Source organism: Nelumbo lutea, chromosome 1, assembly GCF_056320005.1.
Source record: "Nelumbo lutea isolate HS-2025 chromosome 1, American lotus-T2T, whole genome shotgun sequence".
NCBI lineage: Eukaryota > Viridiplantae > Streptophyta > Magnoliopsida > Proteales > Nelumbonaceae > Nelumbo > Nelumbo lutea.
The window spans coordinates 116,191,705-116,252,652 of record NC_142684.1 but is presented as its reverse complement, the minus strand read 5'-3'; the positions used below and the strand labels follow the sequence as shown (position 1 = coordinate 116,252,652).

At 37.4% G+C, this 60,948-nt stretch overlaps 1 protein-coding gene and 1 pseudogene across 2 annotated transcripts; one reads left to right on the top strand and one right to left on the bottom strand.

Moving 5' to 3' along the window:
* Window positions 1-10,574: 10,574 nt before the first annotated feature.
* On the bottom strand, window positions 10,575-19,517 carry LOC148876974 (ubiquitin-conjugating enzyme E2 4-like; annotated as a pseudogene). Its single transcript, XR_016104975.1, has 7 exons — window positions 19,413-19,517; window positions 19,001-19,123; window positions 18,828-18,907; window positions 11,624-11,738; window positions 11,460-11,513; window positions 11,232-11,360; window positions 10,575-10,866 (listed from the first exon to the last, which is right to left on the bottom strand). The product of XR_016104975.1 is annotated as a ubiquitin-conjugating enzyme E2 4-like (transcript).
* A 2,923-nt stretch (window positions 19,518-22,440) lies between these two features.
* LOC148876973 (uncharacterized) lies at window positions 22,441-40,106 on the top strand. Its single transcript, XM_088968348.1, has 5 exons — window positions 22,441-22,512; window positions 32,691-33,318; window positions 34,323-34,765; window positions 35,195-35,208; window positions 39,716-40,106. Exons 1-5 carry the CDS (start codon window positions 22,441-22,443, stop codon window positions 40,104-40,106), a joined length of 1,548 nt encoding a protein of 515 aa, XP_088824474.1.
* The last annotated feature ends 20,842 nt before the right edge of the window (window positions 40,107-60,948 follow it).

Below are 60,948 nucleotides of genomic sequence, written 5' to 3'. Positions count from 1 at the left end.
ATCCGATTTCGAATTCGATATTTGACATAATCGAATCGAATTCGGATAATTCAAATATCTAATCGGTCAAATTCGAATATCCTATTCTTACCGAATAGTTAATCAGATTCGAATTCGGGTATGACCTGATTCGATTCGATAAATATCTGAATTCGATCAATTATTTAATTCTTATATATAATATATAAAATATTTTATATAATATATATAATAATTTATATATTTATATACTTTATATCAATAAAATATTTATTTTATATATTTATTAATTATCTAAAATAATTAATTAATCGAATTCGAATTGAATCGAATATTTGAATATTTAATTAGATTCAAATTTAGATATTAATTTTTAATATCCATCAGATATCAAATCGAATTCAGATATCGGATTTTCTAATCGGATTCAAATTCGAATATTTCCTGATCCGATTCGAATTCAATCCGTTTCGAATTCGATCCATTTACACCCCTACTCCCTATCAATAATTTTCTGAAGATGCCATAATTTTGCTTCCTAGAGTAGCGGCTGGAAGCTCAAGTAGGTATTAAAATTTGGGTTATCTTATTTGGTCATCTGTTTTGGTAATGGGACTCTTGAAGTTCATTACATTTCTTTCCTGATTCTATGTGTGTTTGTGTCAATGTGTATGCCTGTTTGGGAAACCATTCCAGTAAATATCAATGTGATTGTATACTAAGGACATATATTAAACCAGGGTACATGACATTTCTATTTAATTAAAATTTGTGTGTAGTGTTGTGATTCATAAAAAAATGTTTTGGACGTAAAGTCAATTTGATTCCCACCTTGAGCTTGAAATTTTCTCTAGGTTCAATTACAGGTGCAAATGGAATTATTTATCCTGTGTAAGCACTTTATCTAATTTTCATTTCTGCTTTCTTTGTTCAAAGTTCTAGCTTTTGTAGCTGATAAGTTGGCGTTCCTTGGGGAATTTCTGTGTGTCATACTGAAGAGTAGTATCACCTAGTTGACTGACTGAGGCAACTCAACTTGAAGGGTTACAGAGTGCTGAGTGATTGATCCAGAAATTTGGGGAGGAATAGGAAAAAGAAAAGTAATAAATTACTAGTCACAAGGATAGTTGGAAAGTGAAGGGAACCTATGTGAGCTGATAGTTTTCTTTAAATCCAACCTCGACAACCAGAACTGTGCTAGGGGGTATGGTCTTGACATCAATTGCCAATTTTATTATTATGGAGCAACATTGTGATCACAGCTTTAAAAATCATGAATGTAGTTCTCAAAAATTTAATTTGTATTTGACCTAAGTGGCAGGATTGTACACTGGATAAACTGGAAATTTGTATATATAGGTAACCTGGTGACCTGTGTTTTGTTCTCTATTTGATGTTTGACTTATCCATCGACCTCCTTCTGAAATCATTTCCCTCTCTTTTTTTTATTTTCTTCATTTTTCGTTAGTTGCACCTGCAAAATCCTTTCGTTAGGGATGGATTCGAGTTCAGCTCAAAACTATTCTACAAGGCTCGAATTTGAGTTCGAGTTCGGTTTGAGCCAGAACCTTGAATTCGAGCTCGGCTCGAGTCAAGAGTTCATAAGCTTGAATTTGGCTCGGCTCGGCTCATTTTATATTTTATAAAAATATTTAGAAAAAATATTTTATAAAAATAAAAATTATATATATTCGAACCGACTCGCGAGCCTCACGAGCCAAACTTTAATAGGCTCGAGCTCGACTCATTTAATAATCGAGCCAGATTCAAGCTCGAATTTAAACTTGGCTGAAACCAAACCAAGCCTAACTCAAACAGCTTGTAAAAGACTCGACTCATTGCCACCCCTACCTCTAATGCTGGGTTTTTTAAGTGGACCCAACTGATCTCTCTATTACACATGACACAGACAACTTAATACACACATGTCTAAATTCCTGCTTGGGTCCCAATTAAACTTTGGCTCCTACCATGGTTGGAATACATGGTGGCATTTGGTCAATCCAAAATCTAATCTCTAAAAAGCGAAAACTTTTGAGAATAGAAATTCATGATATTTTAGGAAGGGGCCATTATTTGGTATAATAGTAAAATCTCGGGCCGGTAAGCGTAAGAATGATCGGCCACTTTGTGAAAAAAGTCTAGATTGTGTCCAGTCTACCCTCTCATGACCCTAGATAGTTGGGACCAAGATTGGGTAATGACCCTTTTTTTTACAATTTTTTTTTAACTCACGATCTGTTAGAAACAGCTTTTGTGCTTTTCCAGAGCTCTGAACGTAGTGGAACTATTTGATATTCTATAAATGCTAGAGCATCTGAAAAAATATTTGTTTTACAGTTTTGCCCCACTAAATGAACATTCTTGGTTAGTATGAGTGTTATTGCCACTGAAAATTATATAGTTTTTCTATTTTCACACATTAAACGTTATTTATGATATTTTTATTGAAGACAGTAAAAATTATAGAAAAATCCATAAAATGTAAATATATTTTAATCAAAATATAAATATTTATTTGAAAAATGTATAAAATAGGCCATTTCCCAATGTTGGTCCTGGCTACATGTTTATATTTTATAATAATTATTAAATATAATATATAAAATATATAATTATATAAGTCCATATTATGAAAATAAATGAGTACATAATTTTCTATTTTCATACATACCCGAAGGTCTAGGATTTCTACTTTCAACTACCTTTAAATGGATATAAGGAGACTAACAGAGTTTGTCAAAGCTTGATCTGGTCATTGTCATAAGCTGGCAAGGTGTGACAGGACTAGGAGAAGAGAATGGCAAGTGAGAGCAAGTGTTTTGCAAGTCATTTGGGGCTTCTGGACTCAAACCATTGTTTGGGGCAAAATGATTTGGAGATCATCAAATGTGCAGGGGTATAATGGTCCAAAAAAATCCTAAAAAGCTCTGAACGTTTTAAGAGATGAACTTGCATCAGAATGGTTAAGACAATTATTCAGTGTTAAGTGGTTTACTAAACAACTATTGAATGTTGAAAAGCAAGCATTTCATGATGAAGAGGGATATCAATGCTACTGAAAACAATCTTATATCCAAACACAATCCTTTATGCAGAGGTGTTCTTTACATTCTTGAGGACTCGAAGTTCTATAACTAAAAGATGCTTTTAACTTCCAGACTATCTTGTGGTGTAAAGGAAAAAAAGGCAACTATCTCCTTTTGATCTTAAAAGTATGGTATATATATTACTGGATTTATCTTGATGTTGGACAAAAAGCCCTCGATAGTTTGAAATGATTGTCCTGTGCAATGCTGGAAATTCATGAATATACCTTGTTATGACAAACATGAGAAATCTGGTAATTAGGAGTTTGTGATTGAGCTTAGAAAATGGGTTTTCCATGAAAAAGGGTCATCTCAAGGTAAGCCAGTTTGATCAGCTGTCTTATTCATTCTCTTCTGTGATGGCCAATGGATCTTATGAAATTCTTTGGACGCTGACAAGAAAAAACTGTGGAAAGTAAAGACTATAGGTCTGACATTTTATGGTTGTTGGGCCAAAATTGTTTTAAAATTTCAAGTGCTTATAATTATTTGGATTTCTAATTAAGTCAGTTTTACAAAACATTAGATAATTCTTTTTGTTTACAGGCTATCAATGTTAGTCACCAAAAAGTTGGGGAAACAGATGAACCAGCAATATACAAGATCAATGATAACTTGGTAACTGCCTCCCACCTGATCCTTTAGTTCAGATTCAAGAAAAGAAAGAGAAGAATAGTTAACCTGTCGCTAGCTAAACAAATAAATTTTGGATGAAGATCAGCAAGCATCAACATGCAGTACAGCAATGGACTAAAGACTAAAACATATCAGCTAACATATTCAAAGAAAAAGGGGATGAATAAACTTCAAGAGCAACTAATTCAATCTACTATCCATTTTACGACTGAACTAAATTAAACTCTAATTATCGCATAGGAGCAAGAAGCAAATTTCGGATCAGATTGGGTTGAAGACGGATGGTCTACGGGGATGAGTTCGATGGAATCCACTCCATCGACTTCATCCTCAACCTCAAATCCTCCTTGTAAAGAAAAATAAAACAGATAAAATGTTAAGAGTCCAACAAAAATAAAATAGGAACAGAACAATAGGATAAAATATAGGTAGATAAAAAATAAAAAAACAATAAAATTAAAAGTTAAAAAAAGAGAAAAGAATCATAAAAGAAAAAAATTCAAAAAGTGTAGGAAGGTTAGGCACAAATATACCTACAAGAAAATAAAAATGAAAAATTAACAAATAAAAAAATAAAAAAAGAGAAAAAGAGAAAAGAAAAGGAAAAAAGAAAGAAAAAAATAAAAATTAAATTATTTAAAACAATAAAAATAAAAAAAAGTATAAAATTACAAATAAAAAACAAAAGAGAAAAAAATAACAAAAAATAAGCATAAAGGTCAAGTTTAAAGAAAAAGAAAACAAAGAAAGGATAAAAAAGGATAAAACAAAACAAGTAAAAAAAATGATTGAAATAAAAAAGGGGTAGTAAGGTTTAGTTAAGCAGAAATACACATAAAAGAAAATAAAAAAAAACCAAAAAAAATAAAAAAAAATCTAAAATCCTCAAAAAACTGATAGAGTAAAAATTGAAAGAGAGTAAAGAAAGAAAAAATAGAAAAAGCAATGGGCAAGATTTTTTTTAGGGAAGAAAGAAAAAATAGAAAAAGAGATAATATAAAAAAAGTAAAAAATGAGTAAAATAACAAACTTCTTGAAATCCAAAATAAACTGTTAAAAAATTAAATAATTAAAAAGGAAAAAAAAATTGAACATACAAATATATGAAAAATCAAGACAACAATGAAATAAAGAATTCAAAAATTCAGAAAAAATAGAAATACAATCAAAATAAAAAAACGGGTAAAAGAAAAAAGTAAAGAGGAATAAATAAATAAATAAATCTTCTTAAAAGAATTCAATTAAAAATTAAATATAAAAAGATAATCCAAAAAAATAGAATAATTAAAGGTGAAATCTTAAAAAATGAAAAAAAAAGAGAAAATGTAAAGAAAGAAAAAAACATAGAAAAATAAATTTCTAAAAAATACAAAAATAAAGTGATGTGTAAGGAAAAAAAAGATATAAAATATTAAAGATATATGGAAAAACAAAAAAATCAAACAAGGAATTAAAAAACTCAGAAAAAATAGAAATACAAAAAAGAATAAGGAACGGAAATGAAAAAGAAAAGAAAAAAAGAAAAATGTAAAAATGTAAAAATGAAGGAAGAAAAAGAAATAAGAAAGAAAACAAAAAATAAACAAGATAATTTAAATAAGAGAAATCCTGAATATTTCTTTAGGGCAATTAAGAAAGTTAGTTATAGCACAAGTATATAAAAAATATTTAAAAATAAAAACATGAAAAAAACTATGAATTAAAGATCTGAAGAGAAGAAAAAATAGAGGAAAAGAAAAAAAAAATAAAAAACAGAAACAAAAAAACAAAAAAGTTTAAAAAGTCAAAACCAGAAATAAAAAAAAAAACAAACAACAAATAAAATCACCTTAAATCACTCAAGGAGTCACAAGTCAAAAAAATGATAATAGATAAGTAAATGGTAAAATGTAGATCTATGTAGAGTAATAACATGAAATTAAAAAAAAAAAGAAGAAGAAAAAATTATAAAATAATCAAAATTCAAAAAAAATAAGTAAAATAAAAATAAGATAAAAGTTCAAAATAAACAAAAATGAAAGGTATTAAAAGTAAAAAAAAAAAAGATCCAAAAACACAAAAGAGAAAAACAAAAAATCCAAAATCCAAAGAAAATGAAAAAAGAAGAAAAATAAAAAAATATATATAAAAAATACAAAATACCAAAGAAGACAAAAAAATCCAAAATCCAAAATCCAAATAAGATGCAAAAAAATAAGAAAAATAAAAAATAAATAAAAGTAATAACATTAAAAAACAATGATGAAATGAAAAATCCAAAATTCAAAAAAATAAAAAGAAGTGAAAGAAAAATCCAAAAGATAAAAAAAAGAGAAAGAAAAAAAAGTAAAATACTAGAAAATGAGAGAAATCCAAAATCCAAGATAAAAAAAAAGAAAATAAGAGGAAAAAAAATCCAAAATACAAAAAAAAAAGAGGAGTAGGAGGAAATTCTATATTCAATGAAAGTACAAAAAAATCCAAAAAAAAAGAGAGGGGAAGAAAAGGGTAATATCAAGGAATAAAAATTCAAATTCAAATTCAAAAAACAATTCAAAAATTTCAAGAAAAAAATAAAAAAATTGAAAGAGCGAGAGAGAGAGAGAGAGAGCAAAAATTGAGAAAGGAGTTGCTAACTAAGTTATGTTGACAAGGCGACACCATTGGGAATCTTAAATCTTCGACCCTTTGTGTAGTAACCCGATCGGTTTCCCGAGCTATGGCAAAAGACTCAGTCAAGAATGATCCTACAATTGCCTCCTCATTTATAGGTTTGTCTATTTCGGCGGGCCCAAAACATACTTGCCTCGGTTCCATACACTGAATACCTCAAACTTCAAGAGTAATTAAAAGATGCAATAGTCCAGTTCGCGACATTTCACAAGGAGCATGCTCAGTTGGGACCATCTCCTTCTTCCCCAACAGATCAAAGCACTTGTCCATCAAAAGTGAGAACCTTTTCGGCTTTCACACCTCCGAGCACATCAACAACTTTCCCACCTTTCACATCATCTTCGTTTTACACCTCCCCCTTTTGTGTTCACTTCTTCGTCACACCAGCCTCCACCTCAACCAGCTTTCAGCTTCATAGAGCACCCCTACTATTAGCCTTCCTCCTAACCAACTCATAGCTTTACTAAACAATCCTACTATCAACCCCCATGTCAACCAACCTTCAGCTTCCTGGGACAATCCTGTGCTCAACCCTCTCAAACCCTTTTTGGCAAGGACGATCCCAAGTTCACTACACCACCTTCCTTATTCCAAACCCACCTCAAGGATGATGTAGAAAAGTTGAAGGAAGAGATGAGGCAAGTAAAGGGGGTCCATAATTTGGGAATATTTAAGCAGTAATGCTTGTACCCGGATGCCAAATTGCTCAAGAAGTTCAAGATGCTCGATTTTGATAAATATGATGGAAAAGGTTGTCCGCAAACTCACTTAAAAATCATTTGTGGGGATATGTTTCAGTATGGTTTTGATGAGAAGCTTCTGATCAAGATGATCCGGAAAAGCTTGACTGGGAGTGCTAGAATGTGGTTTGCCAATCTTGAGGAAGAGAAAAAGAAGTCATGGAAACGAGCATCTAAGGCATTCTTAGACCACTTTTCTTATAACATGGAATTAGTACCAGATAAAGCAAATCTTGAGTCCATGACTCAGAATCTTGGAGAGTCTTTCATAGATTATGCCTATTGGTGGTGTGAAATGGCATCCAAATTGTGACACCTCATGCCCAAAGAAGAAATGGTTAGGCTTTTTGTCAAGACTTTGAAAGATCCCTACCATACTTTGTTGGTTGCACAGTCGCTTAAGGAATTCAATGAAGTGGTGAAAGGACCTGTCAGAATCAAAGAATCTCTTAGGCATGGACGGATTAATCCATTCTAGTTGGAATAGGGGCAACCACCTCTAAGCCAAAGAAGTTTGGAACCAAGCATCAAGGAGGGAGTGAAGTACAATTCATACCTGGCCACCCAACTAGCTTTGCAGCCACAACTCCATCTAATCCTTCTTTCAGGGTGCCTACTCTAGTGTGTCCACGTTCAGGTCAACAACAACGCACCCCAAGGATGCAACAAACTCTCCAAACAGAAAAGGAGTTGTCCCCACTTCCTTGTTCATACTCTCAATTGTTACATGCCTTGCTGAATGATGGATATCTGGAGTTGCTTGAAGAGAGACCTCCCTTGGTGCATAAACCAAAGCATTACGATGAGAATACCTATTGTGACTATCATAGAAGCCCGGGGCATGACACTAACAATTGTCATCAGCTCAAGATTGCAATTCAAAAGCTAATTGATCAAGGTCTCATTGCATTTTCTAAGTGTCAAAAGTCATCTTTGAACTAAGTCCTCTCTTTCATCAACATATTTTGAATGTCCTCTTTGGTTAGTTTTGAGTATCATTTGTAATGTCAAACCAACTACATGAATTCGAATGTAATCTCTAAGATAGGGGGTCAATGCTCTTTACCCTATCTCCAACCATTGAGAGTTTCTTTTTGTTATTGCATCTAGTTTGCTATTATCTCTTCTTTGCCATTCCAAGGCATTTTGAACTATGCCCAGCCTGATCCCTTTCAAAGGGGTACGCAGAGTAGCTCGTCATGGGTTCGACCACTTTCATAAATAAAGTATTATTTCTACTATTTTCTCTCTCCCTTACTTGAAATTCTTATAAGAGAAGTGACTAGTCCATTTAGGGTCGGTACCCACAGAAGAAGGTAGAGTTTGTTTCCTTTCAGAGTCTCAAAAGCATGCCCGAAGAAAGTTAGTTATTGATTAAGAGCTCTATGGTTGAACTTCTTTTGACCTCCCAACCCATAATAAAGCCATCATTTTTGTCCAAACTGGGGCAGAATTACAGCCGCCAAAGAATGCTACATCCCTTTTGAATATTTCCTGAGCTGGCATAGAATTAAGGCACCATCCTAACCTAGTGCTCTATCGATTAATTAAAGAAAGGACTGGAGGTCATCCTCGGTTGTTCCTCTTTCCTCATTGACCCCTTAAGTTCACAAAAGTCACTAGTTAACCAGTTGAGCTTATACATTAGACATTTTTTCGACAAACTAGCCAAACCCACAGAATGCATCTCAGGGATCATCAAAGGGCTAAAAAAAAAGAGAAATAGAAAAAAAAATAGAGAAAACAAAAAAAAAAGAAAAAAAAAGAGAGAGAAAAGAAAAAATAAAACAAAAGAAAGAGAGAAAGATGAAGGAAAATCCCCTAGGGGCTATGCTCGACATATACTACGCTTAACATATGCTTCTTCAATATACAACATATAGTCAATAATGAAATGAAGGGAGGCCATCATTGGCTGCTTGTTTGACCTTGTGCATTCAATCCTGATAATATGTAGTGAAATCCCCTATTTGGCCCTTTGAGCCTTCCTATCAGTCTTTTCTTCACAATAAACACCTTCCAACAAGTGGGGGTCAAAATAAGTAGAATGCGATTAGAGCAATCGCACAAAAGAAAAAAAAAGAAAAAAGAACTTTTTTGTAGCTTTATTGAGAATGAAATACTCAAGTAAAGTGGGGCAGTTATAAAGGAAGATCAGTGCAAATGTTGATTTGACAAACGAAAAATCAAGAAGCAATCAGAAGAAGCTAGGGCAGTTAATATGATTTTATCATTACGGGAGCTTTTATGATGACACCCACATGTAGTTTTGATTTTCCCTACCCATTTATATTTCATCCCAAAATAAAGCCCTCCCTGATCAATAAGAAGGCACAATTCATGTTGATGAAGAATATGAAGTGCAATCTCCATCCATATGGATAGGAAGAAAAGCCTTGATAAAAAATAAAAAAATGGGAAAAAATGATGATGAAAATATGATGATGAGAGCAAACCCTGAGTCGAATTTCCCAAGAGGTGATCCATGCATTTGATGCCTCCCATTAATTGTTATTTGGGCCTTCTAACTCATCATTTATAACCTCCATACCAGACCGCATTTCGTCCTAATAAGAGAGACCTCATTGATCTTTGAAAAATTGGCAAATCAGTACTTGATAGACTTATTTGGCTGACGATGAAGGATCATAATCATCACTCGCTCCATTGAAGTATCAGCTTCATAGCCTACAATTTTTGTTAACAAAAAAAAGAGAAGAAATAAAAAAAGAGAAAAAAAGACTGAGGTAGACCCCTTGTGATAAAGCCTTTCTTACAATAAATCCCTTATTCAACAATTCACAATTCTATCTCACATACTTTTGAACCCAATGAGTTTTAAGGGGTGATCCTTGAAGAGATGATACACACTCTCATCTAATGCGAACTAGACAGACCATTTGGACATGATTACTCTCGTATGAGTTAAGTTTGAAGGCACTTCTACCATTGAATTTTGAAGCTTTTCCTTCTTACCATTCCATTATTTCATAATCCTTGTGCATTACTTGATATTTGAATACTTTTTATACCATAGTTTAAGATATCTTAACATTTTTAGTACATACCCAACTTCTATATTGGCTCTACCATCACGTCATATCCTTTTGATTAGATGTTGGTTATTTCGAACTCTTTCGTGCAAACCATTGCCCTATCTTTCAAAAATCTCTCCAAGTGTTTATCTTACACTTCGGTGTTCTGCTTCCCTAGTTCATAATTTGATTGAAGCATTTAAATCCCAATTTCATTGATGATATTCATGATGGTTTCCGTTGGTTATGTCAGTGTCTATGGTTTGACCAGTGTCAGAAATTTTGTTGGTTATGTTAGCTTTTATGCTTTGACCCACGTTAGAAATTCTGTTGGTCATGTCAGCCCCTATGTTTTGACCCATGTAAAAAATTACGTTGGTCATGTTAGCTTCTATGCTTTGACCTACGTTAGAAAATTCCGTTGGTCATGTTAGCCTCTATGCTTTGACCCGCATCAGAAAATTCTGTTGGTCATTGTCAGCCTTTATGCTTTGGCCGACGTCAAATGAGAATGTGATAATACTTCCACTTTGTATAAGAATGTTTGGTGGATGTGAATCACACAATTGCTTACAAATTTCTTACAAATAGTCCGAGCTAATTAAATGCCTTCAATGTCCATTTCGTCTTCACTTGACTTGTAATCGTCGTCATCATGATCAGCCTCATCTTCATCATCTTCTTTCTGATGCTGGCCTTGGATATCATCTGCCTTGGCGTACCGGGCACAGTGCTCTGTTGCCATGAACAAGGAAAAGGATTGACATCAAGAATTTTTATCTTGCCTGGAAATGCAGTAGGAATGTAGCACTTGTAGGATGCTTTAACCTGAATGATTGGGCGGGCGGTCATCTTAGATCCTGACCATCCATTAGATTAGGAACTTGCAATTTATTTTCCGAATGTGACTATGTACAAATGAAAGTTGTCAAGGACCTTTAGTCGGAGCAACTTAGTTCTTTTTCTTCCATGGCCTCAGGCCCTTAACTTAACCTATGTCGTCTAGCTTTGCTGGGCTTTGGTTGTTTCTTCTCGTCACAAGGGCTTTGAGGTCATTAATGTGCATGAGTAAGAAGTATCAAGTTGTACACTTGTCTTACCTTTGACTATTTGCTCGTAAATCGGCGGGTCCCTCATCATCAGAAACGCAGCTTCATCGTTCAGGGGATCCGTGGGATTTGGGTAGAGCAAAAGCTGGGGAAGAAAGACTTCAAATATGTTCACAAGATCTGCATGAAGGGATCACGTACTCAGGATTCGCAAGGGATTACCCAAAAATGGTAGGGTTATGTGGGTGAGAGTAGGCTGGCATTGAGAAAAATGGTTACCGAACATAGGGCTCCAGGTTTCGTTGATAACATCAAAGGCAGACGGAACGTGACCTGTTGAAGCAGATACATAAAGATGCAAATATCATATAAGAGATGCAGATTTAGATGATAATTGATAAAAGTAATCAAGCAAAACCGGAGAGGGGATTGAAATTATTCACATCTCGTCGATGTTAGGGTGGTAAATGCGGTTGCCGAAGACGATGAATGGAGATTTATATGGGTAAGCATCCGGCAGCTGTACCCTCACCTTCCACACTCCGCTGCTGTACAAACCTGTGATTTTGATTTCTATCATAAGCATCGTAATAACATTTTTGCTTTGAAACCCAGCCAAAAAAATCAATCAATCAAAGGACCAACTGAGGGGTAGTTAGTTGGTTTGTTAGCTGAATCGATTCCCACAACCATGATTTGGGGAAATATGGAAGAAAAAAACATTAAGTATACATAGTGCTAAAATAACACTGTTTATCTACGTGTATTTTTATGCTCAATGCGCACCGTCCATCAGGTGACAGATGGACAAAGGACATTGAGATAGAGATTTTGATCTAACTATATTTCCAAGGCCTACGATCGGATCATTCACTTCAAAAGAGATTTTGATCTAACTGTACTTTGGGCCTAATGCCACTTGGTCGCTGAGTTTTAAAATGCGACAATTTAGTATCTGTTTTCAAAACGTGCCAATGACATGTGCGATTTAAAAATTTTGAAACCGTCTAAATTATCCTTAAAAACATTGTTCATTATCTTCTTCCCCAGGAATTAAGATTGAACCAAAGCAAAGGTGAACAATCCCAAACCACTGGGGCTTCAATACTTGTCACATTTGTTAGCTGAGGGGAGTTATTTGGTTTTTATAGGAGATGGATATCATTCCCTTGCAAAATTGTACAAAAAACTTAATACCTCTATTTCATATTCTCGAGGAAGAAGACGACGAACAATATTTTAGTTTTGAGGAGTGCATTTGGAAGGTTGATAAAGAAAACCAGATGACACCCAAAAGGCATTTGTGTCTTTTCACATGTCATTTAACGGCTAGTTAACGACAGGTATTGGATTGGTATATTTTGAAAGTTCAGATACTAAATTGTTACATTTTAAAGTTCAGAGACCAAAATGGTAGTAGGCCCAAAGTACAGGATACTAATCAATAATTTCCCTTTTTTGTATTATTTTATATGTATTTGTATTGTACATATTTGTATTTATACTCTTTCCAAACAGAGCCTTAGGTTGTGTTTGGTTGCAATGCAAATAAATTTGCACTGATGCAAAACCATAGCAGTGCAAATGATTTGAGTGTAAATTCTGATTTATTTTTGCTTCAAATTTTAACTTATTTTGTTTGATTGCAGTACTGAAGTATTGGAACAAGAATAAAGTAAAATATAAAACAAAATTAAACAAGAATCACATTTTTTTTTCATTTGCACTCCCATACATTTGTACTAATGCAAATAAATTTGTACTCCAACCAAATACAACCTTAAGCACAGTTTGTAAGGAATGCAAATACAAATATGAAGAGTGCACAACTTTGTATTTTGTATTATTTTGTATGTATTTGTAATGTAGATATTTGTATTTATACTCTTTCCAAATTGAGCGTTGGTGTCTTATTCGTGTTCTTATTTAGTTAGCTTCAGGTAGTCTTAGGTGATGTTTGGCATGGATGTCGTTTTCTAAGAAAATGGCACCACTTCAGAGAAAGCAGTGCTTCAGAAAACACCCTCTTGTTTGGTATAGTTTTTCTAGAAAAAAAAAAGACGTTACTCCAGACCATGCCTCGGAAATCGAGAAAGTGTGGTATGGAAGAACGCCAAATTCAATGTTTTCTAAGAAAATGACGTGTTGAGCCAGCAATGCAATGATGTGGCATTATCTTGGACATTGGATAATATAGACCAATGTTAAAAACGATTCTACAACATTAGTACCAAACAAAACCAGAATTGTTTTCTTAGAAAATAGCCTATGTGGCAACACCAATTCCAAACAAAAAATAAGCATCGTTTTCTCATGCCCAACACCGTTTTTATTAGGGATGCAAGCATATCGGATCATATTCGGATTAGGGTATATTCAAATCCGATTCGTACCAAACAAAACCAGAATTGTTTTCTTAGAAAATAGCCTATGTGGCAACACCAATTCCAAACAAAAAATAAGCATCGTTTTCTCATGCCCAACACCGTTTTTATTAGGGATGCAAGCATATCGGATCATATTCGGATTAGGGTATATTCAAATCCGATTCGATATTGTTCATGTTGGATCCTATCCGATCGGATTTGATGGGACTCGATTTGAATTGGAATCCTATTGGTAAGTCAAATCTTTGGATTTGATCTGATCTGACCTATTTTCCTTAAAAATAATAAATTATTAAAAGAAAAATAAAATATACAAATTTAAATAAAATAAAAACAAAAATACAAATATATTTTTAATTATTTTCACCATATATATACATGTTTTTTATAAAAAAAATAATATAATAAATTTATAAAAATATAATATAAAATATATATTTATAAATAAATAACATATATATATATACTTATATTTATAAATATATAATATATATCAGATTGGATCTTCTAGGATCAGATAGGGTTAAACCAAATCCGATCCAATTTCTAATAGGATCCTATGATCCGATCCAACTAGGGGTGATCCGAATTCAACCAAAGAGGATTGGATCTTGGATCAGATCGGATTGATCCATTTGCACCCCTAGTTTTTATAAGAAAACGTTGCAGTGTTCCCAGCACCGGTGCTAAATGCCCACTTAATTTGATTTTAGGTTGTGTACTTGTCTTGTTGATTGTTTGTTTTCTTTAGTTTGTTGTTTTCTTGTTGCCTTTGTATCTTTCCTTCACAAAGTAGTCTTAGTTTGGTTTTAAATTTTTTGTTTGTAGTTTGTTTACAGGCGTAAACCAGGCTGTAAAACCCGTGACTTGGCCCAACATGGCCCAACACGACCCATATATATTATTTATATTATATATAATATTGTATAAATTATAATTATATAATAATATAGTATATAATATATTAATAAAATAAACAATTTTTTTTCAATTTTATTATACTAATTTATTTAATTAATGTATATATAAGCAATTGTATACATTAAAATTTATATAAAATTAAAATTTTAATTTTTTTTCAATTATTTTAAATAAATAGCTTTGACTCTATCCATAACCTGACCTGACCCAAGACTTGACCTACAGGCCAGCCTGATCCGTGGCACAATATGTATAAACTTGGGCTGTGGGCTGTAACGGGTCAAACCCCAAAACGGCACGGCCCGAAATGACCCACGGACCGGCACAACATGGCCCGCGCTTTGCGCGTACCGCCCGCGGTTTCACCTAAGTTTGTTTTCTCTCGTTTGCTGTTTTATTGTTGCCTTTGTATCTTTCCTCCTTGTGAATGTGTTGTTAGGGTATGGCTACTAGGTGATTGGTGAACCACATGGTTGCGGGGAATGTGGACTCCACGTGGTTGCAGAGGAAATAACAGGTAAGCACATTACCATTTCAGGTAATAAAAAAAGGTTGCAATGATAAAGAGAAGATTCCGTTCCAATGAAACTCAAATCCTACCATATACAATGCCGATGCTTGCGTTGACTTCACGTGGAATCCATAAAAGTTTAAAGCAAAATATTACTTCTAAAAGATACTTATTAAAACATTTTAATTTGCAAAACTGATGATCGAGTTAAATTAATAAAAAAGAAAATACTTTTAAAATTTTTACCCATTTATATGTATGTACCTGTACACGTGCTTTACACAGAACAAGTTGCACCCATGTCACAAGCAATAAGTTGGAATAGGATTAAGGGTGCTCACAGTTAGATTAATCGAACTGTGAACCTACTTTTTAAATGAAATTGGTATCATTTGTTTTTTAAAAACCTTGAATCAAAACCAATTGATTAACGGATTCATCAGTCTGGTTTTTGATAAATTTTATTATTTTCGGTTTTTTCTATATTTATAATATATATTATAAATAAATAGACAAATTTCTTAAATTATCTTTATAGTTTAATTAATCGCCTAACTTTATTCTTATTGTTTACATGTTGTTTAAAGTATCCTTAAGTTTTTTTGACAAATGATATCGTTATTAAGTACTAATGAAAAAAAAAATGAAATGTTAAATTTATCTTCTATTATTTTTCAAAAGTTTAAAGTAAAATTCAATTGTTAAAATTTAAAAAAATATAATTTATTCTGCACTCGCCGCACAACGACCAGAAGTTGCGTTTGACAGTTGGGCACAAGGATTTGACCCAATTAAGAAGATCGTTGGGCATGAGGAAGGGATGCTGAGATAGGGGTTTGCCGCTGAGAAGCTCCAGCAAGAGAATCCCAAATGAATAAACATCGAATTTTGGGGTTTGCAATCTGTGTTCATTTTTTATTTTCTAATTTTATTTTTGGGTTATTCTACCCTTATTTTTTTAGTCAGATGAAATTGATAATGATCATAAATTACCTGAGACAGCGATGAGAAAAATTAGGGAGGTTTAGGTTCATGGCTTATGTGTTTTTCTTGGGTTTGGAGCTGGAGTAATGAGAAGATTAGGAATAAGAGGCAAGGAATAAATGATACATGGAAGAGATGTATCGAAATTATTTTGCTTTTAAGCTCCAAGTGTAGAAAAAAGTTCTGATTTCCCAAAGACCTTTGGATCCCTTGTAGATCTTTTGCTAAGATGATATTTTATGTACTCGACTGAAACTCAGATTTTGGAAAGAGAGAAATGAGAATTTTCTAGTAACCCAGCTGAACCATAGACTTGACATAACTGAGCCGAATCATAAAGCCAATGGAAGAAGCGTCTGAGATTGAGAGAGGGAAAGAGAATGAAAGAGTTGCGCCAAAACGGAGGGAGAGATAAGCCTTTGCAATTTGCTAAGATGATATTTTATGCACTCGACTGAAACTCAGGTTTTGGAAAGAGAGAAATGAGAATTTTCTAGTAACCCAGCTAAAACATAGATGATTCTTGGCAGAACCGAGCTGAATCATAAAGCCAATGCAAGAAGCCTCTGAGAATGAGAGAGGGAAAGAGACTGAGAGAGTTGCGCCAAAACGGAGAGAGAGATAAGCCTTTGCAATCAGGGGCATAACAGATGAAACAAGAACAGAGATAACATACCAGACAATGCCATAAGCACCTCTTTTGACAGGCCGTATCGGCAGAACATACTTAGTAAGGACTTCGAAAAGATTCCCCTAGACATTGTACTAAATATATTGACTTCCACGAGTGAGTATTCCCCTGATATTATTTTCTTCAGCTAAAGCAGTACCACCTCTGTAGACATGACCGCACAGAATGAAGACTCTCAGAGATCAAAGAAAAAGATTTTTCTCTGATTTCTTCCCAGTTGAGATTCCGCTAAATTTGGTTGGAGCAAATTACTTTAGGAGCTTAGGGGAGAGCTATCAGTAGTCTCTTATATGACGAAGAAATTTCTTGTGTTTTATCTTTTGACTTCTGAGCTTAAACGGAACTTTCCATCCCACAAGCCCTTGAAAAATCCATTAAAACTCCAGTTCAGACGTCACCCTTACTACTTATTTTACTCTTTTATCTCCGTAGTCATACTCAGGAAGAAGAAAAACTCCAGTAACGGAAAGGGTATCAAGCATCATTTTTGTTAAAATATAAGTCACATGGTGTGATATGTGAGAGGATTGTGACGGCTGAAGGAGTAATCACTTAATTATTAAAAAACTTAGGGTACGTAAACAGTAAAAATATAGTTAATCAATTAATTAAACCATAAGATAGTTTAAGAAATTTATTGTAAATAAATATATAAATATATAATAAAAATACTAAAAATATATAATGCATTATATTATAAATAATACATATTATATATAATGTATATGCATTCATTTATAATATATAAATTGGTTAATTGCCGATTTTTTATATTTATTAATCAAAACCAAATCAATACTTTCAAATTTTCAAAATTATTGAATCAAATTAATCAGAATTTTCGCTTCAATTTCATAAGTTCAATTTAATTTTTGTTTTTTTGGACATGTCTACAATGGGACATAAACAAGAGTTGCATGAATGTTCGGAGTTTCCTTCCTCTCTAAAAGGTAAGGAATGATCTAGCCATGGACTTTCATTGGAAATCGGATTTGGTTCTCACAAAATTGTGTTTACTGTATTCTCCAGTCCTTTTCAGCCCTGCATTGAAAACATCTTCCCAAAATCACATATTCACACACTCTACATGTTATGGATGCACGCAATCATAGGCAGCAACACTTAGGAGACGCACGCACCATCCAGTAGTAGCACTAGAGAGGGGCCCACACGACAACCCAACAGGGTGGGCCCACACTTATCTTGCCACAACAGCTCTGCTCACCAACTTGCCGCCGGCTGCATTATCCCTCATCCCTTGTCCTTATTTTATCTTATCTTCTTAGTAAGAGTTCTGTTTGCCACTAGAAATAGGAGTTGTGTTACCATTAGAAGTAGGTAATTTATTTAGAAGTAGGAGTTGGGTTTGATATGGAATACCCTAGCCTAGTTGAATCCAATAAGGAATCTCCCCATGACGGTAGGCTTAGATACTAGAATGTTATGGGCTCGGGCGTAGGATCTCATCACGGGTCGGTCCATTGGGAGAGACTCTTGCTTTCCCTTGCCCTTCCCCTTGCGTACAAACTCTATTGTGGCAACCAAGTGGGTGATTTGTCCAAAAGATCACCCGAACTCTCCTTACACATTTCTTGGTCAAAAAACTGAATGCCTTTATTTCAACTCATAACTCCTTAAATAGGAGATTATAAAAGGGGATTCCTTATTGGATTCGACTAGGCTAGGGTAATCCATATCAAACTCAACTCCTACTTCTAATGATAACACAACTCCTATTTCTAGTGGTAAACATAACTAGAAGATAAGATAAGATAAGGATAAAGGATGAGGGATAATGCATCTTAACGAATTGATGAACAAAGCTGTTGTGGCAATATAAGTATGAGTCCACCCTGCTGAACTGTCATGTGGGCCCCTCTCTAGTGATGGTGCGTGCGTCTCCCAAGTGCTACTGCCTATGATTGCGTGCGTCCATAACACCACATACATATCTTAAGATACATGTGGAAAATCTCATGTATCTTAAGACGTAGCCATATTATTCACCCTCAAATGCAGCGTGAGAGTTTTTATTTTTCCTCCTCTATAAAGTCCTTTTTTATTCCTAACTCTCCTCTATAAACTCATATAAACTCATAGTAGCAGAAAAGGGAAAGGCGGAAAGCCGAAGGTGAAGCGTTTTTCCAACTTACTGTTAGGGGGACCGTTGAATTCAACAATGAACTCGCTCACGGAGTCGTTAACCGTCTCCACTTTATGATCTGTCATCACCCTGTTATCAACACAATCCTCAACACCCTACAATTGTCTATAGATTCCAGTATCCAGAAGGGAGAGAAGAAAAAAAGTTTTATGTTAGACTTACAGCTTCATGACGTCCGTGTCTCTTCGTTTGCTGGGTGAACACATCTCTCTAACTTTCTTTCTTCAAATCTTAACGCAGTTTATCTATCTGAGTTCTTCTTCACCAATTTGGGAAACCTACTGCCTTGTGGAGACACAAACCAGAAATATAGTTCAGAATATTAGAAAGAAACGATGAATTTCTAATCGCCAGAAGCTTTTGCAGTTCGTTTTCATCATTAAAGTATTCACCAGCTACCCCCCTAACCATCCAAAACTCATTTGCACGCAATTATTAATTTATTATATGGAAAAAGCAAGAAAACGGAGGTCACATCAGTGGAAGAAAATTTAAGTTTTCAGGGTCGGACAATAATCAACATCTGAAAAAAATAACGCAACCAGAGTTGAGGGGAAACGGAGGAAGAACTTACCTCGAACTCGAATTGCAACCAACTTCGATAAATAGCAGAAGAGGAATAAATCAAGAAAAACCACCTAAAGCCCGTTGAGCAATGTTTTTTTAGGGATCGCCAAAGATATTGCAGAACGTGAATATAAAGCAAGTGAAGCGAAGGAAGATGGAATAAGAAGCGTAGTAAATTACCTGAATAGCCCTCTGTCGATCTGTCTCTCGGAACCGTAATTTTGGTCTGGAAAACTTCCCACTCTGGGCAGGAAGCGTGATGCCACGACATCAGGTTGAGACTCGATATGCTCCTTATATATGGCGCCTCACACTGATCTCACAGAGTCACAGGCACATTTCACCGTGCATTGACAACATCTTCCGTACTAGGTCGTTGTGAGGCGCCCTTCGTGAGGAGCAGATCCCAACTCGGCCATAAAACGTCGGTTGCATTTTTCTAATTTTTTTGCTTAAAATTTTATGCTCATCTCCCTTTCCTCCCCCCGGTCTCGTTGGTGGAGAAATAAAACCATAATTCGCTAGAGTGTACCTTCTCTTGTATGGGTGGAAAAACAAAACCATAAAACAGAAGGAGTGCACCTTTTTTTTCTTGTTGTTTTCTGAGCGGAGGACATAGTCATAATCTTGTCAATTAGATTAGATGAGGTCTAGGTAGAAGAACGAAATTGTACATAGAGATCTGCAACCAGAGAAAGGTCAGAGGCCCAAAGAGTTATTCTATGGGTAGGTATTTTGACGCTTAAGTTAATAGGATCGAGAAGGATGTGGCTGAGCCTAGCAGGTTGAAATAGTGTTGGTCCGGGCTGAAGAGGTAGTGCAAAGAGGTATTCAAAGAGTGAAGTTCCAAGTCCCTTACCTCGAGTGGGGAATACCTATTTATAGTTGGGTGTTCGTGTTCCAGATGGATAAGGCTCTTGGGATTATTGAGATGAGGGTGTCCGTCGAGGTCTTCGGGAGGTTTCCTTTTCCCCGGTGGAGTTTGCTTCATTGTCTGTGTGGGACACTCCTTATTAGTTGTGCTCTTCCGTAACGCGTGGCGTTGACGGGCCTAAGAGGGGAATGGTTACATGGCATCCTTGGCTAGCTCAACCATCACCTAAACACCACTCCCCCTATTCCGAAGTCGAGGAGTGTAGTGCTCAACTATGACTGGGCGTGGAAGAGTTCTAAGGTCCTTGGTTGAGGAACTCTAGTTTCTTCGAGTTGATTGACTCAGGGTAAGACCGGTTCATGGGGCGAACCAGCTTGTTCAATGCTTGTGCCATTTCCATTATGGGTCGACAGATGTGTCATTTTGTCTTCCTGAGGTCACGTGTATGCGAAGTGTGGCATCGAATTGGCGTCGTTGATTTGAGCATATCTGGATCGTTAGTCCTCCCTATAAAAGGGGAGGTGGCGAGCCATTTTACTTTGTCATTTTGAGTGGGTGATCATAGGAGCTCAGCAAGAGTTAGTCCTCGACTAGTGCTTTAGGTGTCCTACGGTGTAACTAATCGGTAAGATGTCTTCATCTTCCTTCTCATCTTCTTGTTCTTCCTCTTTGTCTAGCTCTTACATATTGGGTAGTGAGTCCGAGACAAGGTCTCACCCCGAGGCCACCATGCTCGTAGATTGCGAAACTGGTGCCCATAGGGTTGAGGTTGATGGGCCTGAGAGTGAGGGTGTTGTGGTGGAGGAGGCCATGGCCCTTCAGGAGGCTGAGGTCGGGGAAAATGATGAGGCCGAAGTGGACATTATGTTAGAAGTGGGGCTTGACGCTCCTACGCAGTTTGATAGCCACTTTGCGTCTTTGCCTTGTGGGTTGACACCCGAAGACCTGGCCTGAATTAGGGCCCTTTACTGCATTCCTAAGGAGTACGAATTGAGGTGTCCCAGCATCAGTGAGAGGTCTACCTCAGCTTGGCTGGGGGAACTTTGCATCTATGAGCACAGTTTGATAGTCGGGTTGAGATTTGCATTGAGTAAGGGAATCGCAACGATGTTGAGGTGGTACCGCGTCCAGCCAATCCAGCTGATGTCTAATTCCTTTAGATACTTGGATAGCCTCCTTTTTTATTGCTTGGTTCACAATGTGGATATCACCCTGCCAATGTTCACATACTTTCTATACTTGAAGAAGCACAAGCAGGGCTATTATTACATCTCAGCTCGGTAACACAATAAGGTGCTCACTGGAGCCCCTCCTTAGTGAAACAATGGAAGGAGGGGTTCTTCTTCGTGTGTTGCTCGGGGGGCTGGCCATTCCTCGCCGAGTTGTCAATCCTGAGGACCAAGGTGAAGGCACCGGTAGAGGTCGAGCTGTCTAGGGAGGAGTTAGCGGTCATTAGGCGGATAGAGGCCCCAACTGTCTGCCCTTGCTTTTGTGTCTTTCTTCTTGTTTCATTTCTTTGGCTTTGATTGACTCATTCTGTTTAGCAAATATGGTGGTCGTTGATGAGGAGGAGAGAATAAGACACATGCAGGCTATCGTGCAGAGGAGGGCGGCGGCCTAGGCTGGGGTGGCTCAATAGAAGCGCCGCTCCAATGTTGTGACTCCTTGGCAGCATAAGAGGCCGAGGCCTATTGAGGGAGACATGGTGGATATCGGCTCTGATGGGTCTCCATCGCATGCTAGACCATGGTCCACGCCACAGGCAAGTCTTGAGGTTCCGTCGAGTCTAGTGGAGCCTGCGTTCGAGGTATATAGGCCAAACTCGAGTGTCCGACCTGAGGACACTCTAGAAACTAAGGGCATGCTTGAGCAGTTGGCTAGGGGCATTCTGCTGCCTGGCATTTGTAGGGAGACCAGTGATTGCACGAGTGGGGTATTGGAGAGTGCAGCCATTAGGGAATCCATCACGGTAAGACTCTTTGCACTGCCTTTCTGATCTTCGGTGTGATTTCCGTGCTCATTGACTTACATGTTTCTTTTGTAGGTTGTCTATGCGGTGACGACATTGGTTGACCGGATGCACACCATATGTTAGATGGCCGAGGCTCAGGAGGGCGAGTTCTCCCATCTACAGGCAGAGATGGATGAGCTGAGGTAAGCGATGGCAGCCAAGGATGAAGAGTTGCAGTGTCTGAAGAGCCGTGCTCATGAGCTCAAGGGGGTTCGCGACAAGGCATGAAAGGCGGCCGATGAGACGGAGGAAAAGCTACTTTGTGCTGAGGAAGAAGCGGTGGTGAGGTAAAAGGAGTATGAGGAATACCAGATCACCCTTGATGACTTTGCCATGGATTCCTGGCATTCTGGTTTGGCTCACTGTCAAAGGAGAGTGATGTGCGAGCACCTTGCAATCGCCATGACAATGGGGTAGTACATTCCTTTCCATGCTGAGGAGCCGTCAACTAAGTAGCCCACCTTAAACGACAACGCAACAACTCCCAAGGAGGTGGTCCCTGTGGATAACATGACTGACCTAGATTAATGTTCTCTTTTTTTTTTTCTTTTATTGTACACTATGCGAATCTTATAATCATTGTATCAACCTTTTTATTAATGGAAGTTTGATCATTTTGTCGAGCATGTTCTGTTGGTTGGTAGGGACCATAGGCTATGCTTCTGTACTTGCTCTTGATCTTCGACTCTATGGCCTCGGTCTTGGGCTTGACGCTAGATGGCCGGGGTCTTTGACTTCATGGCCACAGTCTCATGTTGGTTATCTGGTGGTTTTATTTCTCTATCTGACACAACTTGGAGGTGGAGAGGGAGTTGGAGATGAGCCGTGAGCATAGAAAATGGAAAAGATTTGAGGAAAAAGAAAGCATGCTTTTCCAAAAGATTTGTATTTTCTTAAATTAAAAAATAAAAAAAAAGCAATTGACATTTTTTCTGCCACCGTTTATGTGATGTCGTCGCACCATGCTGTGCATTCTAGGCGAGAAAATTTCCCCACCCATAAATGTTTAACTCCAAATTTCCATAAATGTACCATTTATAAAAGTGATGATTGTAACAATTGTTTAGTCAAAAAGCTTGATTTTACTTTTTCTTTTTATCTTCTATAATTTTTGTTTTTCCAAGAGAATGTATACACCGTTTATCAAAGTTTTTCCAACGACAAAATTTTGAGAATGCAAATTGTTAATATGGTTGTATCTTGATTTTACTTTCCATCTTTTTCTTTTTTTTTTCACTTCATGGGGCTACAGAACAGGGGGTAGCCCATCCCCTTTCCCTTAACAATTTTTGTTTTTCAATGTTATTTTTTTGATCGCTCAAGTATTTGATCTATCATAAATGACCACGTCTCCGGTGTGATCATGTTGTTACCTACTATTTTCTTTTAACTCATTGCAACTAGGAGTGATCATGGACCGGGCCAAGCTTTGCACTTATGATAAGGGTTATAGCTTAGGCCTTGGGCCCAGCCTGGCCCGAGGTTCTGGGCTTGTAACATAAGCCCTAGCCCAACAGGCCCGGGCCTGACTGGGCCTGATTCTAGGCCAATGTCTTTCATATATAAAACATTACATACTTATAATATTTTATACTAAATGACATAACATGCATTAAACTTTTATTTTATATATTATATAATATAAAATATTACATATAATATAAATTATACATATCATGTGATAATATTATACATAAAATATATAATATAATGTAAAATAACTTGTATACATATACATACATTATACACAAAATGTGTAAGTTTAAATATATGCGGACCGGGCCCGGGCCGGGCTTGAAGTATTAAGCCCAAGCTCGGTCCTAAAATTTGCGGGCCTAATGTGGGCCCAAGCCCGGGCTAGGCCTGAACACAAAATCTAGGCCCAAGCCCAGAATTTCCGAGCCGAGCCAAGTCGGGCTGAAATGATCACCCCTAATTGCAACCATCCAAAAATTCTCATCAATTACACAAATGACACTTAAGGACCGCTAAATGGTGGTTGGAGATCCCATAACCAATAATTTATCATTATTTATGTTTTCATATATCAATCAATTATTCTATATATTCACCCTAATATTTAGAATAAAAATTAAAAATTCATGAACCTTACTTAGGATTAATGTAGTGCATGTGAAATCATCTAAACACCAAAACTTGAAAAGAATACAAAAGACACCTCTTGTTGAATTAATATTAATTTTAGGTAGATAATAAGAATCCTACTATGGGCTTAATATTAATTTAGGGTTTGTTTGGATACTTTTTTTAGCTATGGGTGAAAGATAGTAGTAGACTCAATAAAAGGATTCAATTATTTATTATAGCCATGTTATGGTTGTCTATAAAGGGGATTCACATTCAATGGACCATAAGAAATATATCTTCTCCAAACAATGAATCATAATTAAAATTATATGAATGCTTAATTTTGATCAAAAGTGAAATATAGAAAATAAAAGCAAGAAACTGCTTACGGCTGGAAGAAACTTTCATATGCTTTTGAAAGAAAATAAAATAATTTTTCATTTGAAAATCTTAAAAACAGGACCTAGCCTTCTCCCTCTCTTTACTACAGTAGCAAAATTGTCGGTGAAGAGGAAGAAGATAACCAACAACTAAGAAGACAAAGTGAGCAGTGTGAATGGATGGTTTTTGAGTAAGAAGCAAGGTTAAATTCTGTTGTTTAGTTACCAAAAGGAATAAAAGTTTTGATTTGTTTTATGATCCATTGTTCAAAAAAAATCAAATCATTTTATTAATCTAGTGGTATCCTAGAAGATGAATACTATGCCTAACTAGTGGTATAAATTGGAAAAACATACCCCATCTCATCACCTAAACCCAAAAGGTCCAAGTTATAATTTGTTAAGAACATTCACCATTAACGTGTTGGTCTTGAAGATAGAATAATCAAAGGCATTTTCGTTTGAGTGAGGGAAAGAGATAAATAGAGAAGTGAATTTGAAAGTGAAGATCATAACTAATCTTTAGAGGGAGAGGAATGGGCGATGAGGGTTTTGAGAAAGAGGACAAAAGATATTCCGAAGACCATAACTACTACACTTCAATAGCCTAGACATTGTATTAATTATTAAGATTGAATTTTTTTCAAGTTGATATATAAATTTATTACGTGTTTATAAGTCGACTACTGAGAAAGTAAAATCTCATAACAATAGTCCATGTTAAAAATGGTTAAATAGAATAAAGAAATGTTTTTGGCTCTCTAATATTTTCAACTTAAATATAGATGGGGAGAAAGTTTTCATAAGGTTAAAATTCCATAATGCCCCAATCAAATAATGTGAAAATATTATATTCACCAAAAAAGTCAAAATATTATTATACTACAGTGCCTCCATCTTGATACCAACACCATTGATTAAAAGTTTTCATTCCTTTTTCATTTTGTTTCTTTTATTTCTTATGTTTTATGGGGCTAAAAAATGGGGTAGCCCATCCCCCATCCCCTTAACTCCTACCCTGGTTGTAGTGGGATATGATCATCAACAATGAGACAATTGACAAGGTATAGGATGCCAAATGCCAGTATGGGTTTGGATTAAATTGTAGCTACTAAAGACCTAAATCCAAATCCTTTCCAAGTTGAGGTCAACACCATATTTTCATCCCAAATTAGATTTTTATATACTTGATTTGCATTAGTGAATTTAATTATATTTTTAATTATTGATTTTTTCATTTATTTTCACCTGTTCATCACATGGGTTTCTTAGCTAGTTCTATCTAAAATTTACCATGACTTTTCAAAACCTCCATATATCCCCTTTCTCATTGAATTCTATTTTCAAAATTCACCCTTTCTCAAGATTTTCATTAATGACCATTAAGAACTAATAAGAGTTGTTCATTACATAACCAAACTACTCCTGAATGGCCAATCAAGTTTATTAAATATTTTTATGATAAAATTACCCCTGATCTGGGCCCAGGCCCACACTAGGCCCAGGGGTATTTATGTAAAAATCCTACAAAAAAGCAAAAAATAGTTGTTTGAGGGTCCCCAAAATTCAGTTTTAACTGAAATAACTGAAAACCAAACCGAAAATTTTGGTTTTTCTATAATTTGGTTTGGTTTTGGTTAAAAACTGAATTAAATAAACTGAATGTTCACCCCTAGTTGTTGGAAGGGCATTATTGTCATTTTTTCTCCCTACCAATGTGAAAATACACAAATACTCCCTTAATTAGCTGTTTATTATTGTTGGGGTATTTATATAAAAATCCTACAAAAAAGCAAAAAATAATTGTTTTGAGGGTCCCCAACAAGTATATTTTAGCGGGTTAGTTCGTGTTGTGCCAACATGACCCACTTTTCATGTTGTGCCAACGTATGGGCCTCAAAAGCCAAGCTCAACATGACCCGATTGCTACAATGATCGAAGGCGCATGAACCTCCTTCCTATCTTGTAGGTCCAATTTCTCTCCCCTCGCATTTGATTGTATAGGAAAATGGATGGTTGTTTACTCGTTTTTGTTCTATTGTTGATTAAGGAATTTAGTAGAGGAGAAAGTTGGGTTTTAGATTTGACAAAACAATTCAAGCTCGTAAGCTAGGCCTCAAAATCCAAGCCCGGATGACCCAATTGTTAGCACGATCCTCCTTACCTTGTAGGTCCAATTTCTACTTGAAGGCGTGCAGAGAACTTAAGGTCTACGCGAACTCGTAGGTCAAAATTTTCTCTCCTCGCATTCGATTGACAGGAAAATGGATGGTTGTTTGCTTTTTTCTATTCTATTGCTCATTAAGGAACCTGGTTGAGGAACAAGCTTAGGTTTTAGATTTGCCATAATAGTTCAAGTGCATAAGTTAGGCTCTGCTATGCAAAAACACACTTCGAAAAATTGCGTATTGATAACATCCATGAATAATAAGGGAAATACTCTTAATGCATAGATATAATTAATTGTGGGTAGAGATATGAAAACAATTTGTAGGTAATAGGGCTGCAAAAGGACTGGCTCAGATTCCGTAAGGATATATCTGGTCCAATCCGTTAAGAAAATTTCACTGATCCAAATCCAATAAGAATCCGTCTGATTTTCAATAACATGATTCGAATTTAAATTCAAATATATTATGGAATATCTGATTTGATTAGAATTATAATAAAAAACCTGATGATTTAATATAAATAATATAATTTATATAATATAATAATATAATAATATATTAAAATATATAATATATAATATTTCATAATAAACAGATTGGATCGGATCAGTCTATATTCGAATTTGACCTAACGGATCAGCTTTTTCGATTCAATTCGATTTGTTAAGCTCAAGCGTGATATCTGGAGAATCCAGGCTATTCAGGAAGAATAGCAGAAATTCCCCAATCCTAACGAAGTAGTTCCTCCGGAACCCAATGAACAACAACGATTACTTAGGATCAGCTTACGAATTTGTGGCACGAATCTGTTTCTAATCAAATCGAATTCGGATTCGCATCGGATCTGATTTCGTATGGACAATCAGTAATGGGTAATGGGCAATTTTTATCACCGGGAATGGATTTTATGGTACTTCGGGTGAAACCTAAATGGAAGAGAGAGAGAGTGTGTGGCTTTGCTAAAAAAATGGAAATGCGCCATTTCCACGGAAGAGAGAGAGAGAGTGTGTTGGCACTTTGTTCGTGTGAAGCAAATAAAGTTAAAGGAGAACGCCGTTGCCGGTGATCGAACTCGGGTCGCCCGCGTGACAGGCGGGAATACTCAACACTATAATACAACGATTTTCGTTCAAGGCATTAGACTAAGAATCTACTATTGGAAATTTGGATTAAGCAAAAATGAGGAAAATGAATAAACAAACGCACCTGTATGCGAACTTTATTTTATTTACTAGTAGGGACTTTAAGGGAAAATTTGAAAGATTTAATAATTTTATTTTTTATTTAATGTTGATTTATAAAAAATAATTATTGTTAATTGAATAAGAACAAATATTTTTTAATAAATTTTGTTTTATTAATAAATTATAGTGATTTTAATAATTTTTATTCTTTTTATTATTTTTAAATGAAAGTTTGATTAATTTTAAATAAATAAAAATAATTATAAAATCTAATATTTTTATTAATTCTACTAATAATTAATAATTATATAGGAATGACAACAAGGTGGGTTTAGAGCAAGGCACCCCATCCCTTTCCTTGCCCCATAGTCAACACTCTACCCCATCCCCGCCCTGTCCCCAGTGTCACGCGGGTTTAGGGCAAGGTAACCACTCCTCAATGTCAGGCGAGTTCAGGGGCAAGGCATCCCATTCCTCATCAAGGATGGAGAATCCTTGAATTTCCCTGCCCCGTCTTCGATATTGGACGGGTTCAAGTAGAGGTGTAAATTGGGTCGTGTTGGGTCAGCACGATACGACCCATATGTGGCCTGCACAAAGTGCGAGTTTTGCTGTGTTGGCCCATGAGGCATCTCGGGCCGTGCCTCCCTCCTCTAGGATAATTTGGGGGGTCGGTTCAGCACGGCCCACAGTTCGAGCCTGCATGGGCCCGTACTATGCCGTGGGTTGGGCTGGTCAATGGGCCGGGCCTTGGGCCAAGCCATGCCATGCACCAAGCCAAACTCAAGGCAAGGCACCCACTCATCGTCTAAGGTTTTTAAAATTGAACCAGATAGGGAACTATTCTGGGGTCGAATGGTCTGATTGTTCAGTCCGAATGGATGACCCGCTTCGACAAAAAAAAAATTAGAAAAACAAAAAGAAGGCCAAAAACTATTGTCCATGTTAACGGTTTGACCGCCCAGGTCAACGGTTCGCTAACCAAATAAACAATTTTTGGACAAAAAACGGTTTTGAGGTGAAACTCTGTCTAGTTCTCAATTTTTCCGGTGTAACCATCTAGTTTGATCTAGTTTTGAAAACACTGTCCCCGTCAACCAAATATTCAATTTGATGATAAAAATGATCAAAAGGATATATTGAGTATCAACCACATGGTAAATTTCTAAAAGTACACTAAAAATTGTCTTCAATATTCAAAAATGCAATTTTATGAAAATTTTGGAAAATATATTGTACTTGTGTAATTTTGAAAATTTATTCAAATTTATTTAAATTTTTATTAAATAATTTATTTTATTTTTAAATGGTTTACTTACAAAATTATACTAATTTATCTTATAATTTCTAATATAAACAAACCAATAATTTCCTTTTTCCAATAGTATACTAATTTATCTTAATAATTTGTGTAATTATTTGTTCAAATTATAGTTTTCCATTTCCAATAGTCATTTATCTTTAATAATTTTCAATGAAAATTACATACTTTTTCAATGGTTTTCCAAAATCTATCAGATGTAATAAATTTTCCTAAATTTTCCAAAATATTCTAATAATTTTCAACAATTATTTAATGCATTTAAATAAACTTTCAAATACTTTATATCTTTTAATTTCAAAAATGTTATTTTACGAAAATGTAGTTTTATGAAAATTTTTGAAAATTTTATTACATTTGTGTAACTATGGGATTTATTGATTTTTTTAAATTGTTATTAAATATATTTTTTTATTTGGTAGTTTACAAACAAAATTGCACTAATTTGTATTTTATTTTTCAATATAAATTAATTAATAATTTCATTTTCTAACATTATAATATTTTGTTCCCCCATTTGTATTTGGTTATTAATTATATTAATAATAATAACTAAAATTTTATACTTTTTGATAATTGTTAAATGTAATTCTCAATTTTATAGAAATTAGTTAAAGAGTTTTCAATTTCTATAAAATGTTGTTAATGAGTTAATTAATAACAATATTTATTAATTTTTGGTAATTTACTAACCATACTAATAAGAATATTTAATTTTTGGTAACTTAGTAACCGTATTTATTAACTTTTGGTAATAACACTATTTAATACTCATTGAAAATGGGTGGGATTAAATATTAATATGAATATTTTAAATGGGGGAGAGTGGATATAGATTGGGGAGTTCAAATCAGCTCCCCACGAGATTGCCCCCCACAACGTCCCACAGAACATCCCCTCTGTGTATTGGGAACATCTCTCGATTGGGGGAATGCGTTGTGGGATGTTGTGGGGGGCTAATTGGTTTCTAAATTGGGGGGATGCATTTTAGGAATTGATTAGGGAGTGGGGCAACATGATACTTTGTTATTGGTTTAAATGAGACACCTTAGGAGAGAGATTATAGAAATATTTTTAGGTAGTTAGGTGACATGGCTTAATGGGAGTGGTGGGAAGGGGAGAGGAGAGAAAGTCAAAGAGAATGAAGGATGGGGATAATGGAGCAAGGAGAGGCATGGTGACGGGACCCGTGCTTTGTTAAGAGAAAGTTAAACAATAGACCCAAATCGATACAACCTGACTTGGTGGGATTTCGCTAATGGTCAATCATTTTCGAGTGACAAACTACTGACTTGATCAAATTGATTTGGTTGGCGAAATAGCTTACAACTGAAGTGAAGCAGTCATTGAACACTCCTAATTTGGACTAAATTTATAGTCTAATCTCCAATAAATAACAATAGTTTAATCTCCAAAAATTATTGAAAATTTATAGAGAATGTCCACAATCATTGAAAATAAGTTTAAAATGAAAATATAATAGATATAAAATAAAAATACAACAATTACAAAAATATAATAAATACTGAAAAATATATTAACTTAGTCAATAAATAGTGTAATCTTAAATAATAGTTTAATCTCGAATAAGTATTAACCTATAAATTATAAAAGATACATAATTACTAAAAATAAATTTATAACAAAAATACAATAAATACGAAAAATTAAATTTCAAAAGTTAAATAATAGTTGTTTAATCTACAATAATTATTGATAATCTTCTATTAAATAAAAAAAATAAAAATACATTTATAAATAATTATTGAAAGCATATATATAAAAAACAATAAATAATTACTGAAAATAAAATAAATATTAAATATAGTATTTATAAATATATAATGAATATACACTATTATTGTAAAATTATTACTAAGATAATATAATTTTGTTGATAGTTATTTTTTATAATTATTAATTGATATATGTGAAATTAGTTATTTACAATATTATTTAGTTGTTGAAATAATATTGTTATTTAAATTCTTAAAATATTAATTATTTATTGAATTTAATAATCCATAAAATTATAATTGTACTACTATTACATAATTCGTTATTAATTTTATAAAATATTAAATTATTATTAATATGAATATTATGAAGTCTATTATAATTAATTTTTCTAGTTTTAAGTTTTTTTTTTAAATTTATTGCATAATTTCGTTATCTTAATTATTTAAAATTTTGTCATGTTAAATATTTTTTATTGAAATATTTAAATAATATGTAAAATGTTTAAAAATTTTCATTATTTGAATTTTATTTATTTGTGTTATTATGTAATATTAAATATTTTGTTATATTATTTAGCTATTTTTAATGTTTTTTATTTAAGATTTTTAGTTATTGAAATATTGAAATAATTTTTATTTTTTAATGTTAAATTTTTATTTTTTGAATAACATTTAAATTGAATAATTCGTAAAATTATAATTTATATTGTCACCACATAATTTCATGATGAATTTTGTAAAAATATTGAATTATTAATAATATGAATATTATTAAATCTATTAATTTTTTTTTGTATTTTTATAAATATTTTAAATTTAGTATATAATTTCGTTATAACATTTAAATAGTTCTGATTTTTTTTAATTCAAACTTGCTTTAGATAGATATAGATAAAAAGTGGGGGAGAGGATAAATAGGAATTAGAGGTAGTTTAGGAGAGAATCTCTCTACTAAATTAGAGATAAATTAAGAGATGAATAGGAGTTGGAGATAATTTAGGAGATAAAAATAGGAATTAGAGATAATTTAGGAGGAAGTGGGGGAAAGTGGTGCCACTTGGCTAAACATTAGAAAATCAAATCCTTCTTTCTTTATGGTTTGTTAGAAATAGTTAAGCATATGCAATTTCCTTATTGGTTTAATGGGTAATTATGTGGAATTAAAATATAAAAAATTCAAAAAAAAAAGAAAATTAGGAAGGGCTGCTGACATGGTAGTACCAATTTTATATATATAAGCAAAATTGAAGATGGAGCTTTATGACATTTCCAATTAAATGGTGTCTATCTAAATTGAATTGAAGTATTATTTTTGGCGTTATGTCTAATTTATCCATAGGAATGCAAATAGATTGGATCGAATTTGATTCAAGGTATATCCAAATCCAATTTGATTAGATCTAATAAACATGGATCCTAATTTGAATTCTATGAGGAAGTTGGATTGTTAAATTTTTTAAGCTCTCTTGGACCTAAGAGCAAGTGTAAATTTAGTGCCTTATTCAGTTTACTTGCAGTTAGATATTGGAGAGATAAAACCCATGTCCGTGGTGTTACAATTGGCTGACCATTCTATTCAAAAACCAAGAGGGATAATGGAAGACGTTTTGCTTCAGATTGATAAATTATATTATCCTGTTAATTTTCTGGTTTTAGATACTCAATCTATAGTTGATAGTGAGTCAAATATTCTACTTATTTTAGGAAGGCCATTCATTACTACAACCAATACTCTTATTAATTATAGGAATGGTTTGATGAAGCTTTCATTTGGGAATATGACTCTTGAGGTGAACATTTTTCATGTTGGGAAGCAGCCCCAAGACGAGGACGAGTGCTATCATTCCTACATGATAGACTCTCTCATTATAGAGGAAGTAGATGAAAGGGAAAATTTTGAATATTTAGAATATCTCCTCTATGATTCTGAATTGAAATTTGAATTTTTGTTTTATCCTGTTAATGATGTTTCTAATGCTTCCCCTATTTCTAATGATATGCAGGATAAGCATAAGAAGTTTTGGCAACCACGCTTTGAGGAATTGCCACGTGAGAGAGACCAGCTGAAGCCATCTTTTATGGAGACACCCAAAGTGGAGTTATCCCTACTACTTGAAGGATTGAAACATGCATTTTTGAGACCAGGTGATACCTTTCCTATTATAATATCTTCTGAACTTAGTATTGAGCAAGATGAGAAATTGATAAATCTGTTAAGAGAACATAAGGCTGCACTAGGTTGAACCATAGTTGACATTAAAGGTATAAGCCCACTGGTATGTTCCCATATGATTCATTTAGAAGAAGGAACTATCCCATGTCGAGACCCCCAAAGAAGATTGAACCCAATAATGAAAGAAGTTGTTGAAAATGAGGTCTTAAAACTGTTAGACACAAGAATCATATAACCTAAATCTGATGGTAAATGGGTTAATCCTACACAAGTTGTGCCAAAAAAATCAGGGGTCACAATAGTTGAAAATGAGGAAGGAGTTCTTGTTCCCACTAGGGTAGTAACTGGGTGGCGCATGTGCATTGACTATAGGAAATTAAATGCAGCCACCCGAAAAGACCATTTTCCATTACCATTTATTGACCAAATCTTGGAACGTGTGGTTGGCCATCCTTTCTATTGCTTTCTTGAGGATTATTCAGGCTATTATCAGATTGCAATAGCTTTAGAAGATTAGGATAAGACTGCTTTTACATGTCCTTTTGGTACTTGTGCTTTCTTTAGGATGCAATTTGGTTTATGTAATGCTCCAACTACTTTCAATGTTGCATGCTTAGTGTGTTTTCTGACATGGTTGAAAAATGCATGGAAGTCTTTATGGATGATTTGACTATTTTTGGTGATTCTTTTGACTCATGCTTACTTAATTTGAAAGTGCTTTTGACTAGATGTGAAGAAAAAGGACTTGTGCTTAATTGGGAAAAATGTCATTTTATGGTGTCTTCAGGTATAGTTTTGGGACACATCATGTCTGAAAGAGGAATAGAGGTTGACAATGCCAAAATGGAGTTGATCTCTAAATTACCCACTCCCAAAATGGTAAGAGAAGTCCGATGTTTTCTCGGACATGTTGGTTTTTACAGGAGGTTCATACAGAATTTTTCTGCTATAGCATGACCATCATGCATCTTCCTAGTCAAAGATGCTGAGTTCGTTTGGACCCCAAAGTGTGAAGAAGCTTTTAGAACTCTCATCACTAAGCTAACCACTGCACCAACCATGCAATCACCGGATTGGAACCTTCCATTTGAGATTAGGTGTGATGCTAGTAACTATGCAGTGGGAGCTGTTTTAGGCCAACGAAGGGTGGGGAAACCCTTTGTTATTTATTATGCTAGTAGAATTCTTAATAGTGCTCAAAGGAATTATTCTACAACTGAAAAGGAGCAACTAGCTGCTGTTTTTGCTTTAGATAAATTCCGTGCTTATCTCATTGGTTCACCTATTATTGTGTTTACTGACCACACAACTCTTAAGCACCTTCTTTCTAAGAAGGATGTTGAGGCTCGCTTGATTAGGTGGATTTTGCTTTTGCAGGAATTTGATCTAACGATCAAGGATAAGAAGGGCACCAAAAATGTAGTGGGTGATCACTTGTCTTGATTGGAGTTCAATAATTCTACTGATGATGACCCACCCATTTGAGATGACTTCCCCGATGAGCATTTGTTCACTGTTATCCAAGTGCCATGGTATACCCACATCGTTAACAACTTAGTTTCAAGTGAAGTTCCATCGAACTAGAGTGCACAAGATAAGCGTAAGTTCTTGGTGGAGGTAAGAAATTTTTTTTGGGATGATCCCTACTTGTTTAAGTATATTACCTAGACCAAATCATGAGGCGTTGTATTCTAGAAAGTGAGATTAATAGTGTCCTTAATTTCTGTCATTCTTAAGCTTGTGGTGACCATTTTCTATGAAGAAGACTGTTGCAAAGGTTCTACAAAGTGGTCTTTACTGGCCTACTTTGTTTAAGGATACTAATGCCTTTTATCATTCTTGTGATAGGTGCCAAAGGTTAGGTATGTTAACTCATCGTCATATGATGCCCCTTAAGCCCATCTTGGTTATTGAGATTTTTGACTATTGTGGTATTGATTTCATGTGAAGGGATAGGAAATCCATCATATGGACGCCCAAGATTGCGGAATAAAGGGGGCGAATTTCAAAAATTTTTTCTTTCCCTTCAACTGGGAATCGAATTCCCTATTTAGAAAATCATATTTTCAATGATCATTCTTGAACCATAAACTGAACCAGATCTGAACCAAAAGGAGTAGGGAGAGATAATACCTGATACAGAGAAATAGTATCTCTCAATGGAGGTGTTCACGCCCAAGGTAGGATCCAAAATCTGCTCCCACTGAAGATGGCGCAGTGCAGGGTGGAGTAGAATCAACAGTGTTCTTCCTAAGAACTTGATACTTCCCAAGAATCACCTGGACGACTTGTGAATACAACTCCTACCAACCTTTTCTCCAAAAGATTGGAATCAAGATCCAATCTTGATTTCTCCCAAGCAATGGAGATCGAACTGTTGTAGGCGGCGGCTGTAGGAAGGAGGCGGCTAGAGAGAATTTGCAGGGTGCAGAATTCTCTCTTCTGTGGTCTCAGCTCTGAAGACAAGACTGTTGCCAGTGATTGTTGGATGTTTAAAGGCTGCCGCCCCCTCTTCCTTTTATAGACTTAAAGGGATCAGCTCCTAATCCCATTAGGAGTTGCTAACCCAAATCATATCTGGATTAGAAGTCCCTTTAAGATAAGGGATAATCCTTATCTTATCTGCAGATTAGATCAGCTAGCTCCTAATCTAATTAGGAAGTTTCCAAATCTGAATCTCATTTAGATCTTGGACTCTCTGAATGGATAGGGTGTGGGCCCAATCCTATCAGCTGATCTTATCTCAGAATTCGCCCCATAAAGACTAATCAAATTATCCCAGTTCAAAATGGGCTTAAGGCCCATTTAGGGTTATGTATTCATTAAGCCTTCCAAACTGCTGCCCAGTTGGGCTTCCTTGTATGGCATGGGACCCAAACATTGATCTACACATCAACCACATTGGTTCAGCCCAGCCTTTGTTACAAGGCCTGGCCGAATACACTGTTATGGACAGTGCACCCCCTGAAACCCATCAGATGGGGTCTATGGGCCCAACACTTACTCTAAGTGGTCCCTGGGCCAAGCCACCTTGTAACACCCAGGGACTGTGGGCAGATGCAAGATTAGCCCATTAGGTATTATCCTCAATGGCCTTACACTTAACCTCTCAGCCCATAATGATCATACACTGCCCGACAAGAGAGGACCTCTCCCTTGGCTGCAAGGAACAGTGTTGCACTCTCTCATATATGGATCCCGGGAATTAAAACCTTTTGCAAATCATTTCGAAACCAATAATATATATACTTTCATATCTCATATAAAATATATTTTTCAAAACAAATCTCAACGATTAAAATCGGCTACCGGCAGTCTTGGTTTCCATCAGTGAGAGTGCATCCCCGATCATTACCTTTGTCCGACAAAGGGTAGGGCAGATGCAAGATTAGCCCATTAGGTATTATCCTCAATGGCCTTACACTTAACCTCTCAGCCCATAATGATCATACACTGCCCGACAAGAGAGGACCTCTCCCTTGGCTGCAAGGAACAGTGTTGCACTCTCTCATATATGGATCCCGGGAATTAAAACCTTTTGCAAATCATTTCGAAACCAATAATATATATACTTTCATATCTCATATAAAATATATTTTTCAAAACAAATCTCAACGATTGAAATCGGCTACCGGCAGTCTTGGTTTCCATCAGTGAGAGTGCATCCCCGATCATTACCTTTGTCTGACAAAGGGGCTGATCCTGTCACCATGATCACCCACTCAGATGAATTCTCAGACTGTCCCAACATACCCAGGTTTTGACCCCTGCTAAGGATCTCACTGATTGGTACATCAAAGACAGCCCAATCCGACACCTAGTGCAGTATCATAATCGAGTGTAGGGGTCGGGTGTAACTTTCCAGTTTTGCCAATCATTCTCCAAGGTCCAGGGCAATACTGGAAATCTGGTCCAGTTCAAAGATCCAATTAATCCCACACTATATGTGCCTAGGGTCTCACCCCAGTAGCTGAGACAAGCCACCCCAACCGACTTGGTGGCACCACAGTGTTATCCTTGTCAGGATAGGTCTCCCCAGACCGACCCACTGGCTGTGAACATTCTAAACTAACATGAGTCTCATAAAGTACATCATTTTGATTGAAGCTAAGGGCATACAAAAACTGTCTAACATCATTTTGATTGGTCTTTACTGGCCTACTTTGTTTAAGGATACTAATGCCTTTTGTCATTCTTGTGATAGGTGCCAAGGGTTAGGTATGTTAACTCATCGTCATATGATGCCCCTTAACCCCATCTTGGTTATTGAGATTTTTTACTATTGGGGTATTGATTTCATGGGGCCATTTTCACCTTCTTTTTGTTATCTTTATATTCTTGTTGCTGTTGACTATGTGTCTATTAGACAGTTTTGTATGCCCTTAGCTTCAATCAAAATTGATGTACTTTATGAGTTTATTGTAAATGATTAAAAGTACATATTTGATTCATTTCCCTTGGTATGTTTCTATGTATTACCCTTAAACTGGACACTTATTGAGACTCGTGTTAGTTTTGAATGTTCACAGCCAGTGGGTCGGTCTGGGGAGACCTATCCTGACAAGGTTGACACTGTGGTGCCACCAAGTCGGTTGGGGTGGCTTGTCTCAGCTACCGGGGTGAGACCCTAGGCACATACAGTGTGGGATTAATTGAATCTTTGAACTGGACCAGATTTCTAGTATTGCCCTGGACCTTGGAGATTGATGGGCAAAACTAGAAAGTTACACCCGACCCCTAAACTCGATTATGATACTACACTAGGTGTCGGATCGGGCTGTCTTTGATGTACCAATCAATGAGATCCTTAGCAGGGTCAAAACCTGGGTATGTTGGGACAATCCAAGAATTCATCTGAGTGGGTGATCATAGTGACAGGATCAGCCCCTTTGTCGGACAAAGGTAATGATCGGGGATGCGCTCTCACTGTTGGAAACCAAGACTACCGGTAGCCGATTTCAACCGTTGAAATTTGTTTTGCAAAATATATTTTATATGAGATATAAAAGTATATATATTATGATTTCTAAAATGTTTGCAAAAGGTTTTAATTCCCGGGATCCATATAAGTCGAGAGTGCAACACTGTTCCTTGCAGCCGAGGGAGAGGTCCTCTCTTGTCGGGCAGTGTATGATTATTATGGGCTGAGAGGTTAAGTGTAAGACCATTGAGGATAATACCTGATGGGCTAATCTTGCATCTGCCCACAGTCCCTGGGTGTTACAAGGTGGCTTGGCCCAGGGACCACTTAGGGTAAGTGTTGGGCCCATAGAGCCCATTTGATGGGTTTCAGGGGGTGCACTGTCTTTAACAGTGTATTCGACCAGGCCTTGTAACAAAGGCTGGGCCGAACCCATGTGGCTGATGTGTAGATCAATGCTTGGGTCCCACGCCATACAAGGAAGCCCAACTGGGCAGCAGTTAGGAAGGTTAAGTGAGCACATAAGCTTAATGGGCCTAAAGCCCATTTCGAAGTGGGCTATTAATTTAGTTAATTAAAGGGGCGAATTCTGATATGGATTAGCAGTTAGGATAGGGTCTTGATCCTATCCACTCAGAGAGTCCAGATCTGAATGTGATTCAGATCTAGAAACCTCCTAATAAGATTAGGATAAAGCTAATCTAATCTGTAGATAAGATAAGGGTTTATCCTTATCATTAGAAGAGAAGGCTGATCCAAATATGATTTGGATAAGCACCTCCTAATGGGATTAGGAGCTGATCTTTTCAAGTTAACAAAAGGAAGGAGGGGGCAGCAGCCTTGAGAGAGACCAAGAAACACATCAGATCCTCTTTTAGTGCTGAAATCAAGAAGAGAGAATTCTGCACCCTGCGAATACTCTCTTGCCGCCTCCCTGCTCTTGCCGCCCTATGGGAGAAGTCAAGATTGGATCTTGACATCAATTCTTTGAGAAAGGATTGAAAAGGAAGCTGTGCTCACGTTCCATCCTGCTGTTTCTTGCGAAGGACAGAGTTCTTGGGGAAGAACACTGTTGATTCTGCTCCATCCTGCACTGCGCCATCTTCAGTGGGAGCAGTCTTTGGATCCTTCCTTGGGCGTGAACACCTTCGTTGGGAGATATTGCTTCTCCGTATCAGGTATCATTCTCTCCCATTCCTTTTGGTTCAGATCTGGTTCAGTTTAAGGTTCAAGATTTATCCTTGAAAATATGATTTTCTAGATAGGGAATGTGATTCCCAGTTGAAGGGAGAGAAAATTTTTTGAAATTCGCCCCTTATTCCGCAATCTTTGGGCGTCCATGTGATGGATCTCTCAACCCTTCAGTGTCTAAATGGGTTGAAGTTGTGCCATGCCATAGTAATGATAACAAAGTTGTTGTTAAATTCTTAAAGAAATGTGTTATCTAGGTATGGTACGCCACATGTGATCATTAGCGATCAAGGGGCACATTTTTGTAATCGTTCTTTTGAAGCTTTGAGGCACAGGTGCGGTGTTATTCACAAGGTGTCAATTGCTTACCATCCACAAACCAATGGGCAAGCTGAGTTAGCTAATAGGGAGGTTAAGCAAATTTTGGAAAAGACGGTCAACCCGAACCGCAAGGATTGGTCTTTACACCTTTCTGATGCACTTTGGGCATACCGTATTGCTTACAAAACTATCATTGGGATGTCATCATACCGACTCATTTATGGGAAAGCATGTAATTTACCTGTAGAGCTTGAGTATAAAGCTTATAGGGCTGTCAAAGCACTTGATTTTGATTTAAATGTTGTAGGTATTCAAAGGAAGTTATAGTTGTCAGAGATAGAAGAACTGAGGAACGATGCATATGATAATTCTAGGCTCTACAAGGCTAAACTAAAAGTGGCTCATGATAAACAAATCCTAAGGAAGAATTTTGAGCTAAACCAACAAGTGCATCTGTATGATTCCCATTTGCATCTCCACCCAGGAAAGCTAAGATCTAGATGGACAGGTCCGTTTGTGGTGAAGCAAGTCTTTCCTAACGATGCTGTTGAGATTGAGGATCCGACCTATGGGAGAGTTTTTTGAGTCAATGGACAACGATTGAGGCATTATGTGGAGAAGGTAGACCAACCTGAAGAGATCACTCTTGTAGCTCCAGTCTACAATGCTTAATCAGGTTCTCTCTTTCTACACTATCACTTTTATTTTTTTCTTTTATTTGTTATTTTATGTTTCCTTCTAGTTGATAAATTTGTAGGTCCGGTCTCAGTCCATCACTCAGGTGTCCCCTACCCTTTGCTTTGTTATTTCTTTTATTTATTTTGCCAGTGAGGACACTGTCTCGTTCAGGTTGGGGGTGGTAGCATTGCATGCACATAATATGCACACTTTTTATATACATTCTTATTGTGTGAAAGAGAGACAACTAACATTTTACTTATTGTTTTTATTCTGGTAGTTTTTGTGTGAATAAGTTTGCATTGCATGCTTGAGAAGCTTAGATTGGATTTCCTACTCTTCTATTTAGGTATGATTTCAAAATTATTTGATTTAAGTCACTTTTCTATATTGATTATTAAAAAATAACTTCTGAAAACTTTTTGTGCAGAATACTAAGCATTGTTGTTTGATAGTGAGTGAAGAGTTGAGGAAACAACTTATGAACTTTCATTAATCTGTTGATATGGTTAGTTGTTGTTTAGAATGACATTACTTGGATTGAGAAATATTTGGATAATAAGCTGAAGGATGATATTAGTCAATTTCCGAAAAAAAATAAAAAAAAAGAGAGGGGGAACTAGTTCGTGTTATGTTATGTGAGGCCTTTGGAATAACATGTGTAATATTAATTATGTGAGAAACTCTACACTTTTCCTACTTTGCATTATCAAAAAGAAAAAAAAAGAAAGAGAAAAGAGAAAAAAAAAAAGAAAAAAAAGAAGAGAAAAGAATTGAAGAAGAAGACTTAGTACAATAAAGTCTTCCGTCAATTCAAAAGACTAACTTCTTTTCTTGGGGAACAGTCTTTCTCGCTAGGCTCGATTTCTATTTGTATTGCTCTCATATTTGACTGATCGGAATCCTGAAGTTGGTTTGTAGTAAGAATGGTAGAGTTCTAAATAGCTAACTTTCCTATCTTTTGATCAATGATCGTTTGTTTGTTTGTCCATAAATTTGCATTTTCCTTGAGTGATTATCTGATTTCCAATTCCATGAGAGAAATCCCTTGCCTTAAAACAACTTACCTGTGAGGATATGGAATTGAGGCTTTTACTTTGATTAATTCTCAAGGCTATATGTGTTGCGATTTGTTGTATGAAGGTTTTTCTTAGTCCACACACATTCACTTTTGGAAGTTATAATTGAAGTAATTTTGATAGCAATGGTGATCTTCTTCCGACCTTTTTGTTTGAAATGCCTAGGTGGTTTTATTGGATTTCCATTTAAGCTAATCATTACGCTGTCTTTTTATTTGCGTTTAAATTGATAGGGACTACCCATAAACTGGTTGGGGGTTGTGACAAAAGCATGAAAATGTATATCTAAAGTGTGCTCAACAATTGACATTTGTAAAATAAAGAGCTTAAAAGTGATATTTTTTTCATAATAATTTTATAAATGTCAATTTTATTATTTATGCAATTTTTTATGCGGAAAGAATTAATACTTGAATGGAAGAAAACCCAAACATAGGTCCAAGAAACCCAAACCCAAGTTCCACGACCCAGGTATGAGTGCTGATTCGTTTCCCGCTTTACTTTGAACAGGTTCCGGTACTTTGGGCATATCTTTCTTTACAAATGTCAAAATTCAATGATTCTTGAGGCTATAGACAGCTAAGAGATAGAGTTACAACTAATCTGTTGATAACTTCCTCAAAATCAATCTCTATCCAGTCAAAAATTGGGTATAAGACGCGGATCCGGGCTGAGCAGATTGAGGAGCCTGACAACACAATAAAAAGGAAAAATCTGACCAAAAAGGGGGACAACATCCAGAGGGTATTTTTGCATTATTTTCTCAGTATTTCACAGAAGAGAAGAGGGGGGAGAATGGCATCCAAGCATGGCCAAAGCTTCAACAAGGCTAGGGAGAATCTTGAACGATGAGTTTTACTTGTTTTTCACTTTGATTCCTTGAGAGATTTCAATGTTTTATTTTGTTCTTGAGAGATTTCTTTTATTATTTTGATAAATTCAGAAGTTATATTCTTCAAATTCCATATAAGATTAGTCATGCTCTTTTTATGTGCAATTTGTTAAAAAATAATTAATTGGGTGGGTTTATTTTATGGGTTGATCCTTGATTGCAATACTGCCAATCTGATATATTGTCATTCTTGGGTAGCTTGTAAGAATAGATCACTCTATTCTTCATCGGAAATTGATCCTCCTAGAACAAATACTTTTATTTTTGTCGTTGACTTCAAAGTTATATTTTCCGATTGTTTGTTTGGGATGTGAAACTTGCAATTGAGTAATAAATTTGAATCAAAGTCAAGACTAGTTAAGCAAATCGATCAAGTGAATTTCAAAGCCTTGTTCATCACAATACTACTTTTCATCCTTTAATCATCATTACTTATATTCAAATATTTTTGCTCTTCTTTTTATTTTTAGAAAAATCATTTTTTCTAGGTTATTCACTGTTAGCAATAACTCCTTTTGTTGGTTTAATCAGCTTCTCTATCGATTTGACACCTAAAGCTACGCTTCAACAACCGCTTAGCTAAGGGTAATGATTTTGGGTGAGACAACATTCAGCAATGCCACCAACATACACCTGAGTGTTTACCCCATTAAACACTAGGAGGAAGGAAATCCTAATGCAGATTCAGTCCGATGACTATGTGAAGTGGCCTCCCAAGATGAGGGGAGACCCTAGTACCCGGAATCTAAATAAGTATTGCCATTTTTACAAGGATTTTAGACATGCCAATGAGCATTGTTGGAATTTAAAGAATGAGATTGAAGACCTCATCAAACGTGGTTACCTGAGACACTTCATCAAGGATGAACGATAGCCTAAAGCGGGAGCTAGCAAGGATGCGCCTCAGAACACCAGGCAGTAGGAACAAACTACGTAGAACCAGAAAACACAAGAAAGTTAGGTCCGAGGGACCATAAATGTAATCACTAGGGGATCAATAATAGCGGGTTGCACTACATCAGGTGAGAAAAATGTAGTGCGAGAACTGAAGCAAGAGGATAGCCATCTATGTAAGCATCCCCAAAAGGAGGAAGTTATTTATTTTATAGAAGAGGATATGCATGGGGTTCAATACCCCCATGATGATGCCCTAGTGGTAAAGCTACTCATCAACAACTTCAAGGTGAAGAGGATCCTAGTAGATTTAAGCAACTCGACAGACGTTTTGTTAGCAGAGGCTATGGAACTTAGTAAAGGTGAGCTACAACTCACCGATGTACCCTTAGTGGAATTCAGTGGCGAGGTGGTTTGTCCAATTGGCAGAATCAGGTTGTCTGTCGAGGTGGGCTCGTCACCCCACACGGTGCATCGCCATATAATGCAATCTTGCGACGACCAATCTTACATTCATTGCGAGCTGTGGTCTCAACATACCACCTCTCACTGAAATTTCCAATAAACACGAGGATAGGCATACTTTGAGGAGACCAATTAGAATCTCGAAAGTGTTATGTAGCTTCTCTAAAAGCCAATGACAAGATGGTAGTCAATTTCAACCTAGAGCCACCACCAGAGAATGCAGATGAAAGATCTCACCCAATTGAGGAAATGGTTGCAATACAGGTCTCCGAAGCTGAGCCTAAAAAAATGCTCTAGATAGGAGATCATCTGAAGGAACCCATACGATCCGAATTGGTAAGTTTCTTGTTAAATAATTTAGATATTTTCGCCTGGTCAGCTATTGAAGTTCCTGTTATAGACCCTAGGTTGAAAACTCATAAGCACAATGTGGACCCTACAGTCAGACTATTTCAGTAAAGGAAAAAAAACCTTGCCCCAGAAAGGTGGAACATAGTGAACGAGGAGGTGGGAAAGCTATTAGCAGCGGACTTCATAGAGGAAGTCAAATACCCGAGCTGGGTAGCAAATCAAGTTCTAGTAATGAAAGCAAACGGAAAATGGTGAATGTGTATAGATTTTACAGACCTGAACCGAGCCTGCCCAATGGACAGCTTCCCCTTATCCAGCATAGATCACCTAGTGGATGCGACCTCAGGATATGAGCAACTCAGTTTAATGGATGCCTATTCAGGTTACAACCAAATTTTAATGAACCCTGAAGACCGAGAGAAGACTGCCTTTACCACTAAAACCGGCCAGTACTACTACAAGGTCATGCCGTTTGGCTTGAAAAATGTTGGGGCGACCTATCAACGCTTAGTGAACTTTGTCGACGGCATGGTTGTAAAAACACTTTTTTCAAAGGATCTAGTTTCTGATTTAAATCTTGTGTTTAGTGTTCTATGAAAACAAAACCTAAAATTAAATCCGAACAAGTGTGCTTTCGGTGTAACTTCTAGCAAATTTCTGGGTTACATTGTCAGCCAGCACGACATAGAAGCCAACCCCGAGAAAATCCGGGCTATCCTAGACATGAGACAACCTAGGTCAGTCAAAGAAACCCAGAGACTAACTGGACGGATAGCAACCTTAAACCGGTTTATGTCTAAATTGGTAGGGAAGTGCCTTCCCTTCTTTGAGTGGACAGAAGAATGCCAACTCGCTTTTGACGAACTGAAGCAATAACTCAGCTTGCCATCCCTATTGACTAGGCCAGAGGTAGGAGACGAGCTCAAACTCTACCTCTCTGCAAGTGACAAGGTGATAAGCTTGGTCATTGTGAGGGAGGTAGACAAAGTACAACGACTTGTACATTATGATAGCAAGGCTCTCCACGTTGCCGAGACAAGGTACCCCAACATAGAGAATCTTGCCTTTGCATTAGTGTTATCTGCTTGAAAGTTAAGGCCTTATTTCCAAGCCCACACCATAGTGGTGCAAACTGACCAACCTCTGAAATAAGTCCTCCTAAAGCCCAAGGTTTTAGGAAGACTCACCAAATGGTCAACCGAGCTCAGTGAATATGATATCCAATTCGAACCATGCGCAGCAATAGAAGCACAAGTCCTGACAGATTTCCTTGCCAAGTATACCTTCATCTCTCCATCGCTCGAACAAATAGAGCTAGAAGTAGGAACTCTATCTAGTGTAGCACCCCCTCCTCACGAGATAGCGTGCTAGGATACGGAGCCCTGGATACTTCATGTAGATGGCTCATCCAACCAAGGCAAGAGCGGAGCTAGGTTAATGCTATCCGGACCTTGTGAGGCAAAGCTGGAATACATGCTCTGGTATGAATTCCGAGTATCAAATAATGAGACTACATACGAAGCCCTACTAGCAGGCTTAGCACTAACAAAAGAAGTGGGAGCTACACACAATCATATGTAGCGATTCATAGCTCATTGTGAATCAAGTAAATGGGGACTACGAAGCACAAGAACCCTCCATGGAAGCATACCTTGCCAAAGTAAGAGTGCTCCTCCTCGGTTTCAACTCTTATTTCCTCCAACAAATTCCAAGATAAAAAAACACAGAGGCTGAAGCCCTTTCTAAACTAGTGAGCACGATTGAATTGACAAAACGAACTATCTACATAGAAGAACTACCTCGCCCTTCGATAGAAAGAGTGAGTGAAGAGATCACCAGTATCATAGACACAGAGCCAGGCTGGATCGACCCAATCTACAACTACCTAAGACATGGAACGCTATCGACAGAAAGGAATGCAGCTTGGCGAATAGAGTGACAAGGAGCCCATTATGTGATAGTAGGCGAGCTGCTCTATAGGAGATCCTTCACATTAACCTACTTGCGATGCTTGAGGAAAGCTGAAGCGAGCCAAGTTCTACATGAGAACAATAAGGGCCTTTGTGGAGGGCACATAGGGAGCAAGGCCCTCGCCCAGAAAGCCTTATGACAAGGATACTACTAGCCCACCATGAAAGCAGATGCAACTGAGTTGGTTCAACGGTGTGCCAAATGTCAATGACATGCGAACATCCTATATCAACTCGCTGCTGACCTGAAATATTTGACCAACCTGTGGCCATTTGCGCAGCGGGGGATAGACTTGTTGAGACTCTTTCCACTAGCTAGAGGTAGAAGAAGTTTTTGGTAGTAGCCGTGGATTATTTCACCAAATGTGTGGAAGCTGAACCTTCAGTAACAATAACAACTCGCAACATCCAAAATTTTTTCTAGCAGAGCATAGTATGCAAATTTGGCTTACTAAGAGCACTAGTCTCAGACAATGGAAAGCAGTTTGAGGACATAAGTTTCAAGATTGGTGTGGCCAAATAGGAATAAGGCAGAAATTCACATCAGAAGCACACCCCCAAGCCAATGGGAAAGTTGAAGTCACCAATAGAGCAATCCTACAAGGACTCAACGCTCAACTGTCTCGAGCCAAAGGGTTGTGGGTGGATGAGCTACCCAATGTGCTATGGGTGTTAGACAGTGTATGCCCTTAGGTCCAATCAGAATGATGTACATTATGACATTTATTATAAATGAATAAAGTACATATTTGATTCATGTTATTATGGTTTGTTTCTGTGCAATACCCTTAAACTGGACACATATGAGACTCGTGTTAGTTTAGAATCTTCACAGCCGTTGGATAGATTTGGAGAGATTTATCCTACCAAGGCTGGCACTGATGTGCCGCCAAGTTGGTTGGGGTGGCTTGTCTCAGTTGCCAGGGTGAGACCTGAGGTACATGTAGTGTGGGTTTTCTTGAAACCCTGAATTGGACCAGAATTTCAGTGTTGCCTTGGACCTTGGAGATTTATGGGAAAAACTGGAATGTTACACCTGACCCCTAGACTCGATTATGATACTACACTAGGTGTCGGATCGGGCTGTCTTTGATATGCTAATTAGTGAGATCCTTAGAAGGGGTCAAAACCTGGGTATGTTGGGACAGTCCGAGAATTCATCTAAGTGGGTGATCATAGTGACAGGATCAGCCCCTTTGTCGGACAAAGTGAATGATCGGGGATGCACTCTTTCTGATGGAAACCAAAGCTGTCGGCAACCGATTTCAATCATTGAAATTTGTTTTTGCAAAATATATTTATATAGAGATATACATACATACATATATATATATATATATATATATATATTAAGGTTTCAAAATATTTGCAAAAGGTTTTAATTCCCGGGATCCATGTGAGTAGAGAGTGCAACACTATTCCTTGCAGTCGAGGGAGAGGCCCTCTCTTGTCGGGTAGTGTTTGATCATTATGAGCTGAGAGGTTAAGTGTAAAACCATTGAGGGTAATACCTGATGGGCTAATCTTGCATCTGCCCACAGTCCTTGGGTTTTTATAAGTTGGCTTGACCCAAGGACCACTTAGTGTAAGTATTGGTCCCATTAAGAGCCCATGGTGATGGGCTCAGGGGTTCACTATTTCCTACAGTGAATTCGACCAAGCCTTATAACAAAGGCTGGGCTGAACCCATGTGGCTGATATGTAAATCAATATTTGGGTCCCACGCCATACAAGAATACCCAACTGGGCAACAGTTTGGAGGATATGTGAGCACATGGACTTAATGGGCCTAAAGCCCAATTCGAACTGGTATAATATGATTATTTAAAGAGGGGCGGTTCTAGGATTTAGATCAGCAGATAGGATAGGGAGTTATCCTTATCTAATCAGAGAGTCCTGATCCAATTAAAGATTTGGATTAGGAAACTCCTAATAAGATTAGGAGGGCTGATCTTTATCTGTAGATAAGATAAGGATTTATCCTTATCTCATAAAGAGAGTCCAGATTCAAATTAGGATTTGAGTTAGGAAACTCGTAATGAGATTAGGAGAAGCTCTCTTTAGGCTATAAAAGGAGGAAGGGGCGAACCCTAGTCACACAATTCAGATTGACACAACTTTAATGTGACTGACGCCATCTTATGCTCTTGCCTTCTCCTCCTGCTGCCTACATTGTCAGTTCATTCTCCACCTATAGAAGCGATCAAGAAGCGTTCTTAATATCAGTTTTTGGTGAAAAACTGATATGAAGTCATGCTCACTCACCCTCCATCGAATTCTTGCTGAAGAGTTCAATTCTTGGGAAGAACCACCTACTGATTCTGCTCCACCCTACGCTGTGTCATCTTTAGTGGGAGTAGTCTTTGGCATTTTCCTAGGGTGTGAACACCTTCGTTGGGAGTTACTATTACTCGTATCAGGTATATCCCTCTCCTACCTTTTGGTTTCAAATCTGGTTTGGTTTAGAATTCAAGACTGATCCTTGAAAATGCAGTTTTCTAAATAGGAAATGTGATTCCCATATGGGAGAGAAAATTTTTGAAATTTCGCCCTACCAACCTACTGGGTTTGGCTATCCATATGATGGATATCTCATCCCTTTAGTGGTAATCGAGCCAGGTTCAAGTCTTGAACAAAAAATAGATCAGATCTGAACCTACGCAAATGGGCAGAAGGCATTCTACCCGATTTGCACAGATAATTGATTTTCTGGGAAATCGAATCCCAGTTTAAGGGCTGTTGATATGAAATCAAATCTTTATAAATCTAAATTATATTTAGAATAGTTCTTTATATTTTTCTTGATTTATAGATTGTTCGTACGGTGGAGATCGAATTCTTTATTGGTGCAGCAAATATGCAATTTTGCAGTTCTCTTACTTTTGGTCTGTAATTATTTTTTTTTTAACTTTCTAGACCGAATGTATAGGAATTCGATCTGATGTAATATTAATAGAAAATTAGGGTTTTTCTATTTTATTTTATTCAAGATCGAAGCAGATTGCACAGAAGGATGAGATTTCGTAGATTGAGAATTCACTATCTATGATTTGCAGTTTGTGAAACTGTAAACTGTGATCTAACATCTGTTTTGCAAGTAGCAGATGTGCAAACAGCCCTATTACTGATTTTTTATTGTCTTTAATCAGTAATTTAATTTCAGATCAATTCTTGAATTAAAAATCAAACCCTAGACCCATTCGAACCAGATTGGACCAAACTGGTTGGACCGAATCTGTGGTTCAATGGGGGCTATTCTCAGCCCTAATTTCCCACTCTTGGGTCAAGAGATTGATATTTAATTGCAAGACCTAATTTGACCCCCACTTGTAAAGCCCAGTTTTAAAGTGTTAAAACTGCTTAAGCCCACTAACTACATAAAAGCTATATGGGCCGAATTGCTCTTTGCTATGCAACCCATATACCTAGATAATATTAATAAGTAATATTATGGATCAAATTGGGCTTTAATAATGGGCTTTACAGATATTAATTGATTGGATCAATTCTATCCCTGCATGTGATGTATGAATGTGTGATGTGCAACGTTCATAGGCCATAAGTACTTGGCCCATGTAGATACGATAGTGGCTCTTGCACACACCATGGCTGAATGCACATCATTGCCATGGTGCCCTAAAGATCATTGGATGACCTCCCATTATGTTGGGCCCCACACCTCCCCTAAAGAGGAACCTATGGAACCCTAGTCATTTAAGGCCCACCTAAATCTATTTTTATGAAAGTCAGTGGGAACCACTTTGGTTTGACCTAAATTAAACTAGGGCGTAACTTTTGTTCCCTCCTGAAATATGAGTGCATGTGATAGGGAGATTCATATGATGAACTCTCTAAAGGCCTTCCGTCATTAACATGAAGATGGGTCCTTTAGTAATGAGGAAACATACCATAAAATTGGGCTATCCATTTGCTACTAGATCTGTTGGAATGTTTCATAAGATGATAGGGGCATCATAGACCGATGTGGGAGGGGCCTATCCTAAAATAGAAGACTCTCTCACGGCACCTTGGCACTCACGAATATGATGAGTGAGCACTCACTTGACAGAAAGGTTTATCCTAAAATGGCAATGAACCTTGTCTGATAGAGGCCAAAGAGAAAGCTCATACGATGAGTGGATATAATCCTTCACAAAAAGGTGGTGGGGTTATGCAGCTGAGACAGTTGGCTCCATGCACCCTATGTGATTTCCCACATTTTCAGAGACATAATTTGCAGTCTCCATCACTGAGATAAGAGGGAAACCTCAGAGATGAACAAATGGGAATGGAACATAGATTAAAAACCATATCTATGTAGATAACATGAACCAAATTAGGTTGTGGACTAATGTTTGCTTTTTATCAGAAATGGCAAACAGACAATTCGCTAAGCTGTTGGACGACAACAAACTTAAGGGACCTAACTATGCTGACTGATACCGTAATCTTATGCTGGTCCTAACCTTTGAAAAATTAGATAAAGTAGCTAAGAATCCTGCCATAGAGTGTTTGGGTGATAGGGCTTCTGAGGCCCGAAGGAGGGACTACCAGGAATGGGAAGAGAAAAATTCCCTAGCCTATTGCTACATCATTGCCTCCTTGGATAATCCGATACAGAGGCAATTCGATCAGATTGAATTATCGAATGACATATTGGATAGTATAAGGATGATGTATGAGGAGCAGAATCGTTTTACTCATTAGAAGGTCCTGAAACAGTTCATGACCGCGCAGATGTCCAAGAACGAGCAGGTTCATGACCATTGTCTTCAGATGATGGGTTACATTAATGAATTTGAGGCTTTTGGATCCGGGCTTGACCATGTCATGAAGGTAGATGCCATCCTGAATTCTTTGCCTCCTTTCAATCAATTCATCATGAACTATAACATGAACAAGCTGAATGTCAGCATTCAGGAACTCAACAATATGTTGTAGAGGGCTGAAGAACTGATAAAGAAGGATGAGCCCATTGCTATGCTTGTTGAAGCCAACAAGTTAGGCAAGAAGAAGAGGAAGGCTAAGAGAAAGCCCCAGAAGAAGGCTGCCAAGTCTAAGAGGCAGAAGAAGGACAGAGCATAAGATGCTTGTCACTTCTACAAGTAGACCGGCCACTGGAAGAGGAACTGTCCTTAGTACCTAGAATCCAAGAAACAAGGTAATTTTGAATCCTGTGTCATAGAAACCAATTTGTTGGTAACTTCTGCTTCCTGGTGTATTGACTTTGGGGCATCAATTCATGCATGTAACTCACTGTAGGGGTTCAGGATAAGCAAAAGACTGAGTGACAGAGAAGTAACTCTTTACTTGGGGACTTATGCAAGTGTTGCAGCTATGGCCATAGGATCCGTAGAGTTAATTTTCAGAGAATGATCTATTGTACTAAAAGATTGTCTTTATGTATAGAATTTGAGAAGAAATTTGATTTCTGTTTCAAAATTGTGTGCGGATGGATTTTCTATTCTTTTTGGTAATGCAGTTACTGTTAAAAGAAATAACAAATTCATCGCATACGAAGAACTTGAGAATGGTCTCTATGTTCTTCATTCTTCTATGGAAACTAACATAACCGAAATTACGTCAGATAATATCCCCTAGAAAAGAATTCGTGGCATTGCCAACTTGGCCATATTAATATAGATCGTATCACAAGGCTGGTAAAGGATGGTCCTTTGGATTTTCTAGTTGTAAAAGATCTTCCATCTTGTGAACATTGCCTTCAGAGTAAGATGACGAAATGAGTAACCGCATACTGATGTATGTGGTCCCATGAGTGTTAGGAATCGTAACCAGCACGTGTATTTCATTACATTCACCAATGATTATTCTCGGTATGGTTACGTGTACCTAATGAGACACAAATCTGAATCATTTGAAAAGTTCAAAGAGTTCAGACAAGAAGTTAAGAAGCAGTTAGGGAGAGAAATTATGACCCTTTGATCGGATCGAGGTGGCGAGTATCTCTCTGACGAATTCAGGGACTACTTGAAGGTCAACGGATTGAGGGCATGAAGGACGTTCCCTATGCCTCAGCCATAGGGAGCATCATGTATGCCATGCTGTGCACTCGTCTTGACATTGCTCAGGCAGTGAGTGTGGTAAGCAGATTCCAGGCCGACCCAGGGTAGGAGCATTGGACTGCTATGAAAAACATACTTAAGTACCTTCGAAGGACAAAAGAGTTTTGTCTGGTGTTCGATGGTAGTTCACTACAGATCCAGGGGTATACTGATGCTGACTTCCAGTCAGATCCATATGATAGAAAGTCTACATCTAGGTATGTCTTCATGATATGATCGTGTGTTGTTTGCTGAAAGTTAGCAAACAGGGGTCCACGATGGATTCCACAACCGAAGCCGAATACATTGTCATAAGTGAGGCTTCCTTATGAATGAAGGTGTTCATTTTGGAATTTGAAATTCCACACATCACCTATTCCACTATTGTGTGATAACACTGGATTGATGAGAGATTTGAAGGGATAGGAAATCCATCATATGGACGTGCAAAGATTGCAGAATAAGGGGGCGAGTTTCAATAATTTTTCTTTCCCTTCAACTAGGAATCAAATTCCCTATTTAGAAAATCATATTTTCAAGGATCATTCTTAAACCATAAACTAAACCAGATCTGAACCAAAAGGACTAGGGAGAGAGAATACCTGATACAGAGAAATAATATCTCTCAATGGAGGTGTTCACGCCCAAGGTAGGATCCAAAATTTGCTCTCACTGAAGATAGCGTAGTGCAGGGTGGAGCAGAATCAACAGTGTTCTTCCAAAGGAACTTGATCCTTCTCAAGAATCACCTGGACAGCTTATGAATACAACTCCCACCAATCTTTTCTCCAAAAGATTGGAATCAAGATCCAATTTTGATTTCTACCAAGCAATGGAGATCGAACTGTTGTAGGCGGCGATTGCAGGACGGAGGCGGCTAGAGAGTATTTGCAGGGTGCATAATTCTCTCTTCTGTGATCTCAGCTCTAAGGACAAGACTGTTGCTAGTGGTTGTCTGTTGGAATGTCTAAAGGCTGCCGCCCCCTCTTCCTTTTATAGACTTAAAGGGATCAGCTCCTAATCCCATTAGGAGTTGCTAACCTAAATTATATCTGGATTAGAAGTCCCTTCAAGATAAGGGATAATCCTTATCTTATTTGCAGATTAGATTAGCCATCTCCTAATCTAATTAGGAAGTTTTCAGATTTAAATCTCATTTAGATCTTGGACTCTCTGAGTGGATAGGGTGTGGGCCCAATCATATCAGCTGATCTTATCTCAGATTTTGCCCCTTAATGACTAATCAAATTAGCCTAGTTCGAAATGGGTTTAAGCCCCATTTAGGGTTTTGTATTCATTTAGCCTTCCAAACTGCTGCCCAGTTGGGCTTCCTTGTATGGCGTGGGACCCAAACATTGATATACACATTAGCCACATGGGTTCAGCTTGGCCGAATACACTGTTATGGACAGTGCACCCCCTGGAACCCATCAGATGAGCTCCAAGGTCCAGGGCAATACTGGAAATCTGGTCCAGTTCAAAGATTCAATTAATCCCACACTGTATGTGCCTAGGGTCTCACCCTGGCAGTTGAGACAAGCCATGCCAACCAACTAGGTGGCACCACAGTGTCAGCCTTGTCAGGATAGGTCTCCCTAGACCGACCCACTGGCTGTGAACATTCTAAACTAACACGAGTCTCATTAAGTGTCCAGTTTAAGGGTATTACATAGAAACATACCGAGGGAACATGAATCAAATATGCACTTTTATTCATTTACAATAAACTCATAAAGTACATCATTTTGATTGAAGCTAAGGGTCTACCACTTTCCACATGTTTCTCAAACACTTTCTGTGAAAGTGGCTTTGTCAATGGGTCTACCACATTCTCCGTTGATGCTACCTCTTAATATCATCCTCCCGTAGGTCCAGTGTTGTCATACAACAGTGGAATGGGTGATGTGCTGAATTCCAAATTCAGGAATGAACACCTTCATTCATAAGGCACCTCACTTACGAAAATGCGCTCGGCTTGGGTTATGGACTATTAATTTGCTACTCAGGACCCCTGTTTGCTGACATTCAGAAAACAGCACCCGATCCTATCTTGAAAACATATCCAGATGTAGACTTTCTATCATCTGGATCCGACTGGAAATCGACATCTGTATACCCTTGGATCTGTAGTGAGCTACCATCGAATACTAGACAAAACTCTTTTGTCCTTCGAAGGTACTTAAGTATGTTTTTCACAGCAGTCCAGTGCTCCTGCCCTGGGTTGGCTTAAAATCTGCTTACTACACTCACTGCCTGAGCAAAGCCAGGGCGAGTGCACAGCATGGCATACATGATGCTCCCTACGGCAGAGGCATAGGGAACGTCTTTCATGCCATCAATCTGCTCAGAAGTCTTGGGAGACATCTTCTTGGAGAGAGTGATTCCATGCCTGAAAGGAATATTTCCTTTCTTGGAGTTTTCCATGCTGTATCTTTTGACTATTTTGTCAATGTAGGCAGATTGGGATAATCTTATTATCTGCTTCGATCTATCTCTATAGAGTCGAAGACCCAGTATATAGGAGGCTTCTCCAAGATCTTTCATGAAGAATTGCTGTGAAAGCTATACTTTCACCGTAGTCAGCATTCCTACATCATTCCTAATGAGTAGAATGTCATCTACATACAGAACCAAGAAGGTAACCTTATCTCTACTGTACTTCCTGTAAACACAGGGTTCATCCGGATTCTACTCAAAGTCAAACGATTTGACAACAGAGTCAAATGGATGTTCCAACTTCTAAAATCTTGCTTAAGTCCATAAATGGATCTATTAAGTTTACATACCATGTTTTCCTGACCTGCAGCTATGAAGCCTTGCGGTTGCTGCATATAGATATCTTTAGTAAGATCTCCATTCAGGAATGCTGTTTTGACATCCATTTGCCAAATCTCATAATCATGGTATGCTGCTACAGCTAGCAGGAGCCTAATGGATTTAAGCATGGCCATAGGCGAAAAGGTTTCCTCATAATCGATGCCCTCTTTCTGAGTGTACCCTTTCGCCACCAGACAAGCTTTGAAGGTCTCAACTCTACCATCGGGGCCCTTCTTCCTCTTGTAAATCCATTTGCAACCGATTGCTTTTACCCTGGAGGGCAGATCTACTAGAGTCCAGACTCCATTGGTCTCCATTGAGTCCATCTCTGCTCTCATAGCCTCCACCCACTTCAAGGAATCTATGTCCAACATAGCTTCGGCGTAAGTCACGGGATCCTCCTCACTAGTCAAGGTTTCCACCAGGTAACTATCCTAGTCATAACCATAACGGACTGGTTGTAGGGAAAGGAAACCATCATATGGACGCCCAAGATTGTGGAATAAAGGGGGGGCGAATTTCAAAAATTTTTCTTTCCCTTCAAATGGGAATCGAATTCCCTATTTAGAAAATCATATTTTCAAGGATCATTCTTTAACCATAAACTGAACTAGATCTGAACCAAAAGGAGGAGAGAGAAATAATACCTGATATAGAGAAATAATATCTCTCAACAGAGGTGTTCACACCCAAGGTAGAAACCAAAATCTGCTCCCACTGAAGATGGCACAGTGCAGGGTGGAGCAGAATCAACAATCCTTCCTAAGAACTTGATTCTTCCCAAGAATCACCTGGGCGGCTAGTGAATACAATTCCTACCAATTTTTTCTCCAAAAGATTGGAATCAAGATCTGATCTTGATTTCTCCCAAGCAATGGAGATCGAACTTCTATAGGCAGTGGCTGCAGGAAGGAGGCGGCTAGAGAGAATTTGCAGGGTGCAGAATTCTCTCCTCTGTGATCTCAGCTCTGAAGACAAGACTGTTGCTGGTGATTGTGTGTCTGGATGTCTAAAGGCTGCCGCCCCCTCTTCCTTTTATAGACTTAAAGGGATCAGCTCCTAATCCCATTAAGAGTTGCTAACCTAAATCATATCTGGATTAGAAGTCTCTTTTACCCCAGAGGGCGGATCTACTAGAGTCCAGACTCCATTGGTCTCCATTGAGTACATCTCTGCTCTCATGGCCTCCACCCACTTCTAGGAATCTATGTCCAACATAGCTTCTGCATAAGTCATGGGATCCTCCTCATTAGTCAAGGTTTCCACCAGGTAACTATTCTGGTCATAACCATAACGGACTGGTGGCCTGGATACCCGAGTGGATCTTCTAGGTTGGTCACTACCTGGAACTTGTGGGACATCTCCCACTGCTCCTGAGCTCTCCTCATCAAGAACAATTTCCTGAGATGGGTGTCCAGGATATAATCGGTCTCCAAGAACTGGGCATTTCGACTGCAGAACACTTTCTGCTCACTTGGGTCATAGAAAAGGTAACCTACAGAGCCTTCTGGAGTAGCAGGAGGAGCTAATTGTGATACTATCCCTCGATCAGATCGAAGGGCTTTAATTTCTCTCCCCAACTGTTTCTCAACCTCTTGTCTAAACTCTTTGAACTTTTCAAAGGATTCAGACTTGTGTCTCATTAGGTACACGTAACCATATCGTGAGAAATCATCTGTGAAGGTGATGAAATACACGTGTTGATTCCGTGTCCTAACACTTAGGGGACCACATACATCAGTATGTATTAGGTCAAGTGTGCATGTACATCTTTCAGGCTTACCGTCAAATGGCCGTTTTGTCATCTTGCCGTGTAGGCAAGGCTCACAGGTGGGAAGATCTTCTATAGTTAGAAAATCCAAACGACCATCCTTTACCAACCTTGTGATTCGGTCAACACCGATGTGGCCAAGTCGGTAGTGCCACTGACACGTGGGATTAACTGTAACACGGGCTCTCTTCTTGGGGATTTCAGCCGACGTAGTTTTGGTTATGTTAGTTTCTAGAGAAGGATGTAGAACATAGAGACCGTTCTCCCGTTCCCCGTATGCGATGAATCTGTTATTTCTTTTAATATTAATCGTATTACTAAAGAAGACAGAATAACCATCTGCACACAGTTTTGAAGTAGAAATCAAATTTCTTCTTAAGTTTTGTACATAAAGACAATCTTTCAGTACAATTTTTCCTTCTCTAAAAATTAACTCCACGGTTCCTATTTCCGCGGCTGCAACAGTTGCAGTAGTCCCCAAGTAGAGAGTGACTTCTCCTTCACTCAGCCTTCTGCTTACCTTGAACCCCTGCAGTGAGTTACACGCATGAGTTGAAGCCCCGGAGTCAATACACCAGGATGCAGAAGCTACCAATAAATTGGTTTCTATAACACAAGTTTCGAAATTACCTTTCCTGGATTCTAGGTAGGCATGACAATTCCGTTTCTAGTGGCCGGTCTTCTTGCAGAAGTGACATGCATCTGATGCTTTGTCTTTCTTTTGCCTTTTGCCCTTGGTGGCTTTCTTCTGAGGCTTCTTTGCCTTCCTCTTTATCTTGCCCGTTTTGCTAGTTTCAACAAGCATAGCTACAGGCTCATCCTTTTTAATAAGTTCTTCAGCTCTTTGCAACATATTGCTGAGCTCTTGCAAGCTGACATTCAACTTGTTCATGTTATAGTTCATGATGAACAGATTAAAGGAAGGAGGCAAAGAATTAAGGATAACGTCTATCTGGGTTGTGAGGTCTAGCCCGGATCCAAGAGCCTCCAGTTCGTTGATGTAACCTATCATCCGAAGACAATGGTCGTGAACTTGTTGGCCCTTGGACATTTGAGTAGTCATGAACTGCTTCAAGACCTTTTGCCAAGTAGAACGATTCTGCTCTTCATACATCGTCCTTTGGCTGTCCAATATGTCCTTGGCAAGTTCGATCTGATCGAACTGCCTCTGTATTGGGTTGTCCAAGGAAGCGATGATGTAACACCGGGCTAGGGAGTTTTTCTCCTCCCATTCCTGATAGTCTCTCCTTCGGGCCTCAGAAGCCCTATCTCTCGGACGCTCTGGGGCAGGATTCTTTGCCACTTTGTCCAGCTTTTCTGAAGCTAAGACCATCATAAGATTCCTGTACCAGTCGGTGTAGTTTGGGCCCTTAAGCTTGTTGCCATCAAGAAGCTTTGCAAAAGATCCATATGCCATTTTCTGATAAAAGAGCAAACATCAGTCGACAACCTAATTTGATTCATGTTCATTTCATAGTTATGGATTTTAATCTACGATCCATTTCCATTTATTCATCTCTGAGATTTCCCTCCTTTCTCAGTGATGGAGACTACGGGTTGTCTCTGGAAATGTGGGAAATCACATAGGGTGCATGGAGCCAACTGTTTCAGCTGCATAACCCCACCACCTTTCTGTGAAGGATCATATCCACTCATCATATGAGTTTTCCCTTTGGCCTCTGTCAGACAAGGTTCAGAGCCGTTTTCAGGTAAACCTTTCTGTCCAGTGAGTGCTTACCCATCATATTCGTGAACGCCAAAGTACCGTGAGAGAGTTCCCATTTTCTGGTGAAGCCCCTCCCACATTGGTCTATGACGCCCCTATCATCTTATGAAAGATTCAGACAAGCCCAACAGCAAATGGATAGCCCATTTTCTAGTGTATTTCCTCATTACTGAATGGCCCATCCTCATGCTAATGATGGAAGGCCTTTAGAGAGTTCATCATATGAATCTCCCTATCACATGCACTCATATTAGCTGGAGGGAACAAAATTACGCCCTAGTTTGATTTAGGTCAAACCAAAGTGGCTCCCACTGACTTTCATAAAGCCAGATTTTGATGGGCCTTAAATCGGCTAGGGTTCCGCACGTGACCTCTTGATGAGGTGTGGGGCCCACCACTGAGGGAAGTCATCCAATGACCAAAAGGGACACCATGGCAATGATGTGCATTCAGCCATGGTGTGCGCAAGAGCCACTGTCGAATGAGCAAGGGCCAAGTACTTAAGGCCCATGTACGCAGCGCATCACACATCCATACATCTCATGTAGGGATAAATTGATCCAATCAATTAATTATCTGTAAGGCCCGTTGGAAGCCCATTAAAATTCCATAATATTAACCATTAATATTATCTAGGTATATGGGCTGAATTAGGGTTACCCAGTTCGGCCCATATAGCTTTATCCTTTAAAATGGGCTTTTGAAGTTTTAACTATTTAAAACTGGGCCTTTACAGGCTGGGCTGAATTAACCATTTAATTAAATATCAATCCTTAGGCCCATTAGTGGGAAAATTAGGGCTGACTTTCAGCCTTGATTAAACCCTAGAATTGGTCCAAACAGTTTGAACCAATCTTGGTTTGAATGGGTCTAGGGTTTGATTTTTAATTAAATCCTTAATTCAAGAAAATAATCTAAAATTAAATAACTAATAAAAGAAAAACAAAAACAGTTAATCAAGGCTGTTCGCACACTCCATCCTGCAAAATAGAGGTTAGGTCACAGATTGCAGTTTCTCAAACTGCAAATCGTAGATAGCGAATCTCCTATCTACCGCCATCTTCGATCCAAAATTAAAAATAAATAGAAATCCTATTTCTATTAATTATTACATCAGATCGAATGCCTATACATTGAGTCAAAAAATAAAAAAAAAAATTATTTACAGACCAAATGTAAGAAATTCAATTCAAAAACTGCAAATTTTGCAGTTCTCCCTACGCAAATCAAGATTTCGATCTCCTCTTGTACGAACAGCCCATAAATCCAGAAAATTATAAAGAACTATTCTAAATAATAATCATATTTATTTAAATTTAATTTTAGATTATTTGCCCATCTGTTTTGTGAACAAATTTCCCAAAACCCATATCTGCGCAAATTGGGTAGAACGCCTTCTCCCTAATTGCGTAGGTTCAGATCTGAAATATAATGGTTCAAGATTTGAACCATGGCTCTGATACCACTGTAGGGAAAGGAAACCATCATATGGACACCCCAGATTGTGGAATAAAGGGGGGCGAATTTCAAAAAATTTTCTTTCCCTTCAACTGGGAATCGAATTCCCTATTTAGAAAATCATATTTTCAAGGATCATTCTTGAACCATAAACTGAACCACATCTGAACCAAAAGGAGGAGAGAGAGAAAATACCTGATACAGAGAAATAATATCTCTCAACGGAGGTGTTCACGCCCAAGGTAGAAACCAAAATCTGTTCCCACTAAAGATGGCGCAGTGCAGGGTGGAGCAGAATCAACAGTGTCCATCATAAAAACTTGATTCTTCCCAAGAATCACCTGGGCGGCTAGTGAATACAATTCCTACCAATCTTTTCTCCAAAAGATTGGAATCAAGATCTGATCTTGATTTCTCCCAAGCAATGGAGATCGAACTGCTATAGGCGGCGGCTACAGGAAGGAGGCGGCTAGAGAGAATTTGCAGGGTGCAGAATTCTCTCCTCTGTGATCTCAGCTCTGAAGACAAGACAGTTGCTGGTGATTGTGTGTCTAGATGTCTAAAGGCTGCTGCCCCCTCTTCCTTTTATAGACTTAAAGGGATCAGCTCCTAATCCCATTAGGAGTTGCTAACCCAAATCATATCTGGATTAGAAGTCCCTTTAAGATAAGGGATAATCCTTATCTTATCTGCAGATTAGATCAGCCAGCTCCTAATCTAATTAGGAAGTTTCCAAATTTAAATCTCATTTAGATCTTTGACTCTCTGAGTGGATAGGGTGTGGGCCCAATCATATCAGCTGATCTTATCTCAGAATTCGCCCCTTAAAGACTAATCAAATTAGCCCAGTTCAAAATGGGCTTAAGGCCCATTAAGGGTTATGTATTCATTAAGCCTTCCAAACTGTTGCCCAGTTGGGCTTCCTTGTATGGCGTGGGACCCAAACATTGATCTACACATCAGCCACATGGGTTCAGCCCAGCCTTTGTTACGAGGCCTGGCCGAA

Coding starts and splice junctions, on each gene's coding strand:
- LOC148876973 (XM_088968348.1), top strand. CDS start 22,441: ATGGCAGCCAAGGATGAAGAGTTGCAGTGTCTGAAGAGCCGTGCTCAT. Junction 22,513..32,690: donor TCAAGGGGGTTCGCGACAAG/GCATGAAAGGCG, acceptor GTTTACTTGCAG/TTAGATATTGGAGAGATAAA. Junction 33,319..34,322: donor ACATGCATTTTTGAGACCAG/GTGATACCTTTC, acceptor GCATCTTCCTAG/TCAAAGATGCTGAGTTCGTT.